The following is a 72,089-nucleotide window of genomic DNA, read 5'->3' on the forward strand; positions in this document are numbered from 1 at the left end:
GCCTCACCAGGGTCTTTCATCCCACGTTACACAATGGAAGCTTTCCCAATATGTGTCTTCTCTTTAACTGCTGAGACTCTTAGAGTCTGAGACTCCAACTTGTGTTGTAGGTCATTTGTTTTGATAAGGGCCTGGATTTGGAGTTTAGTTTTTCAAGTTCCCTTGGAAAGTTTTTTTCACAGAACACACACTAAGGCTTTAGACTGTTTATGTGTACCCAGAATTGGACAACTGCATTTCTGAGCTCATTGTTTCTGTTCTTATTTGCCTGTGGTTGGCAGGACTTGGATCTATGAAGATGTGTTCTAACATGGGTACTAGGGCTTACCCACAGTTTTGGTGATGTATAAAGCCTTTAGGTTCTTTCAGTTTTTGAGTAATAACATCAAGAACCTGGAAGCAAAGGGGCTGTTGCTACTAGCCCACTACCTGTTATCGTTACATAATCAACGACACAGCCCTTCCTCAAAGGAGTTTGATTATGAACCTTACTTGATTGACTTTGGCCACCATGTTTTCACTGTATGTTACCAGGAAAGGGAATTTACCAGCTTTGTTCAGGCCTGAGCCTAGAGTTCATGGGATCTGATTGAAGAGGCCAGAGGCAATAAAGGCATCATATTTTTTTCTTTCTTTTTCTATTTTTAATTTTTTATTAATTTATTCATATTACATCTCTATGGTTATCCCCTCCCTTGTATCCTCCCATTCCTTCCTCCCTCCCATTTTCCACTTACTCCTCTCCCCTATGACTGTGACTGAGGGGGACCTCCTCCCCCTTTATATGCTCATAGGGTATCAAGTCTCTTCTTGGTATCCTGCTATCCTTCCTCTGAGTGCCACCAGGTCTCCCCATCGAGGGCATCATATTTCTTTTTTTTTTCCAACTCTTTTTTCTTTTTTATTAATTTATTCATATTACATCTCGATTGTTAGCCCTTCCCCTGTTTCCTCCCATTCTTCCCTCCCTCCCATTTCTCCCCTTCTCCCCTCCCCTATGTCCTGACCTAGGGAGACCTCCTCCCCCTATACATGCTCTCAGAATATCAAGTCTCTTCTTGGTAACTAGCTATCCTTCCTCTGAGTGCCACCAGGTCTCCCCATCTGGGGGACATGGTCAGAAAAGGGGCACCAGAGTTCCTGTGAGAGTCAGATCTCACTCTCCACTCAACGGTGGAGAGTATCATGTTCGTCGGCTAGGTCTTGGTAGGAGTTCGAAGCTTACTGCCTATATTCTCCTTGGCTGGTGGAGGGCATCATATTTCTTGGTCATTTTCTTGACCAATGTCTTGTTCTTGTTGAGTTTTCTCGGTGCCTTGATATCTATATGGAGGATATCCACATCCTTGGCCTCATCACAGTGCTGCTGGTTCTCCATGGCACACACATAATGTTGGGCTAAGAGTAGATTTAAGCCTGACGGTCACCAAGAACTATTCCATCTTCTGAGGGTCACAGGTCTTGATCTATAGATTTGCTGTTTACAGATTGCGGCCGTGCTTGCCTTGGTTCCTGTTCAGGACTTCCTATCTTTTAAATGCTGTTGACTCAAACCTCACAAACTAGAAAAACAACACCATCATTTTCTTTTGTTCCTTTATCTTAAAATGACTGAAATAATGGGTCAGCATCATTGTATGCTCAGATGGCAGCAGCAGCTTTTGTTGAGACAATGTTTAGGAGCTGGGGAGCTATGAGAGATATTCAGGAACTGATTCATGTTTGTCTCAGAACACACATGTATAACTCTCCCCTCCAACCAGTGTGGACTCCCAGGTATTGGATAGAGTCCCCACGGAGGATCAGCAGTACTTGCTGCTAGTGGGTCAGTGGAGACCTAAACATGGATGTAGCTTCTTCCTTTGCAAGGCCTCCACCTGTTTACTTATTCACCTGTTAAATCATGGTTGCCAGCAAATGCATGCTGGAAACTGGGGCCAAAGGTTCTAGAGTTGGTTGTCTGTGATGCACAAGGCTATTTGCAAACTTACTGATCTAATTGCTGGGACTAAGTGTAAGGGCAGGAGACTTCCTTAGCTGTCAAAAACCCAGGTCCCAGGACAACTCACTGGGCTGTGGTGAAAAAAAAAAATAATGGTACTGATAGAAAGACAGACAATAGACTAGAAGACCCATAAATACAAGCACAAGTTACAGTCACCTACTTAAAAAAATATAAAAAACATACATTGGAGTAAACACTGACTGATTTCTCATCATAAACTGAAGCCCCCAGTTCCAGAATGGGGTTTCATCTAATCAAGTTATTGGTAAAGGGGACCCATGGGAACCCCCCCAAACAACCCAATCTACTGCGAAGTCTATTTGTTAATCTCCCTTAGAAGGTCTTTGGATGCGCTCCTTTGCCAGAGCAGCCGTGCTGCTGGATTAAAACCTCTGCATGTTGATGCAATAGTATCACAGAAGCTGTGGGAATAACCGACTTCTAACTGATTGGATTTAAGGCTCACTCCACAATATGGAATCTATGTCTGATATTGCTTGTGTGGCCAAGAACTTGAGACTAGGTAGGGTCACGGACCTAAGGGAAAAGCAATGATACCATTCTGCTAAAGGAAGGTAGCAATAAAATGACTCATAACAACCTACTATACTCATAGACCAGTGCATTGTTCAGTCATCATCAGAGAAACTTCCTCCTGCAGTCGATGGGAACAAATATAGAGACCCACAAGTGGACAAAGTGCAGAGAGAGGCCTTGGGAATAGTCAGTTCCCAACGGGATGTTTCCATCAAATCCTTTCTTTCAAGCCTCAGAGAGCCCTACAGAAGAGGAAGAAGAAAGATTGTGTGAGCCAGAGTATGTGGAGGACACTGACTAGGCCTTCTAAACACAGAAGGACAAATGCACACATGAATTCACAGAGAGGGTGGCAGCATGCAGAAGCCCTGAGCAGAACTGAACTGAGAGGCAGGAGTGGACACAAGTTCCCACCCCTAACTCAAAAGCTAGCTCCAACTGACAGCTACGAACAAATGGAAAACTGCGTTCCCCACGCCCCCAGACTCTCTTTGGGTATACAAACCACTTTTAAGACCAGGTCCCATGCCCAGCATGTCCAAGACAAAACAAACTCAGTGACATTTTTAGATGTTCTCTGTTCTCATAATGTTTTGTCATGTTTTTTCTTAGAGGTTATTTGTATATGTATTATGCTTTCCAGTTTTGTATATTTATGGTGTGTGTGTGTGTGTGTGTCTGCATCTATATATGCTTCAAGTTTTTCTTTGGCACTTTTTCTTTTGTTTGTTTTGTCATCTTCTTGTTTGTTTATTTATTTTACCTAATTTTATTTTTATTATTATTACTGTTTGTGTTTATATATCTGTATCCTAATGAGAGAAAGAAGGAAAATATTTGAATTTAGGTGAATGGGGAAGTGGGGAGGATCTGAGAGAATTGGAGGAGAGGAAGCTACATTCAGAATTTATTGTATTTAAAAAAATCTATTTTCAACCTAAGAAAGAATGACTCTTAAACAAATGATGCTTAGGAAATAATATTTCTGCACAGAAGAATGAAATTATATCCATATCTCTCAGCATGCATAAAAATCACTTCAAAATGGGCCAGAGACCTTACTGTAAGACCTTGAAATTTCAAACTGCTAGAGGACAACATGGGTAAAAATACTTCAATATATTGGCAAGAGTCTTCTCAACAGGACTCCACTAGAACAGGAAATACTTCCAAGGACTGGCAAACTAGCCTGTACAAATTTAGGATGCTCCCACACAGACAAAGAAAATAACTATGCCAATAAAGAGAGAGCAGACATAATGGAAAAATGTTCATACATTCCTACAACAGACTGGGGATTAACATGCAAGACATATAAAGAACCTCATAGTTTACACACCAAGACTCTAATGAAAAAATGGCCTAATTTAATGAATAGACAATTCTCAGAGGAAGAAAAACAAATGGCAGTAAGTCCTATACTTGAAAAAGTGTCCCACATTTTTAATGGTAAGGGAAATTCAAGTTATTGCTATCTTGAAATTTCAGTTCATTTTAGTCAGAATGCCTATGTTCAAGAAAACAATGACAGCAAATGTGTCAAGGATGTGGGGAAAGAAGAACTCTTGTCAGGACTTGTGTAGCCACCGTGAAAGTCAATAACATGGTTATTAACATGTTAATAACAAACAAACAAATAAAAAACAAAAACCGACCAACCAGCCAACTAAAAATAACAAGTGGACATAATATGACCGATATGTTCCTGTACTGTAAGTAAACACACTACATCAGAACTTACAGATCTATGTTGATTGTTACACTATTTACTACAGCCAGAAAATGGAACCAGCCTAGTTACTCAACAGTAGAACACATAAGAAAGTATGATAGACATAATAAAGGAATTTATATAGCTATAGAATAAGACCATGCCATGTTCAGGAAAATGGACAACTGGAAAACATTATGTTAAGCAGAATAAGCTGTATTTGGGAAAACAAACACTGTATAATTTCTATGTAAGAACTAAGTTTAAATTGTATTTATTTAGATTGTTAGACTATAATAGGTTTTGCCATGGCACTGTCATGTGTGTTTATTACAGATTGTTTGCATTTGCTTCCTTTACCACTCGCCCCATGCCCACCCATGCCCACCCATGCCCGCTCATGCCCACTCATGGCCACCCATGTCCACTCCTTCCCCAGATGGTCTCTTTTGTTCCAGTCATCAAATATTTACAAACAAGATTATGGGAGATCTTCCTTTTGATCTCTTGTAATATTTTTTTTTTCATACTAAGAAATAAAAGCAGTTCAGCTGGCCATTCCTAGTGGCAACAGTAAAAGAAGAAAGAAAACAGAAAAGAAAAAGCTCAAACTTTCAAATCTCAGAATGGCTTTGCACATATCATCTAAACGTTTACATTTCTGCCCTAAAATAAACTCCTGTAGATGCGGGGCTCAGGTCTCTGAGTCATGCAAAAACGAGAACAAAACTGGACTCAGAGGCCCATTGTATTAGTGGCTAAATTAAAGCACAAATAAAAAAATCTCCACTTAGGAAGGTATTCTTTGTCAAAGTTAAGAGAATAGACCAAGAATGAGATTCTGAATATTAGAATGGAAAAATAGACAGACCACAATAAAATTCAGCACAATGATTCTTCAACTTTCTGTCTTTTTTTTTTTTTCACAGCAGAAGCAGATTTTCCAATCCCTGTCTGAGAAAATGTGTCCAGTTTCACCCCAAAACCCTGTAATAGATTCCCTTGACATAGCTGTCTTCTAAAAAGCCTCTAGTTTCCACTGTCACCAAGCCTTTTGGTTTGTAGACTCACGATTAGAAGCAATGCCCATTAAGTATTCATGGGTAAGGCATAAAATATAATCCAGACAGAAGTGCTCCACACACTGAAACAAGAACTACAAGATTGTCCCTATTTATAAAGATAGAGTTGTGTGGAATATGTGTGAAATAATATGTTAAAAGTGTGGAATGATATTGCAATACACAAAATAAGACTAGGCTAATTGTATTGATATGGTTCCATCAAACATCAAACATGAAGTTTAATGTTTTAGCTCAAGAAGCTGCAGTCTTTAATGGTGTTTGACTGGAGCCTCAAACATAGAATGAAAGTTGCATATGTTAAACTAAGGGTGAAATAATAGAACAGTCTTTGTATGCTAAAAAGGAAATATACAAAACTTAGAAAGATCACCATGGCTGTCTGGAGTTTAAGTATGGCTTGCCTAGATGGAAAACGTAAGTTTCTCCACAATTATAAATTATCTGTGAAAATAACTTGGGCATCTTTGAAAAGTCCCGTAAGGCCTCTTCTTGCTTTTTTTTTTTTTTTTTTTTTAAACTTCTGCTCATGTAAAGGGCCCCAAAACAAAATGGAGACAATCCAATACAAGAGCTGGTGACCGTCAAAGACAAGGAGCTTGTGATTTATACAATAGGAAACTGGGAACAGAGTCAAATCAGTAACCACAGAGAGATCTGCTTTGTCAGTTAATTGACTATGGTTCTTCTAGGAAAAAAAATCAGATAATCTGTTATTATGTGGTCTGTAGAAGAGGAAGAATTCTAAGGCAAATGACATGAATATGATCTTGAACAGAGTACAAACCCCTCATCACTAGAACCGTGTGATTATATCCCCATCATCACTTGAGTCAAGGGAAAGTTGGTGACCAAAGAAGTGCCGTCAAGATTCATGCACACTGTTACATAGCAGGGAATAAAGAGGAGGTTCCCTCTGAGAGACAGTACATATATAACTGGCACAAAATTATTCTGCTAAAATGAATTTAGATAAATTTACCTCTGTCTTTAAAAAATCCTCCTTATTCATTTGATTGCTTTCTTAGTTTCTTGGTCTATGATATTACTTTTAATTTTTAGGAAGCTGGAATGATGTACTTCTTAAAAGGAAAAATTATAAATTATTTTTCTAAATATATATGTTACAAGGTCAGTTGATGATATCTGATTAAATATAATAATAAATTTTAAAATGTTTCATTAATAGCAAGGCACTCTTGTTGATAGTAGGGGGCATAAATCTGCCAGTCAGCCTCTCACATTCTAATCAGTTCTATCAAGGGAGCCTCTCACATTCTAATCAGTTCTATCAAGGGAGCTTCTACTGGGAACCTGTACACATGGAGAACTAGTTAGTTATTCTAGCAAGAAGACTTTGTTCAGACCAAGTTCAATAACCATAACGTTGACTATTGTACAAGTAACAAGTGATGCAATTACCGCATCCTTAGTCTAAGATGATTATTTTTTTTCCTAGCATTTTCTTAGAGCAAAGCAGAATGCGCTAGAAATATATTGTTGCAATAGAGCACTGTGTAAAGGTTATTATTTTACCGGATGAAAATCCTTTCTCAACTTTGAAATTTGTTTCTGCAGGATGAGCTCCACTTCACAGCTGTACATCAGCAGGAGAGTGTTCTCTTGTGACGACACTTCCCCGCATCGACATTATCTGTTAATTATCTTTGCCTCCTGGAGCCCCAGGAGATGGATGTCCTGGTCCTAGCAGTTGTGTGACTGCTCTTACTTTCTCCATAGATGAGTCTAAAGGAGAAGAAAACCTTAACCAAAGGTGGAGTCAAGGCAAAGGTTATTATATTCTAGAAGCGTTTCTGAAGACACTCTGATCACATAGTGTGATTCTCAGTAATCATGTGATCTGCCTCTCACGTGACCTGTGGATGTCCTGGCCTAAGTACCTCTCCTCATCACACTGCTATTTTCAAAGAACTTCTGAATGAGTTTCAGGTAGCTTTCATCTGAATCTATTCTGCTTCGTGAATACACTCCGTAGACATTTAGTAAAGCACTATCTGTAGAAAGATAATGGGATGTTTTGGGGGACAATGGAGGAGTGAGGAGGAAATCCGTGAGAAACAGAAAACAACCAGTGAGAACACAAAGAACAGATAGCCTCGTCGAAGAGCCATATTTACAAGGATGTAATCAGTATGTATCTACTCTGACTGTGTCACCTCTTTCCCTGGGGTAGGCTTTAAGTCCCTCATCTTTGCCTTCCTGTCTTGTTGAAGGAAGGCCTTCTAAACTCTCCCAACCTGTTAGTTCAGTTCTTGTGCTCTTAAGAGAGGATATGCCCATCATGATGTTCTTCTTGTAGGTTTCTGGGACCCTGTGGATCCTTCTATTTCTCCATTCTCCCATACTTCTCTCACCTAGAGTCCCAATAGAAAATACCTGCATCTATCCCAATCTCCTGATATGTGCAGACTTCCATGGGACATCCCTTTTGGGCTAGTGTCCAATTATAAGTTAGTATATACCATGTTTATATTTCTGGGTCTGGGTTAACTCACTCAGTACAATCATTTCTAGTTCTAACCATTTGCCTGCAAATTTCAGGATTTCCTTGTTTTTACTAGCTGAGCAATATTCCATAGTGTAAATGTACCACAGTTTCTTTATCTGTTCTTCGGCTGAGGGACATTTAGGTTGTTTCCATGTTCTGGCTATTACAGATAAGGCTGCTATGAACATAGTTGAACATATGTCCTTGTTGTATGGTGGAGCATCCATGACAGGCAGATCTAGACCTAGGGGGATCTGCTCAAACTAGTGCACCAACCAAGGACAATACATGCAGTAAACATTTAACTCCTATTCAGATCTAGCCACTGGACAAGACATTCTCCACAGCTGTGTGGAGAGCAGGGACTGACTCTGACATGAACTCTGGTGCCCCATATTTGACCACTTCCCCTTTGGTGGGGAGGCCTGGTGGTACTCAGAGAAAGGATAAGCAAGCTACCAGGATGAGACTTGATAGTCTGTGACCATACGGTAGGGGAGGAGGTCCCCTTCTGTCACAGACCTAGGGGAAGGGAATAGGCTGAAAGCGGGAGAGAGGGAGGAACGGGAGGATACAAGTGAGGGGATAACAATTGAGATATAATCTGAATAAATTAATTAAATAAAAAATACTTTAAAAAAAGATCAGATATGCTATCTCCTTCTAACTGTTGTCTTCTCAAATGGAATACAGTTTGTATTCTGTATCCTTAGATTCAAGCTCTGAAGCTATTAGGAAAAATGTATCTAATGGACAGTTACAAACTTTTCTCATTCACTAAGTCATGATATTTCTATAATCCACATAGCACTTATTTTGTATTATACATGTATATTTAAGGTACACAGGACATAGTGTGCACATTACATACAAACACTACGTCATTTTATTTGTGTTCTTGGAGAAGAAAATAAACTAAATATGTTTGAGCAGAAAAGAAAATAGAATGAGGAGCTGGCTCCAGTGGCTTCAGGCTACCTATCTCAAGACAATCTACGTTCATTTAAGCCCTGAAGAAAGTTGTTTCTTGTCACTAATTACAGTTACTAGGTAGGACTATATAATGTGTATTACAATGAACTATTTGAGCATTTAATTTAGCTATAAGCAATCAGAATCAATACATTATCTTAGTTCCTTTAATTATTGCATTTTTGTGTCACTTCAAAGGAAAATTAGTGATGTCAGACTATAGTTTAGCATAGCTTCATGGTCTTTATTGACAAAACAGCACCTGAATCCACGTTTAAGAGTCTATTGCTCTTTAGTGGAGAAAGAAGAGCTTTGACACCATGCTTGAAATGGTAGGCGTTTGTAAATAAAAAATTATTAATCATAATGTATTAACTTGAACTCATTTACATATTTAAAATGCAGGCGCTTTTTCTATTAAGGCAATATTGAAGATGTATGTGCTTAGTTTTAAATGTTATCCTGGCTTCACCTCCTGGATGTACTGTGAAGAAAACAGAGCAAAATATGGTAAGTCTGGCTATTCTCATATTTCTTACTTAGTCCTAGGGAACACACTGCTTTCTGAAGAGAAAACAGAGAAGGCATAGCAGAATAGGTAATCATTTTATATACTAGTTAGAGGACACCAACAACCAGAAAAACACCGCAATAATACAATAGTAAAAAAATTATAACTCTGATATCCTCAGAATACACAACTTTTTTTTTTAAGGACTTGAAATATCATGGTCATCAAAGAGCGATGGCTACAATAACCACAGATTCATTTTATTGGAAGTTTTGGGTCAAGCAAGGTAAAACTCTGGTATACTTCACTCTTTAATGTCAGCTCAGTGGAGCTACAATTTCCTTTCCTTCCTTACATTACTTTCTTAAATGATGCTGCGTCAAAATCACTGTTATTTGTGTTCATCCATTTTCTCAGACCGCGCTCTGTGCAGGACACTTTAATTGGTTTTACAATATTGCTGTGCAGTAAAATGACACCCACCTTTCCCCTTAATTGAAGGCAAGAACTACTGAAAAACCTAAATAATAGATAAAGGCTAGTGGTTAATCAGTAAGACATCCTGAGTTAGGTCTTTTTGACTCTTACTTTGGTAAGAGAGACGTGCACGCAAAATCGCAGCACAAGGATACTCAGTGAGGACTACCTGGATGTTGTGTTAGCCTTTAAGCCTGGCTCGACACTGACACCGTGGTGAGGCTGGGTCTCAGGGTTATGCAAAAGAAGTTTGGGGCCGTACATTAAAACTATGTCAAAAAATTTAAATGTAAATATGATTGGTAAAATTTCTCCTTTCCATGCCTGTTAACTGATACTCCCCCCCTTCTCTCTCTCTCTCACTTTCTTTCGATTTTGTTGTCATTTGGCTTTTTTTTTTTTTTTTCCCGAGACAAGGTCTCTCTGTGTTAGCCTTGGCTGTCCTGGACTCACTTTGTAGACCAGGCTGGCATCGAACTCACAGCAATCCATCTGCCTCTGCCTCCCGAGTGCTGGGATTACAGGCATGCGCCACCACGCCCAGCTCATTTGGCTGTTTTTTGAAGAGAGAGAGAAAGAAAAGGCATGGAGTTGTATGAAATAGGAGGTGGAGAGGAGCTTGTAAGACTTGGGGGAGCAGAAAAATATGACTAGAATATATTTTATGAAAAAAGCTTTCTTCAACAACAATATAAAATAAAGTTACCAATTATAAAAAATTTTAAGACAAAAAAAATGAAGTGTTGAGAAGAAAACAGCAACAACAGAAATTGGTGTGTGATTTCTTCTGTTTGATATTTATAATAATTAAAACTAAAAGTATTTTTAGAAAAGGACATTTACTATTCCTGGTTTTTGTACATGATAAACTAGAAGTTCTGGGCAATAAAGTGATCAGAAGCCACAGCCCAAATTGGAATTTAAAGCCACCTCAGAAAAGAAACTATGCGACTGAAAATTTTAAAGAAATTAATAAGAAAGAAATCATTTGTATTACAATTTTTAAAACAGCTGTTCTTTCTTTCTTACAGAAAATATATTTAATTTCATACAAATATTCTGATTATAGTTCCCTTCCCCCAACTCCTCTTAGATCCTCTCCATTTCCCCAACCACCCAAATACACATTCTTTTGTTCTTTTGTTAGAATACAAACATGCTTCTAAAATGATAATAATTAAATAAGATAAATTAAAATCAAACCATAATAAACCCCCCCAAAAGTGAAAGAAAAAGCACAAGAAACATACAAATACTGATATACCACATTCACACACACAGAAAACCCATACAAACAAAACCAGAAAGTATAATATAAAAGCAAAAGATCTGTAAGGTTAAAAAAAAAATCCTAGACAAAGCAGTTTGAGTCAACAAATTTCCCTTAAACACTACTGGGTTTATTTTGTCTTGTCATCGCTTGCTGGCCCGTAAGTGTGATTTTTATCCTCAGTGAAACTCCATGGAGAAAATGATATTTTTTCCTTTGTAAGCAGTTATCAACTAGAGACATGTGTTGGGTTAGGGATGGGGCTTGTGTCTACTTTTCCTCTCATCACCAGAAGCCCAGTCTGGCTTAGACCTGTGCAGGTTCTGTGCACACTGCTGTAGTTCCTGTGAATTCCTGTGTGCCTCAGCCCTGTTGTGTCTAGAAGACCTTGTTTTCTTGGTATCTTCCATTCCTGCTTGCTCTGACAATATTTTTCTCCTCCTTTTCTGCAGGGTTTCTCAAGGCCTAAGGGGAGGGGATCGATGGAGACAACATAGTTAAGACTGAATGTTCCAGGGTCTCTTACTCTCTACACATAATCCAGCTGTGGGTCTCTGTGTTTGTTTCCATATGCTGCAGGAGGAGTTTTTCTGATGATGGTTGAGCAAGATAGTGAGATCTATGAATAATTAAAACCACATATTGGTTGGCTACTCCTACAAAGCCTTTTTTTTTTGCCACTACTGCACCAGTGAATCTTTCAAGGAGGTCACTTGGGACTGTAGCTGTGTTGGTGTTTACCTTTCTCCTTCACAAGTCAAAACGAATCACAAGAGAAAGTGAAAGATACTAAAAAGTCATCAAAGGAGAAACTCACCAAGAGGATATTGCATTTCTCAATATTTATACACCAAACAGGACGATATCCACTATCTTCAAACAAGTATCACTACAGCTTAAATCACATATTTACCTTCGTATACACTGATACTCTACTTCAGTGTCCTACTCTCACCAATAGTCAGGTCATCGAGAAAAAACTAAACAGAAAAATTCTGAACCTCACTGACCTAAGAAACCAAATGGGCTTAACAGATATTCATAGAATATTTCACCCAAATACAAAAGAATACACCTTCTCTTTAAGCACTTCTTAGAATTTCTACAAAACTTACTACATATTTGGTCACAGAGCAAGTCTCAACTGATACAAGAACAGTGAAATAACTCCCTGCGTCCTATGTGACCATTATGGATTAAAGATCGATATCAACAACAGAAACAACAGATAGCTTATAAACTCATGGAAACAGAAGAGCTCACTACTGAATGAAAAATGGGTGCAAGATATAAATTAAGAAAAAATTAAAGACTTTCTAGAATTTAATGAAAAAGAATACACAATGTACTCAAGTTTATGGGACACAATAAAAGAAGTTCTAAGAGGCAAGTTCAAGTACTAACTGCATACATTAAAAAACAAACAAACAAACAAACAAACTAGAGAGATCTCAAACTAGCAACCTAACAGCACACTTGAAAGCTCCAGAACAAAAGGAGGAAATCACATCCAAAAGGGGCACATAGCAAAAAATAATCAAACTCAGGGTTGACATCAATGGAATAGAAACAACGACAAAAATAATGCAAAACCAGAGTTGGTTCTTTGAGAAAATAAATTAAGATTAACAAATATCAAATTAACCAAAAGGCAGAGAGAGAAGATTCAAACTACTAAAATTAGAGATAAAAGTGCACATAACAACAGACACTGAGGAAATCCAGAGAATCATAAACACACTCTTTAAAAACCTGTACTCTGCCAAATTGGAAAATCTAAACAAACAAACAAACAAAAAACCAAACAACCACCAAAAGGATAATTTTCTCCATACATAATACTTACCCAATTTAAATCAAAAGCAGATAAACAATTTAAACACACCTATAGCCCCTAGTGAAATAGAAGCAGTAATTGAAAGTCTACCAACCAAAACACAGCTCAGGGCCAGATGGTTTCAGTGAAGAATTCTAGCAGACACTCAAAAAGTAGAATTAAAGCTAATACTCCTCAATTTATTCCATAAGAGAGAAACAAAAGGCACATTTGCCCAATTCTTTATACAAGGCCACAGTTATCCTGACTTTCAAACCACATAAAAACTCATCAAAAAAAGAGAATTAAAGACCAATTTTTATTAGAAACATAGATGCAAATATTCTTAATAAAATATTTGCAAGCGGAACACAACAACACATCAAAAACATCACCTCCCATGATCAAGAAGGCTTCATCCCGGAGATGCAGGAATGGTTCAACATAAGCAAACAGACAAGCGTTATCCACCATATAAATGAATGGAAAGACAGAAACCACAGGATCATCTCATTAGTTACAGAACATGCCTTTGAGAAAAATTCAACATTCCTTCATGAAAAAAGCCCTGGAGAGATTAGGGATACAAGTGGCATACTTCCATTAATAAACACAACCACAGACAGAATTAACCTAAATTCTACTAAATTAAGAACAAGAGAGGGTTGTCTTCTCTCTTCATACGTGTTCAATAGAGTATTTGAAGTTTTAGCTAGAGCCAGCCGTAAGACAGTTGAAGGAAATCAGAGGGATGCAAATAGGAGCAGAAGAAGTAAAAATGTCTTTATTTGCAGATGATACAATTGTATACATAAGTGACCCTAAATAGTGCATGATACTGGCACAAAGCCAGACACATTGATCAATGGAAGATGAAGATGCATGCATAAATTTACATGCGTATGGACACTTTATTTATTTATTTTTTTATAAAAGAGTTGCAAATGTACACTGGAAAAAACTAGCATCTTCAACAACTGGTGCTTGTCAAACTGAATGGCTACATGTAGAAGAATGCAAGTAGAACCATATTTATCACCCTGAAGAAAACTCAACTAGAAATGGATCAAAGACATCAACCCAAACACAGATATGCTCAACCTGATAGAAGAGAAAATTTCCTTGAACTCTTTGGCACAAGCGAAGACTTGTTAGCACAGGCACTGAGATCACAATTAATAAAGGGGAGCTCATCAAACTGAAAAAGAAACTTTCAGTTGAGCTCTCTTTTGTTCCCATTTGTTGCCTTGTAACATGGGTAGCCATTTTGTCTAATGTCTTAGAAGAGGTGTGGCCTCTCAGCCTTGCTCCTTTCATAGGAAGACATTGCTGGGCTTTCATTGTAGAATATATCAACTATAGATTTTTTATAGATACATTTTTTATCAGATAAAGGAATTTCTTTTCCCTTTGCTTCCGTTCTATTCCAAGACAACTCAGAATGTTACTAGAAAGGGGTGTTGGATTTTTGCAAGTGCCTTTCTTCGATTATATATTTGGTTGTATCTTATTTCCTTTTAATATTTTTTCCTAGCACATAACTTCACTTTATTTTGCACGTTTTTCTCCCTGTGGTATGCTAGTTAAGAAAACCATCCCACTAGGTAAATTTCAGCTTGTAATTATGCCTAGACTGTGCCCAGTCTTCAATATAACATCACACTTTGTCAATATGTATACCATCCTCCTCCTCTTCCCTCGCTTCCTTTCACTACTCTTTTAATCTTCATTTCTGAGCCAATGTTTAGTTATCAAAGTCACAACCAGTTCAGATACAGCATAGTTGCATCTATGTTTATTTTGGAATGAAGAATATTCAGTCTCAAAAGATTAATATAAAAGTTAAAGCATTTTAGAATACAAACAATGTGGAATAGTAAAAAAAAAATTTTTAAATGAGTGACTCAGAATCAGGCATCTGCTTTATCAACTACTATAATATATTACATATATATAATCACAGACAACCCTAATGAAATGTTTTATGCATCTAAATAAATATTTACATATTTCCTTAAAACACAGAATGAGGGTTTCCGGCTGGACTGTAAGATGTCATATTGCTACGTACAGTTGAAAGACCTGTGACAACATGGATTAATGTAAAAAGTTAATCCTTCCATTAGTGTAATAAAAACTCCAGTGTATTTCTGTATGAAAATGATGGTAATTAGACAAAACTATAAAATAACTGTTCTCTAATATTTTAATTTGCATAATTTAAAAAGCAGGACTATATGAAATTTGTTTTCTATTATATATATTCTCTCCTCTGCAACTTAAGCTTTTATATAGCAAGAGCCAATTCTCCTTTAATTGGGCAAATGAACTGTTACTTGATAGATACACCATATTTAATGTGTATGATCACTTAAATTCCTTGACCACTTTTTCCTTAAGTAATTTTGTTTTTGTTTCACTTTTCAGCACAAAGCACTAACTAGGACCCAAAGAGATGCCATACAACACCCAATCAGAAAAAGCATTTGAAACAAATGAGACAGTGCTGTACTGATTCCCCTTAGACATAAGAAACACAAAGTGAATTAGCCATGAAAACAGAGAAGGGTTTATTAAATAAGACTATGAGCTGTTCTCTTTGTTTTCTAAGCCAAAGAATAATAAAAAACCAAAAAACCAAAAAAACAAAAAAAACAAAACCATTTTAAAAGGTAATCAGAGATGTACAAGATGGTTGAAGAAATTTACCCATCACTTACCTGATCTCTCACAAAGCAAAACTGAAGTAACAGCTGTCCAGGCACATACTGAGGCTAGAGACCACAAAACAGCATTGGGATTCGACCAAGGAAAGAGGAGACCTTGTAAACTCTGGGAGGATGAGGCAACAAACATAGCAAGAAAAGTAGAACCACCACCCTCTGCCCTAGTTCCACTGGTGAGGAGGGAGTGTTCTTCCATGGGAACAAAGGCGAAACAGTCCTATCAGCACAGACAGTGGTGAGTCGAGCTGTTGGAAAGACTGTGCAGTAGTCTGGCTTGGGAAAAAGTTGCTTGCTAAACTGGTAAATCCTCAGGAGACTGTAGTCTCAAATTATCTTGAGTAACCTATTGTCTGAATTTAGAGTGTGTTAGGCGTTTAGAAAGCCTTTTATGTTATTATCATTGAGACCCCGTAGAAACCCAGTTGTTCTGATTCCATAAGTGACAGATAGACACCTGCTGGGAGTGTTATATATGGGACCAAGTGTGGTCACGTAAATGGAAGCCTAGGATGCTATTTGCAAAAGCCAGGGAGGGGATTCAGGCTACCTCTGCGGGTATGAGGCTCAGTCAATCGCCTATGGCACTGCATGGGTTCTAGAACTTAAACAGATACCTAAACGATTCCTGCCACCCTTCTTCTGGGACTTACATGGGATTTCATTCCCAAGAAGGTGGAGAAAGAACTCTACAGCAAACAGCGCCTTTGTATGCAGAGGCATCTGGAGTAGTGGTTTGAAGCAAAGCCACCATAGATGGATACGGCTGTTGCTCTTCCAAGAAGCGCACAACGTAAGTATTTCCCAAGAGAAGCCTTCCCAGTGCTAGCTGTATTTAGTTTTAAACCACTCCTTTGCCATGCCTCAACTGAGAATTTTTCCCATCTGTAATGATGATTTACTTTCACTGCCTTCCAAGTAGGTACTATGACTGAAAGAACAGGAGTGGATGAAAAGTAGCTAGCTATGGCCTCACCTCCAGGCAAACACAACTGGAAGTGTGTCCTAATAAGTGGGAATGGTTAATTTGACACAGCCTAAAGCCAACTGAGAGGAAAGCCTGGCTTAAAGGATTGATATAGATCACATTGGCGTATGTGCATATATTGAGAATTGTCTTTTTTTTTTTTTTCTGAGACTGGATTTCTCTGTGTAGCCTTGGCTGCCCTGGACTCGCTTTGTAGACCAGGCTGGCCTTGAACTTACAGTGATTCGCCAGCCTCTGCCTCCCGAGTGCTGAGATTAAAGGCGTGGACCACTGATGCAGGAGGACTCAGTCCACTGTGGGCGGTACCATGCCTAGGCAAGTGATCCCAGGTGTACAAGGATGATAACAACAGATGTGATAATATGGAAGGAAGAAATCTCATGGGGTATCAACCCATGGCAACTAAGGAATGCTGAGAGTGCAAGAAATAGTCTTCCCTAAGAAAAAGCCTCCAATTGGTTATCCTATACTAAGTGGTCAGCTCTGAAACTCTGTATGTACAAGTAACATTCTATGGACTTAGAACAACGTTTTCATGTATTTAGAAATTTATTTTAAATAAATAAAAGCCATGAATTTGAGGAAAGAGTAAAGAGGTGCACATAGGAAGGGTTGAAGGCAAGCAAGCAAAGGAAAATTGATGTAAGTATATTTAAAAATTTAGAAGGTAAAGCTAGGTAAGTATGAGCCTGAGAATGAGTGAAAAAGCAGGCAAACAGTGTCCCTCTGGTCCTTAATAGTTTCTGTGTTAGACTGAGTTTCTGGCTTCCTTTCATGTTGCACTGTGGCCTGGAAGTAAAAGATGAAATAAACCGTTTCCTCCCACGGTTTTGGTCATGATGTTTTATCACAGCAATAGAAACCAAACTAGAGAGAATGCTGGAAATATCACCAGGGGAGACTAATGCAATGCGTTTCTGGTGTCACACCATGGAGGCCCTCTGTCAATGCTCTTACACCGTGTCTGCTCACATATTAACAACAAACTGGTCATGAGTGTCACAGATGGAGGGCTGTGATTAGTGACCCTGTCTCTCTCCAAGAAGCATGTACACCTGTAACAGTGTGTGGTCAGGGGACCAGTGCGTTAGTCACCTCAGCAGCATGGAGAGAGCCAGCATCAGAGAACCACTCAGGTAAACCAACCAACAACCAACCAACCAACCAACCAACCAACCAACCAGCCAGCCTTGCCAGAGGAACTTTATTACCATTGAACAATAGAGGTCACAGCTCTCAGCAGCACTAACTGTATGAGGTATAACTGCATGGAGTCTGACATTTATACCACAGGTGGTGGAACTGCTGGTATCCACACTCTTTAAGATAAATGATTAAGAAGAAGGGTTCTTTTGAAATATCAATGGGATATAAATGAATACAGATAAATACTAATTGAAATTAGGATGCTGAATGCAGATTATGAATGAGAAACGTATCAGGGAGACAATTAGAAAAAGTAGCAACCAGAAGTAAAAAGTTCCAAACCTTGAAGTAAAAAAAAAAAAAAAAATTTAGCTCAGTGCTTCAAGAGCATATGAGGCCACGTGTATGACAAACTACTAAAACTTAAAGGCAGTCTTATGAAATATCAACATTCAAATATACACTCACCCTCTATCAAAATAATTTGCTTTCTGCAGCAGATGGAATTACTAGGGAAAAAACCCACATCGTTAAGTACTGGAGGATTCTGGGAAAACAGATCTTATCGGAAATCTTGCTGAAGGTTGTCATCCAAGGTGATCAGATGGTGGCATGGATGCATGAAGGACCTGCGTAGGGAGCTGACAGATACGGAGGTGGGTCTACTGAGAAAACTGATGTCAAGATTCATGCTAAAAAGATGTTATGTGTAGACTCACTTGGAGGCCCAAGACTCAGTTTTGTACATTTCACACTTATCTGTAGAAAGCCTAATTTTTCTCTCCCCAGTTGGAAATAAATTATTAGAGGTACTAACGGAAGACCAATCAATTGATCAAGGTGGATGCAAGCTAGTTTCCATTCTTAAAGCAGAGAAGAATGTTCCTGTCTCCCAAGGAGGTTATGTCTTGAGGATGGTGGTGGATTCTATGACCTTCTGTGGTGCTTGGGTATGCTAAGTAATGCTGCTTACTTGTGTGCTTCTGGTGTGAAGTTTGGATTCAGTGTAAGCCGATCAAAACAGGACACTAACCATAAGAAACGTGCACAGCATCAGTTGATAAAATGCAGCCTCTTCGCTCCCCAGTCCAAAAGTATAAATGACACTAAAAAGTATCAATATAAGTGGAAATGACCACAGAAGATTAAAAAATTGGTTCCATATTCAGACTTAATATGTGTCACTTATTAAGAGCAAGGTTCTGGACAAAATATTGAGGCCATGTAAGCATCCACTTTCTCAAATGAAACATAAGTTGAGAACATTCACCATGACTATTTGTCATGGTAATGAAATATCTTGTGTATGCTGATTTATAATAGGCACTCCAAGATACAAGTTGTTATGCAAATGCTTGCATAATAATATTAATGAATAAAGTTGTTAATTAGGGATCATGGTATAAAGGAAGAGGAGAAAGCAAAATGTTAGACAATAACGGCTTTTCTGTGAGCAGCTCTGGGATTCTTGACAAGTCAAACAAAAAGAGTCAAGCTGCATTTATAAGCATTCTCACTATACAAATGGGAAAACATGCTTGTTTGCCAGAAGAAAGTATCATATTCTGAAAAAATAATTCTCGCTCAAGATTTTATAGTGGAGGAACAGGCAGAGGCTTTAGAGGATGTTGATGCTGGCCAGCTCTTTCCTTTCTCCTAAGCCACCAAGGGCAGGCTGGGTGGGAGTCAAGAAAGAGGACACAGGCTAGGGTGTGTGAGCAACCTGAGTGCTGCTCTCTGCATGCCATGGCTGTCTAGCTCCAACAGCTGGTTTTCTGGGGATCCTGCAAGGCTGTTAACTCCCAAGATTTAGTTCATGATGAATTATTACACGCTTCGCTCTTAAAGCATTAGATCTATCCATTTAACTTTCCGTGAGTGTTTTGCCGGCACATATGTCTGTGCGCTGTGTGCCACTGTGTGCATACTAAGTGCTGTTGGAGGTCAGAGAAGGCATAGGATGCCCTAAGACTGGAGTTACGGATAGTTTGAGCTGCCATGTGGGTGCTGGAGTCGAATGCAGGTTGCCTGCAAGAGCAACAATCGCTTTTAAGCATGGAGCCGTCTCGTCAGCTCTGTGTTCTTCATTTTAAAAATAAATGTGGTCTGCAGCAAAATTTGATTTCTTCTCGCATACTCCACTGTGTGCACTTGAGATGAAGCTTAAACAGAGGCTCTGCTGCAAAGTGCAATCATAAATTTAGAAAAATATCCCTAAGCTAAGAACCCTGGCAGAGCCGCCCAAGACCAGAGGCACTGGAGCCTATTTTTGTAGCTGCGGATAAAGAGAAGAGATCATAGATTCCTTTTGTAAAATTCCCAGGTCCTGGGAGTTGAGACGTCTTTCACACTAAGATTTTTTTCTGAAGTCACTTTGCTATTTTTGATAACTTTAATAAAGATTGTTAAAAAAAAAAATAAGGCTTAAGGACTCTCACACAGAAACTTTAAGACATCCATTTGGAAGGTAACAGCTGTTGGTGGATGGCGTATCATTTTCTGTAGTGGTGCAGCCGCTGGAAGTTGCAGTTGCTGTAGTTACTGACTTGTTACTTATACTCAGGCAAGGAACTCTGATGAAACTCAGTGGGTCACACACAGCAAGAAGAAAGCAGCAGGGGGCTTGTGGAAGAGCGTGGGAAATGGAGGGTGGATAACAACTAAAATCCATCATTTAAATGCATGACCCTGTCAATCAATAAGATATATGTTTAAAACAGCCGTCAGGGATAACAGATTATGCATATCAATTTATACCGTAATAGTATGCCATATAGTAGTTAAATTACTATAGCATAGTCTTTCTTTGTGCTTTGGGAACATTAAGAATAAAATCAAGCATGCAAACCTGTTATTTCTGACTGCATAGAAGGCATCAGGTACTTGGTCTGGGGCTTTATGTGTGCACATATTGAGCAAAAGGCGTCTTCTGTCAGAAATGGAAATAAAATTGGAGACACATATTTTGGCTCACAGTTTCAGGGGACACAGTCTATCATGGTGAAAAGGTATGCTTACTGGAGGGCTTCAGTCTGTGGTGCCAAGAGCACAGACTGTTTCTTCTACTGTGGCAGTGGGGGCTTGCTGTGCTTGCTGGTCGCATCTTGACAGATATGGAAAGGACCGCTCAGCACACCTCAGGTAGCCAGGCCACTCTTTTGAAATGTTTGCAACATCCCAAAATAGTACCACCAGCTTAAACAAACTCAAATGTGATTTTGTGGGGAAACAGCTCAGGCCTAAGTCATGTATTGCAGACTTTAAATTTTCATGAGCAATAGGTAACCTGTGTGACACATATGTTATTCATGTCCTGCTTCACAGCAAATAACTGCAAATCTAGCTGTTAGAAAGATCTCCTACTTATATCAGCTCAAGTCAGGGGGTCTTGGCTCAGCTTTCAGAAGCCTAAGCCAATACTGGGTTTATCGTGCTCTCGTTGTTCCTTCCAAAGCTACTTACTGGTTTTGAATAGAATTTAGGCACAGATACACATTTTCAGACACGTTTCGAGCAAAGTAGTTTAGGTTACTATATCATCATGGAAAAATACAAACTAAGAAACCTATATAAGATCAGTGATGACATCACCCCATGGGACCACCTTCATGTGTGTGATCTATCAGTGACATGATTATGCTGCACATGACTGTGGATGTTTGCTTACTTCCAGGCCTGTAATCAACCACCTTTGCTTTCAAAGGGCTATGCTTAGGCCAGGGCAACCCAATATTCTTATTTTAATATGACATGACTGCAGACTATAACTGTATCCCATTGGGAATAGTGCGTATGTGCCTTGGATTATAATGATAGAAAGGTCGGTTTAGCTAGGCACTGGGAAATGTGAGGGTGACCATGGAATTGGGACTCCCAGGTTCTGAGCTTAGCATCACGATCCCAGTGTAGATGACATTTCTGGGAGCAAATATGTCTTATGATTCTCAAAAACTAAATGTATGAAAGTCGTTTTCTTACTAAGATTATTAAGGGCATCGGACTAAATTTAATGACATCTGAAGTAGGTGCAAACATTAGTTCTGTAGCTTAGTGGGAAACACAAATGGGGTGTCCCATTAACTCAAGTTTAAGGTGGAAAATAAGAGACAACTTCTAGCTACTTACCTTTCCTGTTCAGCTAAAACACTTTTAAATAGGTTATGACTTTGGTGAAGGTTTTAGCATCCTGTCATGTCACTGCTCCCTGTGAAGGTGTGTTTTGATCACTTTGAGGAGTCAGTGGGTGGGAAGAGTACAGATTTGAAGAGTCACAGATTCCTGGAACTCGGGTGCTTTGTTCAAAAGCCTTCATTGCTTATTTTGCAATTATAATGCAATATTTTAAAAATAAGAAACATCTTATGTACTATATAGTATTTACTATTTAATTAACGACTAATTTAAAATTCAAGAAGGAAACAAAGGAATTTCTTATCTATGGATTTGTTAGGGTGGTGGGAATAGACTCATTAAATATTCATAGTGACTTTTTTTTGTTATTTAAAATATACTCATGTTCAGCATACCTTGTCAAAAGCCATATCTGATTTTTAAGATCTAAAAATTTTTATTTCCTAAAGTAATAATCCTATCACTGGCTAGTGAAATAATGGCAGGTGCTTTTTTAAATTCTTTATTCAACATTCGCAAATATGGCCAAATGTTTTTCAAATTTGGAGCCTAGTAGCATTTACAACTTTTTAGGAAAAAAGAGAAATGACAACCAACCCACTCATCTGAGCCAAGTGCTAAACGAACATCCTTCTTCCTGCTACCCAATATTCTCATAACAAGCCTTGTATATTCTCTTCTAATTTATTTTTATTTTCATTAGTTGACAAGTACTAGTTATATCCTGTAACTTTATGGTACAATGAGATGCCTTTATGTCTGATTAATAAAATTAATGTTAGCTATCTCTTAATTACTGCCTCTTATAAACATTTACCTACACTTATATAAAAATTCCCCTCTTTGATATTCATGTATTATTTATTTATTTATTTAAAATTTTAAATTAATTTATTCTTGTTACATCTCAATGGTTATCCCATCCCTTGTATCCTCCCATTCTTCCCTCCCCCCCCATTTTCCCATTATTACCCTCCCCTATGACTGTTCCTGAGGGGGGTTACCTCCCCCTGTATATGCTCATAGGGTATCGAGTCTCTTCTTGGTAACCTGCTGCCCTTCCTCTGAGTGCCACCAGGTCTCCCCCTCCAGGGGACATGGTCAAATGTGAGGCACCAGAGTACGTGAGAAAGTCATATCCCACTCTCCACTCTAGTGTGGAGAATATTCTGACCATTGGCTAGATCTCGGTAGGGGTTTAAAGTATATTGCCTGTATTGTCCTTGGCTGGTGCCTTAGTTTGAGCGGGACCCCTGGGCCCAAATCTGCCTATCATAATGTTCTACTTGTAGGTTTCTAGGACCCTCTGGATCCTTCTACTTTGCTATTCTCCCATGCATCTCTCATCTAGAGTCCCAATAGGATGTCCTCCCCTCTGTCCCAGTTTCCTGGTAAGTGAAGGCTTTCATGGGGCATGCACCTTGGGCTAGTATGTAGATATAAGTGCGTATATACCATTTGATTCTTTCTGCTTCTGGGTTAATTTCATGTATTATTTAATCATGCTATATTATTCATTTTATATATTGCTAAGATTTTTTTGCTCACTTTTCCTTTCATTCAATATCAAGGTGATGTCAGATTTCTATTGACATCATAAAATGAAGTGGAAAACTTCTTTTCCTCTATTTTCTGAATAAATGTCTAACTTTGATTTTACTTCTGCCTTAAAAATATGTATGAATAGCCGGGTGCAGTGGCACACTCTTGTAATCCCAGAACTCAGGAAGATAGAGGCAGGAGGATCTCTGTAAGTTAGAGACCAGCCTGGTCTACAAAGTGAGTCCAGGACAGCCAAGGCTACACAGAAAAACCCTGTCTCTTAAAACCAAAAACCAAAGCAACCAACCAACCAACCAACCAACCAACCAACCAACCAAACAACAAAAGGCAGGAATACCCATCTACAAAACCTTTGGCCCAAATTTTGTTCTGCCTACAAGTAGTGCAAAGATAAAGATGGAACAGAGAGGTCAAGGACTGGCCAACCAATGACTGACCCACCCCCAAAGAGAGAGATAATCCCTGACACTATTAATGACACTCTGCTATGCTTATAAACAAGAGCCTAGCAAAACTGTCATCTGAGAGGCTCCACCCAGCAGCTAATGGAAACAGCCAAACAATAGGCAGAGCTAAGGAAATCTTGTAGAAGAGTGAGAGGAAGGAATTGAGGGAGCCAGAGAAATCAAGGACACTACAGGAAGACCTACAGAGTCAACTGACCTGGGCCATGGGGACTCACGGAGACTGAACCACCAACTAAAGAGCGTGCATAGGCTAGACCTAGAGCCATAGCAGATGTGCAGCTTGGTCATCGTGTGGGTCCTCTCACAATGGGAGTAGGGGCTGTCTCTGACTCTGTTGCCTGCCTTTGGATCCCTTCCCCTAGCTGGGCTGCCTTGTCTGGCCTCAGTGGGAGAGGATGCACCTAATCCTGCTGAGACTTGATGTGCCAGGGTGGTGAGTACCCATGGGTGGCCTCTCCTCTAAGGGAGAGGGGAAGGAGGAATGGGGGAAGTGGATGTACAGGTGGGGCTGGGAGGAGAGGAGGGAGGGGGCTGCAATCAGGCTGTAAAGTGAATAAAAATAAACAAATAAATAAAATGTGTGGGACTTGACGAATGAGATCTTATGTACCTGAAAGTTGCCTTTGTGAGAAGACTGTTGATAACAAGATTCCCGTAAAGATTAGAAACAGACTTTTATTTTCCATTTTTCTTGGATAGTTCGCTATGGTGTTTTACGTAGATTCTCCACAAGATAAAGTTGCCATGAACTGCATCGCAGCTCACCATTGTGCTTCTTGCTTCTGATGTCTGAACAATAGAGCGACAGCTTCTCTTTGTTTTCCAGGTCAATTGCCTTCCTTCCCTCTTTCCTACCTCAATCAACTTCAGTTCTTCAAAAAGTGTATTTTTAAATTGTTTTTTTTTTTTTTTTTTTTTTTGGTATTTTTCTATGTTCTAGTCATCAATTTCTGTCCTGTATTACTTAGTCTAATTACATAGCACTTATTTACTTAAAAAATAATGAGATTTTTTTTTAGCTTTAATCAAACTAGTTAGCAAATTATATTATTTACTGTGCAATATGATGACTTAAGGTACATAAACACGTACATACATGTATATGTACTGTGAACTGAGCACAACAACTAATTTTATTAGCTTAGCATTTCACATATTTACCCATTTTTGCTTCTTGGTAAGAATGCTCAAGGTCTATTTCTTTACTAATATAGACTGTGAGGACTACTATTATTAATTAAAATCACCATCTTGCATGTTAGATCAGGCTGTACTGACATTCTATTATGAAATAGTTTTCACGCTTTGATCACTTTCTCTTCAGTTCCTCCAATCCTCATCTGTAATGACTACTATTGAACTCTTTATGCTACTGAGCTCAACCTTTTCAAAACTCAATTTAAATGTACAAATGACACCATACAGTACTTTATCTTTATTTGAACAGTTTTACAATGTATATAATTCACTCCAAGTCTCTCCAGCAATGTCATCTTTGTAAAACCTGAATAATATTCCAAGTGTGTGTGTGTGTGTGTGTGTGTGTGTGTGTGTGTGTGTGTGTGTGTGTGAGCAAGAGGGGGCGGGGTTTAAACGATGGAGACAGACTATGTCTCTATCTTGGCTGTTGTGAATAATGCTTCACTGAACTTGGGAGGGGCTGTATCTCTTCAATATACTCACTGTCAGGCTGGAGAGGTGACTCGGTAATAAAGGGCACTTGCACAATCTTGAGGACCAGAGCTCTGATCTCAGCATCCAGATTACACTGTGGGTACCATGCACATGCCTGTAATTCCAGCTCTGAAAAGGGTGGAGACAGGAGCATCTCTGGGGATTGGATCTTTTTGCTTGGCCTGGTAATCATGAATTCAGATTCAGGGAGATATTTTGCCTCAAAGAGGAATAGGTGATAAGGAAGGACACCTAAAGCCCTTTTCTGGTCTTACGTACACATAGGAATACATACACAGGAATATATAAAATCTATAAACATAGATTTTAAAAATACTTATTTTCATAGTCCTTTACATATTTAATGAGAAACATTCTTTTTTGTGTGATCTTAAAGTAAAAAACTTCAGGTCTTTAAAATAATGACAGCTATGAAATTGTCATATGGCATTATTGACTTGATGTAATTTTTTCCTTACCTACTTTTGGTATTTTTGCCAGCCTATGTTGTGCTTTGTCAAGATGCTTTCTCTCTGGGTATACTGAGGTAATCATATGCATTTTGTCTTTCATTCCATTCCTGTGCTTTATTATACCCACTGACACATGTATTGTGACTTGTTTCTTTTTAATAGTTTTGATTACTTCAAATGTTATAAAACTTAAGTCTTTTTTTCATTTGTGAAGAGTTTTACTTTATTTTCTATCTGTTCATTCAGTTTACCTGTGTCAATAAGGGTAAACTTAACAGTCCAAAGTTAAATCAGAATTTAAAAAAATGTGTTCTTCACAGTTGAGTGGAGAGTGGGGTCTGACTTTCTCACGAACTCTGGTGCCCCATATTTGACCACGTCCCCTGGATGGGGAGGCCTGGTGGCACTCAGAGGAAGGATAACAGGCTACCAAGAAGAGACTTGATACCCTATGAGCATATACAGGGGAAAGAGGTCCCCCTCAGTCACGGTCATAGGGGAGGGGAGTAAGGGGAAAATGGGAGGGAGGGAAGAATGAGAGGATACAAGGCATGGGATAACAGTTGAGATGTAATATGAATAAATAAAATATATTAAAAATGTATTAACAGCTCTGTTTTAGTTCAGAGAACTTTAATCAATTTTACATTCAAGAAAGCACTTCTGAAATTTTGTCACTGCTTTTTGTATGGTTAGCATATCTTTTGTTGCTTTCTTGTTACTTTTTTGGCTATTCAATGGTTTTCTACTAGTGGTCCACTTTGATTCCTTGCTTAATAATTAGAATATCTAATGTATTTTCTTGTTGGTTTCTGTTAGTCTGCACAAGGCACCTTACAGCTATGATAGTTTCAGATAGTGACGATTGAACTGTGATTGCAAACACCTTTGCTCCCTTTGATGTTTTTAATACGATTTCATGTTGATGACATGTGTTCCTTCTTGGATTATTTCAGTCCTTATTATATTTAGTAGTTCTGTCTTTGCATTCCAGGCATAGTAATAAGAATGTGTTCTTATTCTCTTTTTGCTTAAAAAGATAACTTAAGGTCTATTTCATGTTTTGTTTTGTATTTATTTTAACATTTGTTTTACGTGTACGAATGTTTGCCTACATGTCTGTATTCATGTCCAGTAGGCACTGGACCCTGGACAGGAGTGACAGATGGCTGTGACCCACCATGTGGGTGCTGAGTCCTGTGCAAGAAGGCCACATGCTCCTAAGTACTGAGCCACCTCTCCAGCCCCAGTTCGCTTTTGCTTCCTTTTTTCTTTTTGTTCCAAACATAGTTTCAGTAAGAATACTGAAACTTGTTTCTTATCTATGTTGAGTACGTAATTTTCCGTGTTTCTCTGGAAATAATAGTATTCGCTTTTAACTAGTGCTTTGCCTAAAGTTAATATAATACTAGTCCATGTTAAAAACAGGGATTTTGCAGTAGTCTAGTTCCATGTCTCCCCTGTCTTCCTTATTTATCTTATTGTCATATTCCTATATTTACAGTGTGTCACACTATACTGCATTGTGTGTGTGTGTGTTGCACACGCATGCACACAGTGGAGACAAAAGTCTGAAGCCTGGTATGCTAGGCAAGCCCTCTACTGGTGATCTAAAACCCTAGCTCCATGATTACATTTTTTTTTATATATTGTTTCCCTGTCTAGATTTTCTCAGCAACTGAACAATTTATTATGATATCATCTGGACCTATCTCCCTCAACAGGAATGTGTGCATATACCTAACATATTTCTGTTTTCAGAATGATTTCACTGAATGAACACATTTAATGACCCTTCTGTTGACAAACATTTAGCTATCAGAATGTACATATAAACATTGATTTTTTTGAGGCTTTTGCTGTGCATGTATTTTCTTTTATACTTGGGTAAATACCCCTGAATGTAATCATTGTGTTATAAATTAGATTAGTATTTACTTGTATTAAAAGACACAGATTCTTCCTAAGTTCATTGCAAAAGCAACTGTCAGTGGCCTCAAATGTAGCTGCTATAGGGGACATAAAATCCCATCTCACTGTGATTGTAACATTGTTTCATGAACCCATTGGCTATGTGTGTGGATGCTTTCATGAGGAGAGCAGCTCTGTCTTCTGATGGCAGTTGGGGAGGGGTAGTCATTTGTTTACTATATTGTTTTGGAAATATTTTTATATGTTTTGACTGTGAGTGTTAAATTATGTGCCATGAATCTTCCAAGTATGTCCCAGTCTATCTCTTTGTTTTTATTCACTTCTTTTTATGAACAGAATGTTTACCATTCTTTTAATTAAACCCAATATATAAAAATCTTCCTTCTCCTCTTCCATCCTTTCCTCTTCCCAAGAGAATGGTTTTCAGGTACTGCTCATTCTCCATCTCCTCCCTTTCTGTAGCACTCCCTTATAGTTATGTTAAAATTATTAATATTGTTCCACTTAACCACCGGCAAGCTGTTCACTCCTCTTGATAATTTGTTATTCAAGCTGTATGATTTTACTATTAGAATTTTATCTAGAATCGATTTCAAGTTTAATAGCATTTTGTTGCAACGTTATATTCAAATTACTCTCACATTCATCCTGAAAAAATTTCATTTAGATGTGCTATATTAGCTTATGGATGAAGCTCAGAGGATTCATGGTTGCCTAATAAATACAAAGCCCACGGTTCTGTTCCCTATACTGCAAGAACAACTGAACAAAATAATATTGTAGTTTTATATATAGATTTCTGGTTGACTATTTTAGAAGATGTTCTGCTTTTATTCTGATTATCTTTTAAATAATTAAAATTATGCATTATGTCTGGTATAAATACTAGTTAAGCTAATCCAAGCACTGAAGCTTGACAATTTTGAAACCTTTTTTAAGTCAATATTTTTGAACTTCTTTACTGTATTTTAAACATACAATTTGCACATCATACGGAGTCAGGTGTGATTTTTATTTATTTCATACTTTTGTGTGTAATGTTTATGTGTGCTTCTTTGTGTTAGTGTGCTTGTGCAACAGTGTGGGCATGTGTGGCTTAGTGTGCATACGGAGTTCTTAGGAAAACCTTAGGTGTCGAGGTTGAAGGTTTACTGCCTTCCACCTTATTTGTTATTTGCTAGCTTTCCTATCAGCTTCTGGGGATTTTCCTATCTTTAGCTCCCTTCTCGCTATAGAAGTACTGGGATTGCAGGGATTGCAGGCAAATAGCACTTTGTGTGGTTTCTGCAGGTCCAAAGTACTGTCTTCATGCATGTATGGCCAGCACTTCATCCACAGAGCTATCTCCCCAGCCCCAGCAGTGCTGCTTTGAAAATGATGTTGAGATCCCCACCCCCTCCACGCTACCTAGAACCTGCTTAAATGATTGGGAGATGATTTGTTTAGTGATGGCTCTGATTTTCTTTGTTAGACAAATATAGCCAAATCTTAAACCATCTGTCTTAGGCTTCCTTGAGTCCAAACTACAAGCTCAACAAATTCTCTGTGTGTCAGTGGGCTGCCTCTTTACCCTCCTGTGACACAGAGACACCAGCTGCTCAGTTTTCGGAGCAGAGTAGGTGAGTTCAGCCAACCATCCCATGCAGCGTCGTATGCACGTGTGGCTTAGCTGTCTGCAGAAGTTGGCTGAATCCCACTGCGTGATTAAACTTCCACACGAGCAGTCTAACTTGCCTAATCCCCTGCCTCTGATCTCCAACGTGTTCATTCAGGGCTCGGCAAGATTGCTACTATATTGGAGCTCAACTTTGTGTACCCATATCAAAAATGCCCCCAACTGAAAGCCAGAGTGATTTTGGGTGCACTCTAAGGTTTTCTTTCTCAAAAAGAACACTCTAACCTACTGTTGTCAGTTAACTAAAAATAGTTGCCTCCTATTTGTCATCTTTCATAGCTTCTTTTTTTGGCAGGAAGAAAAACATGGCATATATTCAATTAAGTTTGCATGATATTATTCTGAAGTTTTTTTTTTTTTTTTTTTTTTTTTTTTTTTTTTTTTTACAGTACATCTTACAATAAAAAAAGAAACCCTGAGATGTTAAACCAGATGGAGCAGGGTGCAAGTCTTAGCTCTGCTGTCTTCTTTTAGGATTAGAACTATCAATATATATTGGGCATGGAGATTAATTTGCATGCAAGCATATGTGGTGTTTTGACCTGTTTTACCCTCTTTCCTGATGCCCCTCTTGCCTGGCTTGCCCCTGGTCCCTTTCTCTTCCCTAAAAGACCATCATCTTCTTTAAGGTCATTAAAAATATTTTCACAAATGAAAGAAAACACAGCTCCGAACTGCAAATGCTATAATTCTATTTCTTTACTGTTAAGAAATACACCATAGTATTTATGGACTGTATTTTCTTCTTTAAAAATTTTTATCAGTTGACAGATACTTATACTGATTTCATATCTTGGTTATTCCAAATAATATCATAATAAACACAGGCACATAGTGATACATGTTTATACTGACTTCATTTTCTTCAGATACATACTCAAGTGGTCCAGCTGAATGGCACAATAGGTCTACTTTCAGCTTTCATGAACACAGTTACTTTCTGCTTGTGTGGCACAAGCCACACACTCACTCGTGTGGCACAAGTCACTCACTAGACACAGTGAGTAACATTAATAATGGGATACAAATGCAGAATTATTTATTTCTTTCACCTTGATCTAAAGATGCATTACTGTGCCTTTCATAGTTGTCTTGAATAACAAAGCTGATAGTGCCTATAAATTGTTTATAAAATGAATGGAATTCAACAAATAATAGCATTCCATTAGCTTATCTCCCTTTTAAGGTCTAGAGTGGTACAGTCAAAGACAGTCATAGTTTTTTCATAATCTACAAAGTCACTTGTTATAGTTATGACGATGTAAGAAAAAAAGAGTGGGTGAAACATGTTTAATTGAGCCTCTACTTACATTAACTGAAGCAGAGACAATTAAGACTAGTTACACAACCAAAATTCTATTCAGCATTTATTACAATGAGGAAAAGTTATTCAGAAAAAGAATGATGCTTTATTTTAATTGACCCAATTCTTCTAATTTTGGTTTCTGTTGCTGTGATAAAACACTGACAAACACTAACACGGGAGGAAAGGGCTTAATTGGCTTCCAGGTTAGAGCATGAAGGGAAAATCAAGTCCAAGTTGATCAAAGACCTCAACATAAAACCAGAGGCACTAAATCTGTTAGAAGAAAAAGTGGGGAAGAGCCTGGGACTCAATGACACAGGAGACAACTTCCTGAACAGAACTCCAATAGCCCAGGCCTTAGTGTCAACAATCAACAAATGGGACCTCATGAGGCTGAGAAGCTTCTGTAAGGCAGGAGACACTGTCAACAGCCTACAGACTGGGAAGAGATTTTCACCAACCCTTCATCTGACAAAGGTCTAATATCCAAAATATATAAAGAACTCAAGAAATTAAACACCACTAAACCCAACAACCCAATCAAGAAAAGGGGCTCAGAACTAAACAGAGAATTCTCAATAGAGGAACATTGAATGGCTGAGAAACACTTAAATAAATGCTCCACATCCTTAGTCATCAGAGAAATGCAAATCAAAACGACCCTGAGATTCCATCTTACTCCCATCAAAATGGCCAAGATCAAAAACTCAAGTGACAGCACATGCTGGCGGGATGTGGAGAAAGGGGAACACTCCTTCATTGCTGGTGGGATTGCAAATTTGTACAACCACTTTGGAAATCAATTTGGTGTTTCTCATAATACTGAGAATAGGGCTTCCTCAAGACCCAGCTATTCTACTCCTTGGAATATATCCAGAAGGTGCACCACCACACAACAAGGACATTTGCTCAACCATGTTCATAGCAGCCTTATTTGTAATAGCCAGAATCTGGAAACAGCCTAACTGTCCCTCAGTTGAAGAATGGATAAAGAAACTGTGGTACATTTATACTATGGAATACTACTCAACTATTAAAAACAAGAAAATTCTGAAATTTGTGGGCAAATAGACAGAACTAGAAATGATTATATTGAGTGAGTTAACCCAGACTCAGAAAGATTCACATGGCATATACTCACTCATGATTGGAAACTATCCCAACAGGAATGTCCCCTGAAAGTCTTCACTTACCAGGAGATTGGAATAGATGCAGGGACCTCCTACTGGGACTCTAGGTGAGAGAAGTATGGGAGAATAGGGAAATAGTAGGATCCACAGGGTCCTAGAAACTTACAAAAAGAACATCATGATGGGCGGATCTGGGCCCAGGGGGGTCTGCTCAAGCTACTGCACCAACCAAAGACAATACATTCAGTAAATATTGAACCCATACTCAGATCTAGCTAAGGGACAGGACATTATCCACAGTTGTGTGGAGAGTGGGGAATGACTCTGACATGAACTCTGGTGCCCCATATTTGACCACTTCCCTTTGGTTAGTAGGCCTGGTAGCACTCAGAGAAAGAATAGGACTTGATAGGCCATGACCATATGGTAAGCGAGGAGGTCCCCTTCTGTCACAGACCTAAGGGGATGGGAATAGGGTGAAAGAGGGAGAAAGGGAGGAATAGGAGGAGACAAGCAAGAGGATAAAAATTGAGATGTAATCTGAATAAATTAATAAAAAAGGTAAGGAAAAGAAGAAAAGAGTTTTGCTGGGTATAGTAGTCTGGGCTGACATCTATGGTCTCTTAGAGACAGCAAAATATTTTCCCAGTCCCTTCTGGCTTTTAAAGTCTTTGTTGAGAAGTCTAGTATAATTCTAATAGGTCTGCCCTTTTATTTTACTTAGCCATTTTTCCCTTGCAGCTTTTAAAATACTTTATTTGTTTTGTGTTTTATTTATTATACTGCAGGAAGATTTTCTCTTTTCATCCAATCTTTTTGGTGTTCTAGAAACTTTTTATATGTTTATTGGCATCTCTTTCTTTAGCTTAGGGATATTTTCTTCTATTTTGTTGAAAATATTTTCTGAGCCTTTGAGCTGGGAATCTTCTACTTCTTCTACTCCTACTATCCTTAGGTTTGGGCCGTTCGTAGTGTCCCAAATTTCTTGTATGTTTTGTGTTAGAAACTTTTTATATTTAACATTTTCTTTGACTGATGTATCCGTTTCTTCTACAGCATCGTCTATGCTCAGGATTCTTTCTTCTATCGCTTGCGTCTGTACTTTCTGTTCTCTTGCCTAGGTCTTCCGTCTTTGGGATTGCCTCAGATTGTGTTTTCTTTATTACTTTTATTTCCATTTTCAGGTATTCAGCAGTTTTATTCATTTCCTTCACCTTTTTTGATAGTATTTTCCTGTATTTCTTTACAGGCTTTATTAATTTCCTCTTTGAAGGCCTCCATCATCTTCATAAGATTGGATTTAAGGTCATTTTCTTGTGCTTCAGCTGTGTTAAGTTATCCTGGGATTGCTGTAGTAGTGTACTTCGGTTCTGGTGGTCCCTATTTCCCTGGCTCTTGTTGATGATTTCCTTACACCGGACTTTAGCCATCTGGTTTTCCCTGGTATTGGCAGGCCTCCAGCAATGCAGGCAGAGGTGCGGGTCAGAAAAAGGAGCACAGGGGGAGTATGTACAGCTCACAGCTGTTTAGAGTGCTGTGGAAGACCAGGCAGGCAGGGAATTGAGAGAGAAGGGGTCTCACCTGGTTGTTCCTGATGGCAGCAGGCCTCTGGGAATGCAAGTAGAGTTGTGGGCCAGGAAATGGAGTGCATAGTGGACAGGGCAGAACGTATTGATGCTGGGCTTGTGGGGGTAAGGGTGAGAGTGGGATGGGACTAGGGGGCTATAAGGGAACCCAGGTGGCAGCAAATTGTGACATAGAGGTCTCACTTGTTCAACCCTGGTAGCAGCGGGCCTCAGGGGATCAACAGAGAAATTTCTCCTTTTTTTTTTTTTTTGTAATTTTTTTTATTATGTTTCACTTTAAATGTATTCATTTGTATTATTCCACATGAATAAATTAAACTATATACAGCAGGAAGAACCACAAGACAATCAGGAATTATATAAATGTTACATTCATAGTGATTTGGCTTTTTGTATTTGGAAAACTTGAAGTAAACATCTTTCCTATCCTCTTGGGTCTAAATTTCCGAATGAAGATCAATATCTATCATATCTCATCTCTATTAACTTAAAACATCTACAACAGAGGAGTTTCTAATGGCAGAGGAGCACTTAAAGAAACATCCAACATCCCTAGCCATCAGGGAAATGCAAATCAAAAGTGACTTTGAGATTACAGCTCAACTACTTTTCGAAGGCAGCCTAGGCCCACATGTTCAGGGCTGGACTGCTCACAGTAGACTGGGCCCCCTACAATAGTAAGAAAAAGCTTGCCAGGCAGTAGTGCCACATACCTTTAATCCAAGCACTCTGGTGGCTGAGGCAGGTGGATCTCTGAGTTTGAGTCTAGCCTGGTCTACAGAATACCATGATAACCAGGGCTATGCAGAGAAAACCTGTCTCAAGACAAAGAAAAAAAAAAATAAAGAAAAATTTCCACAGATACACTCACAGGTCATTGAGACAGAAGTAATTCATAAACTGAGGTTCCCTCTGGCAAGGTGACTTTTGGTTCTGTCAAGTTGATGTTGAAATATGACACCATCTAAAAGTTTTTATTCTACTTTTTGAAAACCAGTGGGAAAGAAAGTCAAATATCTTATTTATTAACCATTTTTTTTTTTTTTTGGTTTTTGAGACAGGGTTTCTCTGTGTAGCCTTGGCTGTCCTGGACTCACTTTGTAGACCAGGCTGGCCTCGAACTCACAGAAATCCAGCTGCCTCTGCTTCCCGAGTGCTGGGATTAAAGGAGTGCACCACTACCGCCCGGCCAAATATCTTATTTATTAAACCATGAGCTTCATTGGGCAAGCAACTGTTTCCAGAAATCCCTTTGAATCCAGTGGGGCATGTAATTGTGGGAACTGCTTTTAGATTCTCCAGTTGTGAAAATTTGAAGGAAAGAAGTAACAGAAGGCTGGGAAGGTTGTTCAGTGGGTAAGAGCTGTTGCTGTACAGCAGTGGTTCTCAACCTTCCTAATGCTGCAACCCTTTAATTTCTCATATCGTGGTGACCCCAACCATAAAATTATCCCGTGGGACTTCATAACTGTAATTCTGCTTCTGTTATAAATTGTATGTAGATAACTGTCATGTAGGAGGTCTGATATGTGACCCCTGTGAAAGGGTCATTCCACTCTCAAAGGGGGTCTTGTCCCTCAGCTGAAGAACTGATGCTACACAGGCAGAAAAACTTAAATCTGAATTCCTCAGCCCCTACAATAGTTAAAAGCAGGGCACGGCTATGCATTTGCATGTAACCCCTGTGCTGTGGGCGGTGGAAACAGGAAGATAATTGGAGCTGGCTGTTGACAATGAATGACCACGTCTCTACGAAAACAAGACAGAGAGTGATAGAGCAGGGCATCCAAATGTCTTCCTCATTCTCCACACCTGAATGTATAAATCTTTTTCTTTTTCAATCTTTAAATGCGTCTCTGCTAAAAGCATTGACCGTTGTTGCTCGCTTTGATTGGTATGCATACGAAGACATCGCAAAGCCTTGCCATTTGAAAGACAAATGCCATTGAGCAGCGACTGTAGACATTCTAGAGGGCCACTATTACAATCGGTTATTCTAAAAGGTCACGAAGCTTCAGAGGGGACCGATTAGTTTTCCTAAGATCCATGATAATTGTATTATTATTGTCTTCAGACTTACTGTGTGGATTTTTGTGTTAATGGAGCAGAGAACTTCTGGAAATATAATTATTTGTGCTCTAGCAGAGGGATCTGTAGGCCCTGTAATTATTGTAATTGAGGACTACTGCTCTCTTTGTGCGACTTTACTTGATTAATGAAGATCTAGTCGATTAGATGCAGAGGAACAAAGCACATTTGCTCATCTTCACACTGAATTTTAGTGGTATTGTCTCCTCAGAAGAATTGAGGGCACTGGGATGTTGAAATCCTATGATATACAGCACCCATGAGTATAGGGTGTTATTAGCTTGGGGAATAGTAGTCATGCGCTCCACTCTGTTATTTTACATACATACACGCGTGTGTGCATGCACATGCGTGTACAAACATATCACGCACAGCAGCGTTTCAGCAAGTGTTACTACATTCACCACAGCAGCCTGCCCTAGTTAGCTTTAACTGCCAACTTGACTTACCCTAGATCAGATTGGCCTGTGGGCATGTCTGTCGAGGAGTATCCGGATTGTTAGTTGGTGTAGGAGCATCTAGGCCACTGTGGGAGGCACCATTCCCTGGGCTGTATGAGAAATCTAGCTGAGCATGAGCCTGCGAACTAGCCAGCAAGCAGCAACCTTCCACTGTCCCTGCTTTATTTTATTTTCTTTTATTTGCCTGTGAATGAGTTCCTTGGTCAGAAGTAATGTTCTGTGGAATTGTAAATAGATCTGCCTTGAGTAAATAGTTCTGGCTTGAGTTCCTGCCCTGACTTCCCTCAATCAAGGACTAGACCTGTAACCTGAAATAAACCCATCCCTCTGGTAATTGCTTTTGGTCATGGTCTCTGTCATACCAACAGGCTAAAACTAGAATCTAGACCCATAAGATGACAGTGAAGCAGAATTTCTGATCACCATGATGCGTTGCTCTCACACTGCCGAAGTGTTCATGGTAAAGCAGGCGTAAGTAATACTGCTTGCTACCAGTCCCATGAAGAGCAGTGAGAACAACGCATGATGCTTGATAATTAACGTGCATCGTTTCTACTAAAAAATATTTAAATAAGTAAGCTATAACGGTGGCAGCTATGACTTGTTTTCCATGTCTCGTGATGGCATCACATGACCCTTATTGAACAATTGACCCTGTACAATGTAGATTCACAGGACAAGTAAACATTATCAACCCAGATGAATGCCAGATAAACACTGGATTGTGTTCCATGAGGGAGACTCTGAACTGTAGAAAACCAAATCTTTTTTAATGCACGCTAAGAAGGTCTACCATTTTTGTGTATAAGGGAAACATCTTTATGACACTAGACAGTAACATTTACTACTTTTGATTTTACATTAAAAAAACACTGTTTTTTTCTTTAAAGGCAGTAAACAGACCTGTCTTGTTCTGTGAGTAGAAGCAGTATTTCTCAAAGCTTTTTGTAGTGTTACAGCCCTGAAATAGACATTTAGAAGAGGAGAGGCCACACCTTACATCAAAACTGTACAGAATGATGCAAAACATATTGTTAAATATTTCACTATAATATACACATGTTCATAATATCTTTGCTCGAAAATATTTTCTGTGGACATTCCATTCTGTTGATAGGTGTGATCAATCTAACAGAGGTTAGAAAAATAGATCTAGTTAGTCTCCTAATTATTTAGATCAACTAATATAAATTATTTTAGCAGAGATGTTCAATTATGTTGTACTTAGCCAGGTCACCAGCAGAATAAAGGTGACTACCTATAGCAGTCTGTTCTGGAAGGCCAGGTGGATTTCAACTTTAGGTTCTGTAGTGACACCTCCAGGTGACCTGAGGCATTGTTACAGGCACATGAGCACTATCCACCATTAGAGACCCTGTTGGTGTATACCCATCAACGCCTTGAACTGTAAATTAAGCTGATAATGATTTCCAGGGTGAAGTCATGTTGTTATTATTAGAGATAATGTCACCCGCAAATTGTATTCTGCCTTTTCAAGCTAAATGACCACGCTGTTGGAGTAATTATCTACATGCAGAGATAATAAGCCAAATATCACTTAAGTGGCTTGTCCAAGGAGCCAATTACTAACCCACCTGAATGAGGTCCTGTAGTGGTATTAGGACGACGCTATGATGACCTATACTAATGCACAAGTCACATTGTCCTATTTATCTGTGTCACCATCTGGACAACTTTTGTTGAACGATAGCTGTGAGAATTTGGGATCATAAAGCATGGGTGACTTGGAACACAGGGTCATCCTTTGATACTTTTGATTGATTTCTTGGTTAGGTAAAAGGAAATGGCAATCAACTATGGTCAGATTGAATGCGATTGAGAATAGTGACTGAGCAGACACATCAATCAGTTAAATTATAGACACAGTGTTTCAGGAGCAAAACACTAATACTTTCATCAATAAAGATGCCTAATGATGTTCTAGTTTTTTTCCTAACGATGTTCTGAATGGCAAAAGAATATTAATGCCTTATCCCTTCCATATTCTCCTGGCTATAAGATAATATTTCTCCCAGTCTAATTACAGATCCAACTTGTGCTGAGATATGGAGGGATGACGTGTGCCTGTGAAAGGACACTTCAACACCACTTATGGAGACCCATTATATCATCTACGTCAGTACCATGAGCCACTATGTAGAGACTCAGCAAATATTATAATAAACAGCGGATCCTGAAGTTTGTGATCCAGGAACATGTCAGTCCAACCTGAGAACCCAGGTAGCCAAACTGGAATTAAGGACGAAACTTCTAGGCCCTTTAGGCTGCCGTATGAATGCATAGGGTTTATTAGAGAAAAATATAAGTTTTGTATAGGCATGGATTGGTGTCTAGAGGCCACTTCCCGAGATTGCTAGATTCTCATGTCCCGGAACAACAACAACAAAATTGAATTAGGGATAAATTGGATAGATAGAATAGAGTTGTTGTTTGGAAATCAAAAGCACTACTGAGAACGTAGAAGGCTGGAGAACTTTGGCTCAGATCCCTGGGTCTCGTGTGCTATGCCCTTACAGAGCACTGACAATACAAAACACTATTCTAATGTTTGGAGACCAGGTTTGTTTGCACATGTGTTTTGTTACAAGTAACCTGCAATCAGGGTTGGGGGTTCAAACTTCCTCTGCTGTCTGCTGTATTATATAACAGAGAATGAAAATATGTACTAAGTGGGAAAACCTGCAAAGCAGTACCAGTAAAATTTAGAGCCATACAAGCATGTACATTTCTTCACTCTTTTCACTTTGGTGTGTAAAGTTTTAGTTACGGCAAGAATACAGGAGTATAAAATAAAAAGGCTACAAATAGGAAAGTAAGACGTTAAAGTGTTCTTATGTGTGCATGATATAGTTCTGTGTAAAAAGATTCTAAAGCCTGTACCAGAAAAAAATTTCAATTTGAACAATAGTTTTTTTTTTTTTTAGCAAAGTAGCATGAAACAAAATTATACAAAAGCAGTAGGCATCTTGTGCTCCAGTAAAAACAGGCTGAAGATGAAATCAGAGTAATAATACTAGCCATAATTCCACAAAAATACCAGAGATAAGCCTATGGAAAGGCATGGAAAGACTTACACATTAAAAACTTGAATAAAATGAAGAAACATTGAAGAAAACACTAGAAGATGAAAAAAAAAAAAAAACCCTCTCACATTCATGGATTGGAAATTCAGTGTTATTAAAAATCAAAGGCCATTCTTCCCAGAAATGTAAAAACAGTCCAAAAGAAAATAAGAAAACAAAAAAGACACTGCAGGACCAAAATAATCCTCATTGTAAGGAATAATTTCAAAGATGGGGGCGCTGAGGAGATTTCTCGGTGGTTAAGAGTTTATTTCTAGAGAACTCAGGTTTGATTTCAGGCACCCACATCACAGCTCACAGCTCACAGCCATCTGTAATTCCAGTTCCAAGTGTCTGACTCCCTAGTCTGGCCTCTACAGGCACTTCACACGTGTGGTGCACAGACATACATGTAGGACAAACACCTGTACACACACACACACACACACACACACACACACACACACACACACACAAATTAAACAAACCCAGGCTGCAAACATGTTTTTTTTTTGTTTTTTTTGTTTTTTTGTTTTTTTGTTTTTTTTTTAAACCAAGACATAGAAAACATACATTGAAAAGAATGGATGAAATGATGCTGGATATCAAGATATGTAACGCGAGACTATTAATGGCTCCCATCTTCTACAGATTATCAAATCCAAATGTGTCCAAGATCTTCCCAGAAGGAGTGAAACTGTGAAGCTGAAGAAAACATTCAAGATGTAAGTAACTAAGGACTCCAGTTGCTCAGCAAACAATGTCAATAGTTTACAAATGGGACCTCAGGTTATTTAAAATCACCCACCCACTGACTCCAAAGGCAGCCTATGAATTGAAGAGAGTCTTTACTCTCTCTGCCCTCAACTTCAGATAACACCTGGAAAATATCGAGAACTCAAGACCTACCACCGGCAATCAAATAACTGAATAAATGATTGAGTGAAGGCAAGGAATATATAACGTTCTCAAAATATGAAATACCGTCATATGACTCAGACCTCCAGCCTCATTCAAGGCACAGAAATGCAAATTAGGATTGAAATTCCCAGTCAGAATGAGAGTCATTAAGAAAACCAATAAATGTTTGTGACAATGAACACAAAAAGAAAAACCTATATACTGCTGATGGGAGTGCCAACTAATCCAGTTACTATGGAAATCCATATGGAATTATGTTCACAAACTAAAATTAACTCTACTGTATGACTCAGTTATCCAGTAACAGAGGAATTTAATTTTTAAAAATTTTTATTTATTTCACATGTATGGACGTTTTGCCTTCATGTATATCTATGTACCAGGGCCGTGCAACGGCGTCAAGGACAGAAGAGGATTTTGGATCCCTTGGGGCTGGAGCTGCAGAAGGTTATAAGACAAGGCAGTCCACGGGTGTTGGAAATTGAACCTTGTTCCTCTCAAAGAACAGCCAGTGCTCTTAACTGCTAAGCCACCTCTGGAGCTCCGGAATTGATATTTTTTAAAAAATGTTATTCATACACCATGAAAATTGTTTCAACCTTCAAGAACGTGCACAGGACTTTTGCAAATGGAATTAATCACATTAAGCAAATGAAAACATCTTTGTCACTTAGATTGTACTCTTGGCACTGTGCTTTCTCAATTTTATTGGTCCCAGGGGGAAAAATCATTAGTGGTAAACTTTGAGTTACAAATTTGACTGTGGCATTTTCAATTCAATTAGTTCAGCTCCATCCAGGTAAGGCCATAGAGTAGAAGCTGACTCTGCATGACGTGGCAAATGAGAAACAGCCTATCCAACAATACATTGCTTTACAGATAGAAAGAGTAAAAGAACTTTAGAAATTACAAATGGAGTGGCAGGATGGCTTGAAAGTGTGGAAAAAAATAGAAGGGTGAGTCAGTGAAAAGATTTAAGCAGCACAGGGCTCCAAGAGTGATGCTCTGCAGCGGTTGAGAGAGGAAGAGAGAAGGCTATGTGAAAGGGAAGTCGGAAAGTTCTGTGAAAGGAGACTGGCAAGGACAAGAAAATCTACTCAACATAGTATGGCAAAATCCTCACCAGATCTAGTGAGAGAAGTGAACAGCCATGTCCTAGAGACACGTGTGACATGCACATGACCAGAGAAAACATCTCCAAAACACATTATCGTCAAGATGCCTAAAGTAAAATACCGTTTTAAAAGCTGTAAAAGAATAGGGAGATCTCACTATGGCCTACAGATCGGAATAGCATCAGTTCTTTAACAGAAAGTCTAAAGCCAGTAAGGCATGGAAAATATACTTCAAGCCATAAAAGCAAACAAACTTAGATCAATATTACTATTTCCAGTAAAGCTTTAAAAATTGGAGAGAAAAATTAAAACTCCTACCATCAGTAAAAATGAACACATGACATCAGAAGATTTAGGATATAGCAAAGGCTATTTTAAGCGGCAATTTTGTTAAGTTTAGTATTTTAAATATATAGAAAACTCTAGAAAAGAATGTTAAGCTTTCCATTTTTATTTTGTTTTCTAATGATCTTAATTGAAATAGATTTACATTGCTTATCTCTCCCCTTCCTCTCTCCAGGGCCTCTCAGTTATCCCCCTCAAATCCCTCCCATGCGTTCCTCAAGCTGATAGCCTCTTCATAGCCACACACAAATATGTATGTATGTATGTATGTTGGTATGTTGGTATGTATGTATGTATGTATGTATGTATGTATGTATGTATGTATGTATATGTTCATTCATCAAAATGGCAATAGTTGCTTCTTTAAGATCGAGTCATGAGTACTTACAATTACAGGCATCTGATTTTTGACAAAGAGGTAATCTACACACTGGAAAAAAGACAGCACCTTCAACAAATGGTTCTGGGAAACTAGATATACACCAGAGAAGAACAAAGTTAGGAAGGGAAAAGATACCACCAAATTCATTTTATGAAGTTAATATTGCTCCAACATTAAACCCTAATATACAGCATTAACAACAACAAAATAGTGTTAAAATTTCCCCAATTAGCATACACATAAATGTTTTCAATAAAATATTTGCAAGCTGAATGGAGATACATTAAGAAGACCATACAGCAAGACCAAAATTACTTTATTCTAAGGGTAAAAGAATAATTCAACACATACCAAAGAATAAGTATAAAACAAGACATCAGTAAACTGAAAGACAGAAATCTCTTGACCATCTCAACTGACAGAGAAAAGTCTTATGACAAAATGTACACCCATTAACAATAAAAACCCTAAAGTACTAGGAATGGAAGAGCATACCTCACCATAATAAATTCTATTCTATACAGTTGTATAGGCAACACTGTGCCAAATGAAATTGCACTTAAAGCATTTCCTCTAAAATCAGAAAAGACACAAATGTGTCCACTCTCTCTGCTCTTATTCAATATTGTGTTCAGAATCATAGCTCAAGGAAGACTATAAGGGATAGAAATAAAAATGACACAAACAGGAAAGGAAGAAGTCATTCCCACATGTATATGATAGAATCGTATACTTGAAAGACGCTGAAGACTACACTGTAAAACTCTTAGACTTGATAAACAATTTTGGCCAAGTAATTGGATACAACATCAATGCCTAATAATGAATACATCTCTACATACCAAAAAGGAACTTGTTGATAAATAAATAAACATCATTTCTATGAGTTGAAAGAGTCTTGGGTACACACCTAAAGGACTCCATATCCTATTACAGAAACTACCTGTTCATCCATGTTCATTACTGCTCTGCTCGTAACAGTCAGGAATCAGGAACAGCCTAGATGTCCATCAAGTGAGGATGGATAACTAAAACGTGGTATAAGTAAGCAGTAAAATATTATCCAGTTAGTAAAAAATGAAACACACAGATAAATGGGTGGACCTGGAAACAGCCATCCTGAGTAAAGTGCCCAAGGCCCAGAAAGTCAAACATCATGTGTTTTCTCTCATTGGCAGATGTTAGCTTTGGGTCTTTAAATGTGTGTGTTTTATTTGGAATACTCAGAGAGGTCAGGAAATTACTACGGGGGCCATGACGAGGAAGTTTCAAGGAAGAAGAATGAAAATGCTGCTGACCGTTTGTGGGCTTAGCCTTTTTCATAACTGCAGTCACTCTGGCACGGGACTTTAGTAGGTGATGCTTATGCATACTGCAAACCCCACTGCACTAAGCTAAGAATGCAATTTGAGGCAAGAGGGATTTAGAACAACAAATGGCACTTCTGAGCATCATCAAATGCTTTTCTATGTTGTCTTCTCTCCTACCCACTGGCTCAGACTTGGAAACTAACTACAATTAAAGCTTAGTGAAAACTTTGTTACTACAACTGGCACCTTCGTGGTTCCTTTAACCAATCCACAGGTGGTGCTTTCTTATATTATTAATAAAGCTTCCACAATATTTAAAACACCGTGTGAGAGTCCCAGTTCTATTCCTTAAGGTCTCTGTGTGCTGCACAGAGCCAGGATAGGAGGTCAGAGGTTATCTACAACATGAATGTGTTGCTCTTTGAGGCCTTCTTCGCTTCTCTGCAAGAAATTAATTTTCTGAAACAACGAGGACAGTGTTCTCCCTGATGAACAAAAAGACAACTAGATACAAATATTGCTTTCAATGTGTAAGGTTTTAAAAAAAAATCTTGATTACTCTGGAGGAGATAGGGACGAGACTTTACATTCTTAACTGGAAAAGAGCAGTTGGAAACATGCCTTGGCACAGGGGTAGGAGGTGGCAGAAAGAGTGTGTTCACAGAGGTAGAGAGACCGGAAAGGAGATGTTATGGCTCTCGCTGCTACTCCGCATGGAAAACGATGTGCTGTTATCATCCTCAGCACAGACGCTTCATCACTGAAGATGAACAAATCTAAAAATATTTCCCTCTGAGATGCCACCCTTTTCTGTTTGTGGTACTTAAACATTAACTTATAGAGTCTATAATGGTTAGTGATTATAGCATGTTCAAATAATTTGCTGAAAGGTTGGAGCTAATGAGACAGTTCCTGACCCCTGAGAAGGGTAGGCAGAGTCACTTTGCTAAATCTCACCGAGAAAGCAACACTGAAGTCAGGTATAGTGGTGCAGGCCTGCCATCCAGCACCTAGGTAGGGCAGTGTGGAGGACCAAGAGTTTAAAGGCATCCTTGTCCTTGGCAACATAGTAATATTGAGTCCAGTCTGGGAAACATGGAACCCTGTCTCTCAAAGAGAGGGGGAAAGTTTGGAAAGTTGGGAGGAGGAAGATACTATGTATCCTATACTATATAGGTGTACAGGAGACACACAGTGCAGAGGTGACACTAAAGGGAACTTGTTCAAGAAACAACAAGGAGGCAATTGTGCATGGAGTATCATAGGGAAGATTTGCTTAGAAGTAAAGGTGCCGAGATGCGATCCAGATCCTAGAAAGTCGTTATGTGGAGAGACATTGGAGAAATGAAAGAAAGGCAGAGAATCTATCTGACTGTGCCATGACATGACCTGACTACTACAGTCAGAGCTGAGTTCGGTTTTTATTTTCTGATATAAACAGTCAGGATAACAACAACAACAACAACAACAACAACAACAACAACAACAACAAAAAGAACAATAGTAATAACATTTACAACAACAACAATAATAATAATGCCCTCTCATATTGGGGAGAGTTCTCAACTGCAGACTCACATTAGCTCGTATTAAACTCCTCAGCTTGAGAGAGGTCATTCAGCAAGTGACCAGAGCCAGAGAAGAAGTAAGTCACAGACAGCACTAATGTTGCAAAGGCAGAGAGAAAGAGGAGTGACCTGAACCTGGGATGTTCAGGTGTCTGGTGGGAAGACTAGGGATTGAGGAATATGCAGAAGAGAAGTAAACAAGACAAAAGCAATAGCTTCAGGACCAGGAGGCCTTACAAGAGCTGATGACTTCTGCCAAGCGTGTTCATCAAGCCAAAGCCTGGGGTGGGGGGGGGGGGGGAGCGGGACGGAGGTTGTATTGCCAGAAACCAGAACCGTGACTCCTTTGATACACTGGTTGCAGCCCCAGACCAGTCTTCACAAGTCCGCTCCTGGACAAGAACCCACAACGACTGTTCCCTTTGTCCTTTCATCAGGGCCTTGGAGAACGTCTTGGGATGTTTTGACTCTCCACAGAGGAGGAACACCAAGGGTGGCATTGATTAAACGAAATGGCCCATTAATATAAAAATGAGCCTTCAGATGAGGTAGATCTTTTGATCTGTCTCATTTAGAACTGTGTGAATGCTTTTTGCAGTTTATAATTTTCATATGTTGTCTTACCAAAAAAAAACGTTGAATTTTTTTTTTCCTGTCACTAAGGAGCCTGTATACAAAGAACTCACACGAGAAGAATTCCTGCTTCATCTCTGCCCCGGAGATATCAGCTGGGCGACCTAGCCACCATGGGCTATGCCACTTCCTATCACCCCGACACTGTGGGTTATTGTCAGAACGTGACTCTCCTTGTGCCCATAGAATATTTTTTATAAAGGCTTTCATTAATTTTTATCCAGTGTCTTCATGGTGCTTCTATTTTCTGAAACCTTGAAAATGTTCAGAAACTGTAACAACCATGATAACATTTACAACTTATTTTTGACAGTCCTAGCATTTTCCAATTCAATGTTGCTTCCCAAAAGACAGGGAAACTTTTTAACGATGATTTACAAGAACTCCTTGACACGCTGGGCCTGGCAAAGGGCAGCACAGAACATAACTCTCCCTAAAGCACAATAATCAGAACAGAGGAAAGTTCAAGTTTGTAACTAACGGGGCTCTTCTTTTTTAATTCATTAAAGGGAATGGGAGCTATGCACAGATATGTGTCCAAGTCTTTTCTTGTTTGCTTTGAAAGAAATAATTCAGGATGACCTGATGAAGATAAGCAAGGGTCCTAGAATTACAGCCTTCTCCTGCCTCTCATTAACTAGCTTTCTTTGAGAGAACCAATTAAGTAGAACGATGCTATTTCTTTTTTTTTTTTTTTTTTTTTTAGGGAGAAAAGGGTTTATTTGGCTTATGCTTCCACATCACGACGCTATTTCTTTAAAGCTGCTGGGAGAGGATTCCTACGCATGTTTCCTAAGATTGTAAACTTAATAGATTAATGTAATTTGTGTGGTGAGCATATTTGACTGCTTTTCATAATTTAACAGTTTATCAGGCAAAGAACCTGAAGTTAACTTTGTTTTTCTTTTCTACATATGAAAGTACCTGGTTGGTATATACAAAGAACACCACAACAATAATTAGGTTTGATTTAATATCTTTTTAAAACTTTTGTAGTGTATTATATACTTTTTGTTCATCAATGAGTATAACAATTTTATGCTTATTATTCCAAATAGCAAATGATTACTATTATGTGTTATAATACCTACAAAATTAAGAACTTCAAGAAAAACATGAATATTTTGGACATTGATTTAGATAAAGTAGTGATAGCATATAGTCAGTGATTTGTGTACCCATAAGTTATTTTATCAACAATTTCAACTTCATTCTCTGATTTCTTTTATCAACAATAATTTTAATTCAGGCAGAACTGTTAATATTTATTTTTGTAAAGATGACCAGTGAGTGTTACCTAGTGGAGTCTCATAAATAAGTTCTGACTTCCATATGCTAAACATTAAAATTATTTGCAGTAACTGCTCTATACTGTTTTACACAAATCTCTTGGACAAGTCTTATAAATAGTCTAGTTTTTGTTTTAAATGTTTCCATTTTATCATTGGATGCTTTTAAATAAATAGGTTTTTAATGAAAGTAAATCCTGTGATCTTAATGCTCATATTAAATATTCTCTGTATTAAAATTTTAATAAAATCAATATTTGATTATTATTTATCAGGGTTGGGTCAGAAATAAAAGTATTTATTATTTTAATACATTAAAAAAAGATGACCAGTGAGCTTATGACTATCAAAATTCATTCTAATTACTTACAGATTAGGTCACCTTTACATGTGCCAAACTTGATTAATTACTATAATGTTCACACAGGAGGGTAAAGCCGGTTTGTAGAATTTGTTTCTTTGAGTAAAAAGATACACTTGCTTATAACCTATATATAGGGAGATAGTATAGTATAGTATAGTATGTATTTTAACCGTGGGAAAAGCAAGCCATGTTTCATTTGTTATGAAAGATGACGCAGGCTGCTACAAGGAAAATGGACTGTAGGGGAAGACTGATCTACTCACATGGTTAAAAACTTGACCGTTTCCTGAAAGGGTGGGAGAAAAGTCGTTGATTTTGTTGTTCAATTCCATGATGTCAGTTGTAGGAAAAGAATTCTCTATCAGTGTACAAAGGGAAGAAAGCATGAAAAAGCAAAAGTAACCCATGAAGGTAATTACGTTTGTAAAAAATGGGGTGCTACAACCAAGCCAGGCTGTGAGCACAGAGAGCAGGAAACACACGAGTACTGTTTTCTCATTGGTTGGGTCTGACCCCATATTCTTTTGTGGCTGGCTAATTTAAAAAGAATTGCTGGCTATTATGAATAAAGCAGCTATGAACATGGTTGAGCATATGTCCCTGTTGTGTGGTAGGGCATTTTCTGGGTATAGTCCAAGGAGTGGGATAGCTGGGTCTTGAGGAAGCCCTATTCCCATTTTTTGGAGAAAGCGCCAGATAGCTTTCCAAAGTGGCTGTACTAGTTTGCATTCCCACCAGCAATGAAGGAGTGTTCCTCTCTCTCTACATCCTCGCCAACATGTGGTGTCACTTGAGTTTTTGATCTTAGCCATTCTGATAGGTGTAAGATGGAATCTCAGTGTTGTTTTGATTTGCATTTCTCTGATGACTAACGAGGATGAGCATTTCTTTAAGTGTTTCTCAGTCATTTGATATTCCTCTGTTGAGAATTCTCTGCTTAGTTCTGAGCCCCATTTCTCAATTGGGTTGTTTGGCTTTGTGGTGTTTAATTTCTTGAGTTCTTTATATATTTTAGATATACACATGAACAGACCTTTGTTAGATGACAGCCTAAGTGTCCCTCAGTAGAAGAATGGACTAAGAAACTGTGGTACATTTACACTATGGAATACTACTCAGCTATTAAAAACAAGGAATTCTCGAAATTTGTGGACAAATGGATTGAACTAGAACTTATCATAATGAGTGAGTTCACCCAGAAGCAAAAAGAGACAAATGGTATATACTCACTTATATTGAGACACTAGTCCAAGTGATACGTCCCATGAAAAACTTTACTTACCAGGAAAGTGGGTCAGAGGAGAGGACATCCTATTGAGACTTTAGGTGAGAGTAGCATGGAAGAATGGGGAAATAGAAGGATCCAGAGGGTCCTGGAAACCTACAAGAAGAACTTTACTACAGGCAGACCTGGGTCCTGGGGTCCTCCTAAAACTAAGGCACCAGCAAAGGAGAATATAGGCAGTAAACTTCGAACCGCTACCCAGATCTAGCCAATGAACAGGATATTCTTCACCGTTGAGTGGAGAATGAGATCTGACTCTCACACGAACTCTAGTGCTCCCTTTTCTGACCACGTCTCCTGGATGGGGAAGCCTGGCGGCACTCAGAGGAAGGATAGCAAGTTACCAAGAAGAGACTCGATAATCTAAGAGCATATATAGGGGGAGGAGGTCTCCCTCAACCACAGACATAGGGGAGGGGAGAAGGGAGGAAGCGGGAGGGAGGGAGGAATAGGAGGATACAAGGGAAGGGCTAACCATTGAGATGTAATATGAATAAATTAATAAAAAATACAAAAAAAAAAAAAAGAATTGCTGTATAGAAATGAAAGGTAGAACATTCCAGGAATGTAGCAAGGCCCTTGGGTAGACAAAAGCTTTATCAAGTTGGGGAGATTAAAAGACTTTCATATAACATTTACAAAGTGGGGGTTAAATGATTTGAATCCTTTTGAATAAAACTTTTGCAAGATGGGGGAGATTATGGAATATTGGCCACTGGCAGGATGGCTAAATTGACTGATAGTTAGGTGTAACAAAAATTGTCACAAAAATATTCTGATTGTGCCAGTTTCTGCCCAAATTGCAATGCCCACATTTAACCATTTGTTTCCATGAGTTTGTAGAGACTGGGTAGAGCACACAATTGCTTATAAAGATAATGTGCCAGTCTTAGACAAATTGTCTGAGGGTGGTCATGTGAGCAATAGTAGAAAGTAAACAAATACACGACACACTCCGAGGTCAAGCGCATAAACGTCATTATTGTCCTGGATTGGAAAAGACTGACTGACAAAAAGTGAAAGGATTTTGAGTTGAGAAGTTAATGTGTGATTGTTTCATGGTCAAGGAGAAAGTATCAGAGGAGGAGGGCTTATGAGAAAGGTCTTGTTTGGTCATGTAGGGACTGAATAACTTGACAAATAAGTAAAAATGTCAGATAATCTAATAAAGATCTAAAGATCTAAAGAATCTAGCTGATGGACAGGACATTCTCCACCACTGAGTGGAGAGTGGGGACTGACTTTCACACAAACTCTGGTGCCCCATTTTTGACCACATCCCCTTGATGAGGAGGCCTGGTGGCACTCAGAGGAAGGATAGCAGGCTACCAAGAAGAGACTCGATACCTTATGAGCATATACAGGGGGTGGAGGTCCCCCTCAGTCACAGTCATAGGGGAGGGGAGTAGGGGGAAAGTGGAAGGGAAGGAGAATTGGGAGAATACAAGGGATGGACTAACAATTGAGATGTAATACGAATAAATTAATAAAATATTAGGAAAAAAAAAAGACTCTAAAGATCCCTGAGGGAGGGATCAGGATCAGATTAACTTGTATTTTTTATGCTGCTCACTTTCAAAGTTATAATTTTGAATTTGTTATAATTTTAAAACTGGGAAGCATGAAATATGCAAATTAGTCTTCTCTGCTTTCAGAATAAATGAGAAGGCTGAGGTTTTTAACCCTTAATAGATTAGTGCAGATATGTCAATTATGCAATGTCACAACTACCTCTGGATTTCTATCTACTATTAGTTCTTTCAATTAGCTGTCAATCTTTGAGATGGCAGAATCTTATCCATTCAGAACCTCTTTACTGCAGTAGCATCTGCAGTGTGATGGCCACATGTGACGAGATCATCATGGGTAGAGTGTACTCAGCTTTTGGTGTCAATCATCTGTAATGGCATTCAATAACACACACTTAAGTCTGTCTTTCTTTTAGTTTTCTGAGCAGGTAGTCATCTTTCACTCATGCCATCAGTCTCTATTCAATTTCCTTAGCTTCCCTCGGCTTCTTAAGTTAGCTGAGAAATGGCCCTCTGCATTTTCTGGGTATACAGAGACCGAATATTTATGGATGGTGTTCAGGTCCTTTGCCTTTTGTGTTGCTTAGGAAGAGCACAGGAACCAGTTATGAGAGTTAGTTGTCTGCTAAGTTAATATATTTTGAAGAAATGTTTTTCTTGATAGTTGAACTAATGTTCAGTCAGACACAAGGATGATCAATGAACAAATATTAGAAGTACTAATGGTCACTGGAGAAACTCAGCTCTGCCCGTGTCGAAACTTTAGCAATAGGGACTTTTAACACTAGTTTCTTTAATCTGGAAACAGTTTCCGAATAGGTAGATAGGTTTTATACATGTCTTTGAGTTTATTACTGGTAGAAAGTGGATATTATGAGTAGAAATAGCCTGATTGGCTAAATGCCAATGAAGAAGGTAGAAAAAAAATTAGTGGCAGCTTGTAGTTTGTCAAGTAAATTCATCTTTCAGGCCAACTGGAAAATTATTTTTCCATTTACCTCAGAACATGAGTCCATAATTAACCCCTCTGTGTCCTTCCTTTCACCCAAGGACCACAAAGCATGTAGCTTGCGTGAAAACAAACCTCTTTATCTTTTAAGAAAATTATCATTGCATTTCATTTTAAAAATAGAGAATTTATGATGGCATTTCTTTGCCCTAAATTTTTACTCTCACAAAATTCTACGCAAAATCATAATGTAGTGTTCAAAACCTCTAACAAACAATAAATAGATGCAAGTTAGACCTTATGGTTTTTTTTTTTTTTTTTAATTGTGAGGATCCGATGTTTGATTTTATGTTGAATTTTGTTTTAGGCTGTCTAAGCCATCCCAACTCTTTGACTTCAGCATAGTCAGCTATAAATTTCCTTAGTAGAGATCTTATCTTGTCATAATCAGAACCCTCATAAGGCCTTTATGTGTCTAGACACTAGGAGGAATTAAGTTAGAACATTCCTAGTCCAAGACTTTCAAACCTCTTTATTGTTATAGTTTTAGAGTCTAGGTTCCTCTTCCAAACTCAACAGAGTTACAGCTATCAAACTTTCTTATTTTGAAGAAGAATTGGGCAAACTTGATAATCTTCAAAGATTTTAATGATGAATGCTACTTTGAATGCATCTTCCTCCTTAAGTGTAGGCTATTTAACCCTAGATTTCTATACTGAATTTTTTCCTTCTAACCATTATAACCTCCCTCAGGATTCAGGCAAATACCTGGTACAGAGTGGCAATACTACAAATACTCATTAAAACATGACTGCTAAGATGCTTGAGATGCTAATCATCAAAATGGATCTAAATTATGGTGCCTATGCCTATGACCATCATAGGCAAAATATAACCGTAGTGACGAGAAAATTTAGAGTAAGTTCCCTCTACTCGGTCTCCTCTCTGTTGCTATGATGAAGTACTATGGCCAAAGCTATATAAGGAAGAAAATATTTATTTAGTTCATAGTTCCAGGTTACAGTCAATCTCTGCAGGAGAGAAAGATTGCTAGAACTTGAAGTGACAGGGCAACATCACGTTCACAGCTGAGAGCAGAGAGCAGAGAGTCAACACGTGCTTGCTCATGCTTAGCTTGCTCTCTCCTTTTCCATTCAGGCCGGAGTCTATTCTGAGAAGTGATGTCACCTATGTCAGGGTGGAGTCTTCCTATCTCAATTAATCCATTTGGGGAAAATCCTCATAAGCATGCCCCAAGGCTCATCTCTCATTGTGACTCTAGATTGTGTCAAATGGTCAACAATAAGAATCCATCGCAAAAGTTATAGCTAAGTGCCTTTGCAAATCCTTAGCCATTTAGAATAGATTTCTACCTGGAGTCAGTGTGAAGTGATTTGCTTGCATTTCCTTTGACTTGGAAGTGCTAAGTGAGTGCTGTACATTTAATATTTTATTACATTTATTTATCTCTAGGTGTGTGCAGGCAAATGTGCATGTGACATTGAGAAGACAAGCTTCAAGGTGATGTTCTAATCCCACCATGTGGGTCTTAGGGTATGAACTTGGTTCTGGGTCTTGCCAGTAGATACAGTTACCCAATGAGCCATCTCCCCAGCCAAAACTTGATATTTTAAAAGATTCTTTCTCTCTTCCTGGCCATATACTGCATAACTTTTGGTTTAACATAAATGTTAGCAAATCCAAAAAAGAACAAACTGCAATCCTCTGAAGACATTTACTGGGATAAAGATACTGTGTTTGCACTGCTGGAAACACAGCCAAACTCTTCCACAGACTTTGTGGGAGCAGCGTTTACATAACTAAGTACAGGAGGGACCTCGTTAAAAGGCAGTGGGAATCAGAGCTGAAAGTCTGTCTGCATCTGCCATCTCCCTAACCAGGAATTACTGAAACTCCAGCTGCAGGAACCTAAACCATTGCCTGCCACTCCAACAAGTTTTCATGATTAAACAGGCAGCCACTTTTTATTCTCTTCCCTAAAATTCTGAAAAGGAGAGAGAGGAGAAACATGTAGAACTTAGTCTGTAATTGTATTTTTCACTTGTATTTGATTGAGGTCTTGTTTCTATTATTCTTTCTCATGAAGGTACAAGAGATATGAGTTCCAGCACTTGTATGGTTTGAAAGAAAACTGCCTTAATGGCAATCAGTTGAGGCTTTCTTGCCAATCTCTGCATATGAGGAGCAGGCTGAGCAGTGCCCAGCTACTCAGCGTTGAAGATGATCCATCTGACTTCCCTGAAAGGCCTTCAGGAAGTATGCCTTATAAGCCATCCCCCTTGTATTGACAAATTTCAAAGTACTTTTCACTTCAGAAATTTTGTCTTAAGTTTGAGTTGAGTGAAGTGGATAGGGCTGTTAGGAGAGGGCCAACGAATGGCCCAGATGTTAAACAGCGTTCTTATTCAGAGAGAGACCTTAATATTTTATAAAATATTTAAGATTTTTTTTTCTGTTGGTTTTGGAGAGTACTACTTAAATTAATGGTACCTTCATTAAAATAATAACTATTGGAACGGCATCGATACTCCAGTTGTGTTTAAGATTTATTGGTATAAAACGCAGTTGTAAACTGAGTTTCTTCCATGATTGTCCAGTTAGTGTGGTGGCAGAAACCAAGCCTCATGAAGCCGCAAAGCTGTTTTGAGGTGTGGACATTATCATGATGCTTCCTGATATGGGGTGCCAGGCTTATTTTGTCAGCACGTTCTCTTGTGCCGAGCACAGCAACTGGCGCATGGAAAATACTCCATGAGGGGATTCTGAGTAGCTGGCCAGGCACATGAATAGGGTATGCTGTATCTGTAGATACAAACAGAAACGCGTTTCTTCAGTGAGACAAACAGTGACCATAGCAGAATTTCCAGCATCTTCTATCCCCAACCCCTACTGGATAATATGTTGCCATTTTTGTGTCCCAATGGCTGCTCTTTATTGGTTAGTTTTTTTGTAATATTCACTTTCTTCTCAGGTGTCACCAACTACATTTGAATCATTCAGACTTATAGTAATCCAAATATTTGTGGCTGTGTGTTACAAAGTTAATCTTGAGGGCAGAACTGTTACTACTGGAGATAAAGAAGCCACTGCTGATAGATTATTGGAGGGCAGTGCTGTGAAGGGAATGTGTGGTCCTCACACTACGTCAGAAGTCCCAGAACCATTTTCACCTGCTTCCCCGAGTATTCTTATGGAGATCTTTGTGACCCAATACCTTTATATTGTCAGTAGTAAAATTCTTGCTGTGTTCATGTCAGCATTAGCCCTATTATACAATTATAATTAAAAGTACAACATTTGATCATTAAAATATCAGTTTCAATCAAAACCAAAGCTCTTTGGAGTTAGCTCAGGAATTCAGTCATATTAAGAATATTAGTTGGGTGCTGGAGAGATGGCTCAGTGGTTAAGAGCGCAAGCTGTTTTTCTAAAGGTCCTGAGTTCAATTCCCAGCAACCACATGGTGGTTCACAACCATCCATAATGTGATCTAATGCCCTCTTCTGGTGTGCAGGTGTACATGCAGACAGAACACTGTATACATAATAAATAAATAAATAGTTAAAAAAAAGAATATTAGTTGACTTCAAGCTTCTAGAAAGCATTGGCACAGTGACTTGAAATAAAGCTAAGCAGCTGGTTCAACTGTCCTCTTTTGCCTCATATGAATTTGAAGACTATTAAAGCTCTGGAAGGTATTCTGATCTACACTATAAGATTAATAACTGACAAACATGTTAATCTTGTTTTATGAACAGTGTTTCCCCACCCCAAGTACCCTGCTATGACTACTATAAATAAAGGACATTTTGCTAAACCCGAAGAAGAGAGTAATTTATTTAAAGTCCTACTTGGGATAACATTTGAAGATTTGTATAATAAGGAAAGAAATGGAAAGCAAGGAAAGCAGATGTTTCTAGAAGCCTGTGCTTCTTGAACTTATCAGTCACTGGGCAGCAAAAACACGCTTATAATTAAAGTCAGTTGAGCAGGGAAGCCAAGGCATACAACACTAAAAAACTAAAGGTCAGCATGCCCTGTAAATGTGCCAGGCAGATTAAGCAACACTGCTTGCTTATGAGGCACACAGATGATTGAATGGCTAACAACAGCAGCAACAAAGTCCTCATGAATGCCTTGTATCCCTTAAAAGCAAAACAGGTCACATCCTCAGAATCTTAAAGAAATGTGAATATGTTATGACTCACACAAATTCATGGTAACCATTTCCCACAAGTTATTTAAACAACAACAACAACAACAACAACAACAACAACAACAACAACAACGTTCTTTACAGTGATGGTTCCTCTTCCTTCAGCTTTAACCCAAGCTTCTAGTTAGCAGAATAAGCCTGAAAAAAGGAATCCTGGAAAACACAGAGTATTATCATTATGGGGAAGACAAAACTGGGGTCTGAAAGAGAATAGTTTACATGTGGTTGACATAAAACCCGCAGCTCTCATCTTAAAGGGAGAGAGAGAGAGAGAGAGAGAGAGAGAGAGAGAGAGAGAGAGAGAGAGAGAGAGAGAGAGAGAGAGAGAGACAGAGACAGACAGAGAGAGAGAGACAGAGAGAGACAGAGACAGAGAGACAGAGACAGAGACAGAGACCGAGACAGAGACAGAGACCTAGACAGAGAGACAGAGTTTATGAGTTTATTCTGGGACTATTTTGAGCGACTATGCCTAGGAAAACAGATTTGTTACCCCCCAGTTCCCTGTTGAACATGAGGGAACTTTTGCGAAACGTTACAGTTTAGCAGAACACAGAAAGGCAAGTTTAAGATACATTGTTGGGTACATCAGAGAAACAGGTACAATGAGAGGGGAAGCTTTTCTATAAACAGGAGATGTTATGGGGATGCCGGGGGCATTCTTAGTTTATGTATTGGTGGTCAGCTAAGTTATTAGATTCCAAAAGGTTTGTATCTATTAATCTCAAGATTGTAGTTCAGACAAAGAGGTGGGCAGGGAGTGGCTGGAGAGCTAGAACTAGCGCAAGGTAAGGTGATTAGCCTCTGGAGCTGCCCCTCTCCAATCGCTGCACAGCACTGAAATCGTAATCGCGCAGTCCATCTCTGCACACACAGCTTCTTTTCCATTTTCCCTCGCAACATGCAGTTAATATCAAACCCAGACCTGGACTCCAGGGCTGACTTAAGCTAATGGTGTTTAGCTTCCACGCTCTGACTACAGAATCGGAATAAATCAGCTGAAGGTAGCAGCAGTGGAGAGCTCCCAGAAGGGAGATGTTTTGATTTGGCTTAGCGATCGCTGCTTCAGGTGGAATAGTGGAGTTTCCCACACGTGTTTCACACAGGCACTGCTAATCAAAATAAACTGGAAGCACTGTAAGTTCAGGTAGCAGCGAGAAGCCGGTGAACCCCAGGAGGGACGCTTCTCCTGACGCCAGAATCATCTTTCTCTTGAAAATCATCTACATAGACATCTTTGGCAATTGTATGAAACAGCGGGAAAGAAAATCTGTCACTCAAAGCGAAGTTGTCTGAATAAAGCCGGAAGTGGTCTTTCATGATAGAAGGAAAAGCAGTTAGGTTTTGTAGTCTCTGGGACAGTGGCCACATGGATTTGGTTCACCGCCAGAGTCCATGCTGAGCTTGTTAGTTCCTAAGAGACAATAAAAGGTAGGTTTGTGTGCACTGATTCTCTCTTGCACTAAATGTGCCTCAGAGGCCTTCTCCTTTGTGTGTCCCCGTAGGGAATGTTCTATCATCTGCCTGTAGCCAAACTTACTTTTCATTCATTGTAATAACGGTGTTGGGCCCAAAGGGGCTTATTAAAGGTAACATTTTGAGTGACCATGCCCAGAAAAACAGATTTACGTTATCCCAATATCTTGTTCAATATGGGCATGCCAACTCCACAGAGTAGACGCCCTTTGGAACTACTGGGTCAAGAACTCCTTTATAAGTGTAGCTTTCTCACTGTCCCGCATGTTGATTGTGGTTGTTCATCTAGACTTAGTGGTACAAAATTATACATACTTCCAAAGACTACCACAAGTTTAGAGAAATGTGGTTACATTTTTATTAAGCTTAATTTTACTAAGAATTAAAGATTCCAGCTCATTATCCATAGTTTGTGGGAGAGCGGGGACTGCCTTTGACATGAACTTTGGTGCCCCCTATTGACCACTTCCTCTTGGTGGGGATCCCTGGTGGCACTCAAAGGAAAGGTAAGCAGGCTATTCAGATGAGACTTGACAGGCTATGACCATAATGGGAGAGGGGAGTCCCCATCTGTCACAGGTCTAGGGTAGGGGAATAGGGTGAAAGAGAGAGGGAGGGAGAAGATACCAGTGAGGGGATAACAATTGGGATGTAATCTGAATAAATTATTTAGAAAATAAATATTAAAAAAAGGGGGGGAAAAGAATTAAAGCTTCCAAAAGATGATAATGTACAAGCCTGGCAGAAAGGAAGACATGTTTGTCTCTCAATCTGACATCAAGCTGTTGAAACAATGGGTCCCCAAGAAATGGAAATTTCCCTAGGAATCTCATGTTGGGAAAAGGAAAGGGCACCAGCCATCAGGAGAGCTAGTCTCCCAGAAAGAGATTTCAAACAGTTCTAACAACTGGTCCGACCATCTTATAGGATGAGACTGAAGCCCAGACAATGATGGGTCAGCAGTGGGCTAAACCACATCTTGACCAGAAGTGCTTGGATGTGCGTATCCTTAGCGGACTATTTAAACTTTTATTTCACATCAGGCTCCCTAAGAGGGACTCAGGTGTTTGCCAGTTTCTTTTGTCTGTCTTCTTAATGTGATCATGTTGAATAAAACTCCTTTTTGTGTTTTCCACTTAGAATCTGGCTCACTTAATTGGCTAATTAATTTATGGCTTTCTTGGCTCTACAAAACTGCACAGCTTCATGAAACTGCTTCCATGTTGGAGTAACTAAATCTATGTTCCTGGCCAATGGTTGATCAAAATGGCTCCAGAATAAACTATCTCTTGTTCTCTTTAAGGTGAGAGCTGTATAGTTTCTTTCTTTCTTTCTTTTTTTTTTTCATTGACAACAGAAAGGCTACATACAATGAACCTATGAAACATGATCCCTCCAGAGAGTAGGGACCAGCAGTCTTACAGTTCTCCAGCCCACAGGCAGTGGGGTGGGAGGCAGTCTAGAAGCATCTTTCTTCCTTGAGTTTGGAGACTGTTTTTCTGCGGGAGGTGAGGTAGTTATGCCTGATGTGTTGGTTGGAGAGATGTTAAGGCACACACACAGGCATTCATTTTTACAGACGATGACTTTTTCATCCATATGCTGGTTTCACACTAGCCGTACAAGCCAACATTCTACAAAGGCATAGTATATATATATATATATATATATATATATATATATATATATATATATATATAAACATCTATAATATATAATATATCTTTATGTATTTATAAATATGATTATATTATATAATATAATATATACTATCTGGCTCACTCCTGTAGAGTACACTGTAGTTATGCTTTGTTCTCAGGGCTTCTTTAGGTCACTCAGGTCTTCTGCAGTAGATTATTACACTGCTGTCAAGGATGTAAGGAGTCCTGTAAAATTTTAAGCCGAGCAGGTTCGTAGGAAGGGTACTTGGATTTTACTTTTACACTAGTCTGCTTATTTTTTCACTACTTATATTTGTGAGAAGATAATTTGACATTTATATATCTTTTTGATGTAGGGGACTCTTTCCAGCTTTTCAGCTAGATAAAAATGTGACAGCATGTGACCTTTTTCTAATTTACAGACTTTGTGCCAAGTAAGAACATGGATTTTATAAACTCTTGCAGTGGGTTTCTGTTTATGCTTCCCTTTTAATTTGTATTTCATTTTAATACTTATGTTCCTAGCTTATGTTTGCAGTAGAAAGCACAAAAATACACAAAGCCTCAGTTGTTAACATAATATCTGAAATTATCTCATAACCCTCTAGTCTGACTCTTATAGCTCTTCAAGTATAATTTTATTAAACTACTATTTTTAGCAATGATAAATAAGAATTATTTAATTACTTTATTTTTTCTCACATAACAAATACAAGTCAGTTACAATCGTATAATATTTTTCAATTAAAGTCCAATTATACATTTTGGGTGGATAAAAATATTCATTCATAGCTTTTCCACTAAGCATAATATCCTATATAGAATATACATTTTGATATTTGTGGACCAGAACATGTAATCACAATCCTTCACCAAGTTTTAGCTGAGATGTACTTCCTAAAACATCATTTTTATTTGTTTAATCTCAAATCAAAATTTACATACTATATTTTGTACAGAATTTTGTACAGAACATTTCCCTGTAACTATGCATTTGAAAAAAAAAATAGAAATTCTTGTTTTTTCATTTTCTTTTTCTTTCTATTCATTTTTTTTGGACACAGGACCTTACCCTGTATTACATGCCCAGTCTGTTATAAAATTCTACCCTCAGTCCACTGAGTGCTAGGATTATGGTGTGCACCACCATGCCCAGGTTAGAATAACAGATTAAAGTTTATTTTTGTATGTATTAGTGCAGGTCAGAGGGCAACTTTATGGAGATCAAAATCAGGAGATCGAGTTTGCACTTTTATCTGACCCCAGCACACTAAAACTCAATGCTAAAACAATACTTTAACAGTCTTAAAAACTCTTTTATCAAAGCATGAATAAAAAGATTGTTTAAATGGTGGGGTGCTGCTGCATGAATCTCTAGTGCTCCTTTCAGGAGGAGTACCAGGTCCAGAGAAGCTTCTATGAGCGATTGATGAGGGAATTCACAGGGTCCCCCCAACACATTACAAGTTATTGTCAATGCCCTTGGTTGCTCAGCACGGCAGGACATGAGACCCTGTTGCTGAAAATACCACATACTGTGGTGGCAGGGAATCAGAAAGTCAAGTCAGGTCTGAGCTGGAAGGTTCTTTCCTGCTGGCCAGCTTTCACAGTGCCAGAAGGCACCATGTAAGATGCCGGAGGAGAAAAGTCATCCTACCCAGCTGTAGCCCCAGGGCCTGTGGTAACAACTCATTTGGCAAGACAGGACAAGCAGTGAAATAGTGGCATGACCTTTATGCAGGTCATCAACTGACTTCTGCTTGGATTCGAGGCCCGCTGCAGGAAGGAACTAATATATGGTATTAAAAATCTGATCCAGTGCCCATGCAGGGAGATCATACGCCTTATTACTGCTGTTGGCTAAATGGAAAGGTGAAAGTGTCTTCTACTGTCTGTGTTCATACCCTAGATTAGTGCTGCTCCTGGTCTCCATCAGAGAAGTTTGTCCCCCCCCCCCCACCGTGGTCAGTAATTAATGCAGACAGAGTTTGTTAGCACACAAAGAATAAGTGACTGTGTAGGGCTCATCTCTAAACAGGACAGTGATAGTGCCACCTCCAAGACTCAGCAAGCAACAGGAAAAAAAGGGACAGAAGAAAAAAAAAACCAAAAAAAAGTGAGAGTCCTGCAGAACAGTCTTTGATGCATTCACGAGCTGATGGCAGCTGTAGTTTCCTGCGCAGGATAGGCTCATCTCCATTTCATCACTGTGGGTGGGGCTCACGAGGCTCGTGTCATCACTTATATGTGCAGTGAATATCCTCCCACTCAAGCTGGTGCAAGCAACTCTGTGAGTGAAGTCAGTAATAAAGAAAGAAGACAGACGGACAGACAGGGAGGAAGGAAGAAAGAAAGAGAGAAAGAAAGAAGGGGATTTTGGAGACAAAGAATTTTCGCCAGGAAAAAAAAAAAAAAAAAAAGAATTTTCGCCAGAGGAGAAACACGGATACACAAGATAATGGAAAGTAAAAAGGTCCCCAAAAAATCAGTATAAAATGTACAAAATTGTCAAAGGATCTTTTTAAAAGATACAAAAACTAAAATAAAACAAGAAAGAGAGGTAAATATTGAACAAACACTAGAGGGAAGAAAGCTATTGTAAAGGGTTTCCCTGTGTGACAATGAGTGAACCTTCTGCCCTGGTCTCCAGTCACTGTTACAAGTCACCATGAACCACTCTCATCATCTTTTTAATGTCATATGATGAGCCTTTCCCTGGACTAAAGATGTTTTAATGTGAAAAAGTATTTGAGGAATCACAAAGCTCCACATATAGACTAGAACTCGGATTCCCACTCTAATTGCTTGTCCTATTTACCAATCTTGGCCACATTATCTAATCTGGTCAAGTCTGAGCGCTTTTTTTTTTTCATTTTTAAAGTGGCAATATTAATAATGGATTTTTAAAGGAAACTGAAAATAATTCATGTGCAATATTTAGAATTGTGCCTGACAAAATAGTCGTCAAATAATATCCTTTTTCTGTTACTATGCGAGGTTCAAACTTTGTACATAACCCCACCATAGTCATTCCACCATGTTCTAAAAGTGAATTTCTGAACCATTTAAGTCATTTCAAAGAACTATTTGTTGAAGTCTCCAAGGAAATTTAAATTGTTTGCTAAGATTTTTGCTTCATCAAGTAAGAAAGCAATGAACAGTCAAATGAGTGGTTTATATCATCAAGTACATTAATTTCCTGGGTTGTTTTGCTAGTTTTAAAACTATACAGACCTAGACCCTCTATTCAGATCTAGCCAATGGACAGCTCATCCTCCATGGTTGTGTGGAGAGCTGGGAGTGCCTCTGACATGAACTCTGGTGCCCCCTATTTGACCACTTCCCCTTGGTGGGGAGGCCTAGTGGCACTCAGAGGAACGGTAAGCAGGTTATTCAGATGAGACCCAATACGCTGTAGTCATATCGTGGGGGAGGAGGTCCTTTTCTGTCACAGACCTATGGGAGCGGAATAGGGTGAAACAGGAAGGAAGGGGGAATGTGAGGGGATAACAATCGAGTTGTAATCTGAATAAATTATTTAAATTAAAAAATATGCAGACCTTAGAAAGCATAATGAATTCATAAAATAAACTGACTTTAGCATGAAGTGCATGGATGTGTGTGTGTGTGTGTGTGTGTGTGTGTGTGTTTAGAAAACATTTTCACAAATTATTTAATCATCACATATTGTCATCTCATTTGTACATAGGAGGAAGTACTATTTGGCATTTAATAAATTTTCTAGAGAGTTGTTATCAGGCAAGTTCAAAGTTGAAACTATGACAAATTATGTAGAAATTCATCAATGCAGAAGCTATGAAGTTTGCAGAAATTCAAGAGCAGAACTGATTACGTGGAAAGATGAGCTCTACTTGCAAAAGGAATATTGAATTACAAGTGTAAATCAGTTTCGAATATGGTGAGAATGAAAACAAGTAATCTTGCTGACTGAAATCTTCCTCAATTTAAGGTAACAAGGACCCTGAGTTCTCATTACATGAAGGACCTCGGAGGTGTTGGCAGTTGTTTAACAATGCTGTAAACCTCCGTAAAATGTTTCAAATCTGAATGAACATCATCTGAATAAATCTTTTGTGACTGTATTTCTTAAGACCAGAATTTTAGCCACTTGTTCTCCATGGAGCCAGGCAAAGTGTTTGATAGGTACTAGGCATCTGTTGAAGTGGAAGCTTTAGGAGTCATGACTTGGGTTAATACTACGGTACAAGTGAGTACACGCCCAAATGCATACCACAAGTGCACATGGCAATTGATTTTCATTTTGTGTGTGATGAGGCATCACGTTAAATAACATGTATTTCCTTCCAGGAAAAACATAATGCTGAGTTTCCAAATGAGTCCTTAGCAGATGTCAGTATCTTCCTTCTAATAAAAAGCAGCATTATTTTCATTTTTCCCCTTTTGGAAACTAAGGGAAATTAAAAAAAAAATAGAATGGACATCCTTCAAAAGGTATCCCCTGAGAAAATAACTTATTTAACTTCACCAGTCACAATAAAATTCTTTTACTATGCCCTTCCCTTCACATTAATGGCTCCGTGGAAGTGAGAATTCTGGCTGAGGATCTGGGTTGCCATAATTCACATATTAAAACATTTTCCATCCTGAGACTGTGAGGTGACAATTGCTCCAGGAAACAGCTTTTATATTTCTTTTATTTTTCTTTTAAACTCCAAAAATGGTTTCTTAATTTAGAAGGTATAAAGAAACATCGATGGAAGGAGTGACCTATGCCAGAATAGCAATTTTTAAAGACTGGCTTCCTTAGTGGACTGGAGCGAATGAGCCATCTTTTATCTCTGACCTTTGAACAATTCTACAGGACTTGAATTGGATTCCAAATTTGAAGAGATGGTGTGTTAGGTTTTCTCTCAGAACCCAAGGCTCACAATGTCCTGAAAACTGTTCTCTCCTGATCCAGTTCTCCACGTTTGGGGAAACCAAGGCATTCTTGTTTTAGTTGTCACCTGTGAGCTTTCCCAGTTACGGAACAACTGACTCTAGAACGCTTCTCTTACGTCCTTGTTAATTTGTTGCATGCTATCTTGCTTTTTCACCACTTAAGTTTGTGAATTTTATACTGACATTTCTCTGATTCACAGCTTCTGTTTCCTGTTACGCCTAGTTGACAGGTAACCCTATTCAAGTACATCTGTTATTTTAAATAATAATAACTAAAGAAAAATAATTGGCTTTAGTGATTTTAGTTATCTGTTGATCTTTTCCATTCCTTTGCTATGTCTACCTTGCTGTCTATATTTTTTTTTAAACATATTAATCACAGGAATCATGAAGTTCTCATCTATTGACTGCAATATGTGGGTTGCATTTTATGATTTAATCTCATCATTACTGGTCATCGCTTGCATTGATAATGCTCGTATACTGTTAACGATATGCTGCAGAACATCTGGGTTTGAACACTTTCCCAAGGAAAGTTATTGTTGTTTTCAGCACTTAAGTTACCAACAGATTGTGTTGATTGTTTGGCAGCTTGGTTTTTATGGTGGTCACCCTTTATTTGACCTTTCTATTAAAGGGCTATAGTGGTTACTGTGCTATCTTCTTTCGAACTTGGTCCTATCCCAACACCGATGTGTACACATGCTGGCTGAAGAGGCCAGAAGAGGCTGTCAGATGCTGTGGAGCTGGAGTGGCAGCCGGTTGTGAGCCACTAGACATGGGTGCTGGGAACCGAATCCAGGTCTTCAACAAGAACAGCAAGTGCTCTTACCCACTGAGATAACTCCCTAGCCCTCTACCTCTGAGACTTCATAGCAGTGCTCATTTCTCCAGCCTTCGAGGACTGTTGTTCCGGAGTTTTGCTTTTCCAATATGCAGAGGAAATGAATCACTGGTGTTTGCTGGTCTCTCGGAATTCCCATTTCTGTTTTCCACATGCTTCTTTACTTGGACTTTCTTCCAACCTGCTGTAGAATGGAAAGTATCCCCAGAAATAAACCAGGCTTACTACGAACTTCACCAAGTTTTTTTTTTTTTTTTTTTTTTTTTTTTTGCAGTTTTTCCTTCCTATTAAATTATATTTCATGAGAGGAGACAAAACAAAACTTCAGCCTCAGTCATTCAAACATGACTTAAAGAGGAAGTCCAACTTCAAAGATTTTTTTTTCTTTCAATTTCTAGCCCAGTAACAGTCATTTGAACACTCAACTAGCTCTAACTTTCTAAATCACTAGTGTTTCTAAAACTAGAAAATCAGATTCCTGCTTTTGATTGCTATTACAAGATTCAGTCCCCCCGTTCTTCCTGTGAAAGGAATATGCTCCCCTGTACAAATCCGCGTTCATGGCAATCATGGATCCTAGCTCCAGATGCGGCAGCTCGCACACCGGTCTTGTCTGGAGAGTTCCTCCAGAACCAAGCCAACCCACACTATCTCCAGGCATAGCTCCATACAAAGCTAGCTTTGCCTGATGAGCTCTCCTGAACCTCACTCACCCTGTACCATCCCTACAACCCCAGACTTAGGAATCATAATTACATTAAAAATAGATGTTAAAATGAATATAAAAGAATAAATTTTACTATAATACATTATATAATTATATATATGTATTATATAATCATATACTATACTTATTATATAACATTTATAATGCTTTTTAGAGATTGTATGAGGATTAAACGTAAATAATGAATTGCCTGCTTCTATTACCCTCTCCACTCTTGTCTATCTTTGTGTGATATTGGTTCCTTTTCTGGTTTTGACCCTAAGAAGAATAAAAATTTACATCCAAGGAAAAAATTTGCTGTGTCCTACTCAAATGTTTCCATCTGTGAAGGCACCTGCTTGGCTCTGGAACTAGGAAACACTGCATAGCCTTGGCACTAAGCCGCAACTTTGGGATATTTTTCTTTCTGGTCCTTTCTTATATCTCAATGACACAACCAGATGTTTTAAACTTTCTACTTCAATTTTGGGTGCCCTATAATTTTTACTGTAATTTTGTCATGTGTGTGCCTAGTACTGGTTTCAAGTAATATTCTTCATGTGTCACTTTCTGTCTAAAACAGCATGGAATAAAACTCAGTCTCACTCTACAATTCCTAAAAATGATGCAGTTGTAAAGTCTTTGGCCTTTTCGTTGACACTTTTAACTATTTACACTCTAAAATAAGTATTATTGGTGTGCCTAAATGAAGAGTGGTGTGTGTGTGTGTGTGTGTGTGTGTGTGTGTGTGTGTGTGTGCATGCATGCACATGCATGCACATGCATGCATGAATATAAACAGTTTAAAGATGATTTTGAACTTACAACCACAGCATTAATATGTAGCTGTTGTTGCCTGTCTGCCTGTATTCTTACTCTTGCTTCCTCCCTTACTATCTTCTAGAAAATTCAGGCTTTCCTACTTCCTTCTCTTGCCCAAGTCTAGATATGACCAGACAATTAGAAAACAAGGAAAAGAAAAGGGAAGAGAAGGTCATTATTGAATCAAGACATTGCTGCCTGCCTAGAGGCTTACAAACAAAGTGATATCAGTGTGGTTCATTTATTCATAAAAGTGACATTCAGGTCATTCTTCAATGCACTTGAGACGAGTACTTGTTTGGGTCTTCAGCTTTGGAGAGAGATGAAATAACTGGGGATTATGTTTGTTAAGGGAACTGACATGCTTACTACAGAGGTGAGCAGGGGCTTCTAAGACAGAGGAGATAAAAACAGCACTGCCCGGTGCTCTTCTGCCTTTCATCCCTTGCAGACCCAAATGAGAAGTCAAGCAAGTTGTTTTCTTATTTAGTTAGTGTTTCCTAAATGTTAAAAAAGAAAAGCAAGACAGAACGGAGCCATCAGTATACAAAAGGATACTAAAGTTTATGAAATTTAGTTTTGGTAAATAATGTTAAATCAGAAAGGAAATACTTACGGATGTGAATGAATTTTAGATTTTAGTAGTTCTGTCTTAAGGGATTGCTTCTAAATGGAAGATAAAAGAGGAGAGCAAAGCTAGAAAGTTAAAGTATGTTTAAAAGTTTGCACAAGTCAAAACTTAGCTGGGCTAGTGACTCATGCCTTTAATCTTAGCACTCAGGAAGCAGAGGCAGGTGGATGGATCTCTGTGAGTCCAAGGACAGTTTGGTCTACATGGTGAGTTCCAGGACAGACAGGACTATGCAAACCAAAAGGGAAAAGAAAAAAGAAAAAGGTTGCACGAGTTAAAGCTTTGAAAAAAGGTGCCATGAAACTGAATAAAATGTGTATGATTAACTACACATCTAATTAAATATTTGTAAGGGTGTGCTGCTATGGGGATAGCATACTTCTTTTCTTTTGGATTTGTGACCAGCTCCACAGGAATTCATAGAAAGGACTGTAAACCTGGTCAAAGACCTATTACTATTGTTTTGCTAAATAAACATGTTATAAATTAGTGATGCTCTCAGCCTTGGTCAAAAATCCTTCTGTTTGCAGTGGGTAACAGTTAATGTAGACAAGCATAACTGGTCAAAGTGCTGAGAAAAAGTGATGGCTAAATACTCATTCCTCAGTAGTGCATTTATTTTACCTCCTTCAAGGACCAGAGAACACCATGGAAGAGGGTATGAAAAAAAATGTAAGAGGCAAGGAGAGATATGAGGAGTGCTGTGAAACATTATGTTTCAGATATGACATTGGTGTCGCATCATGAATTCTCAGCAGTTAAGTACATAAAACACAAACAAGGTGGGACCTACTAATATTTCATTACAGAGTGGGAAGTGACTCATGAAACCCTTTACCTAGTTGAGGATATATTTGCAGTTAATGACTGCTATCCACTTTCTTGTAAAAAGTGTTTGGATGTGGGCGGGGTGGGTGGCTAGTGGCTAAGAACATATCCTGTTCTTGCAGAGGAGCAGAGTTTGGTACCGAACCCCATGTCAGGTGGCTGACAACTGCCTGTATCCTCAGCTGCAAGGGATTTCATGTTCCCTCTGGTCTCAACAGGCACTGTACTCACATGAATAAAGATACACACACACACACACACACACACACACACACACACACAGGCACACATGCATGCTCAAGCACGTACACACACACACACACACACACACACATGCACATGCACACGCACAGGGGGTGGGTGAGGGAGACATATACATAATTTAAAAAGTAATAATAAAATAAAAATATTTTAAAATTAATATATCTGTGTGTGTTTATGTATTCACACCACAGCATGAAGTGCGAGAAGAACTTGTAGGAGTCAGTTCTGTCTTCTATGTGAACCTTGGAGATCAGACTCAGGTTTTGAGACTTGACATCAAGTTGGCTTTATCCATCAAGCTGTCTGGCTTATGCACATATATTCCTTTTCTTCAGGGACATATCACTGGAAGTCCATCTGTGATCATGCAGCAACTCTAATTAAATGCATGCAACATGTCACAAAACAAATGCACACCAAAAAGATATGACAGTAGGAGAACTTATTAGGAAAATGGGACTCAAGGTTGGTGGAAGGATGATGAGGGATGGTGGATGGAAATGGCCGATTAATATTAAATACATTTGTGAAACTAGAACATTATGAATTTGTGAACTTAAGCCACTCATTATCCAGAGGAACTTTAGAGTACAGTCTGTGAAATCAAAGATAACCTTTCTACTTTATGGGAGAGTTTTCTTTTTTTTATTTCTTCTTTTTAAATTTTATTTTATTAATTTATTCAGATTACAACTAAATTGTTATCCCATCATTTGTATCCTCCCGTTCCTCCCTCCCTTCTGCTTTCACCCTATTCCCCTCCCCCAGGTCTATGACCAAGAGGGACCTCCTCCCGCACTATATGGTCATAGGCTATCAAGTCTCATCTTAGTAACCTGCTTATTTTTTCTTTGAGTGCCATCAGGCCTCCTCACCAAGGGCAGGTGGTCAAATATGGAGCACCAGAGTTCATGGCAAAGTCAGCCCCCACTCTGCACATAACTTTGGAGAATGTCCTGTCCATTGGGTAGATCAGAATAGGGATTCAATGTTTACTACTTGTATTGTCCTTGGTTAGTGAAATAGTTTGAGCAGACTCCCCTGGGCCCTGATCCACCCATTACAATATTCTTTTGTAGGTTTCTAGGACCCTGTGGGTCCTTCTATTTCCCTATCTCCTATATTTATCTTACCTAGAGTCCCAGTGGGATGTCCTCATATCTGTCCCAATCTCCTGGTAAGTGAAGACTTTTATGGGCATGCCTTTTGGGCTAGTGCCCAATTATAAGTGAGTATATACCATGTGAGTCTTTCTGCTTCTGGGTTAACTCACTCAGTACGATCATTTCTAGTTCCATCCATTTGTTCACAAATTTCGGGAATTCCCTGTTTTTACTAGCTGAGTAGTATTCCGTAGTGTAAAAGTACCACAGTTACTTTATCCATTCTTCAGCTGAGAAACATTTAGGCTGTTTCAAGGTTCTGGCTATTATGAATAAGGCTGCTATGAACACACATATAGTTACTTGATTTTTGACAAAGAAGCCAAATCTATTCAATGGAAAAAGGATAGCATCTTTAACAAATGGTGTTGGTCTAACTGCACGTCTACATGTAGAAAAATGCAATTAGACCCATATTTGTCACTATGCACAAAACTCAAGTCCAAGTGGACTAAAGACCTCAACATAAAACCAGAAACACTAAACAGAAAAAGTGGGGAAGAGCCTGGAACACATTGGCACAGGAGACAACTTCCTGAACAGAACACCAACAACCCAGGCCTTAAGGTCAACAATTAATAAATGGGACCTCATGAGGCTGGGAAGCTTCTATAAGGCAGGAGACACTGTCAACGGAACAAAGCGACAACCTACAGGCTGGGAGAAGATCTTCACCAACCCTACATCGGACAAAGGTCTAACATCCAAAATATATAAAGAACTCTGTTGGCTCTGTTTCTTAACAATTAAACTTTATTATACAACCCAACTAGCTTACACAAGAAGGAAAAAAGGTTAAAGGGACAAAAGAGTGAACCTTCCAGTATCAGTTCCACGGGATGGGTCCTTAGGTGTCTCTCTGGCCTGCGTGCTGGTCCAGCCTGTTCGCTGCTCCACACGCACTCAAGCCCAGGCTGAACCTGTTGTTCTCTCCTCCCCACCTGCCTGAGTCACGTGGGAAGGATGGTCTCCTTCTTCCGTTGAGGGTCAATTAGAAAAACAATAGCCCAGGTGGGGTTCCTAGGTCTGCTTCCTGAATTCTAGGCCCAGGATGGCTCCACTCAGTCTGTCACAAGGTATTCATGGGGTGTCCCAAGGGTAAAGCCCACCAAGATTGCTTCCACATGTGACAAAGCTTAATCTTTCTCACAGAACTCAAGAAATTAAACACCACCAAACCAAATAACCCAATTGAGAAATGGGGCTCAGAAATGAACAGAGAATTCTCAACAGAGGAATATCGAATGGCTGAGAAACACTTAAAGAAATGCTCAACATCTTTAGTCATCAGAGAAATGCATATCAAAATGACTCTGAGATTCCATCTTACACCCATCAAAATGGCTAAGATAAAAAATTCAAGTGACACCACATGCTGGCGAGGATGTGGAGAAAGAAAAACACTCCTTCATTGCTGGTAGGAATGCAAACTTGTACAACCACTTTGGAAATCTATCCGGTGCGTTCTCAGAAAACTGGGAATAGGGCCTCCTCAAAACTCAGTTATTCTATTCCTTGGAATATACACAGAAAATGGTCCACCACACAACAAGAAAATTTGCTCAACCATGTTCATAGCAGCCTTATTCATAATAGGGAGAGTTTTCTATCAGGAAACTGGTCAGTGTTCTTTCATGGCTGCAAGACACACAAGAAGACAGTGCAAACTGAAAATGAAAGGCTCACTAGAATTTTTTCTTTCTTTTTAAAGAAATTTTCTTAATCAAATCCCTACTTGTTTTAAAAATAAATTAAATGGGAAAGTCCAGCTGAAAACCAGGCAATCCTCCAAGCATCTGTGGCATTGTTAACAGAATTGATCAAAGACCTTATTATTCAAAGTGTGGCCTCTGTGATACCAGATGCCCTCACTTAGGAACTTTTATCTATATGTCACCTCCTTAAATACTGGGAAGCTGAATAACCCTTGTTTGAATCCAGGTGACAGATGCGATGAGTATCTGAACATTTGAGAAGTGCTACTGGTCATCTCTGATGTCATTAGGCTATCTAGCCTTGGGTAAATTTAAATCAACATAAAATATTCAAACAAATTTATTAAAGACTTATGATGTGATATGGTTGTATTAAATTACATAAGAGTTTTTGTTTGTGGTTTTTTTTTTTTTTTTTTTTTTTTCTATTTTGGTTCGAGGCAAATGGAAGTCTGAAAGGTATGGGAATTTTTTTTGACCATAACAGGGCTTAAAAAAAAAAAAACTAAGAAATAGCATTGGAAGGATATAAAAGAGCCTCAGAAACAATCAGGATTTGTTCTTTTCTGTCATCGACTTGGGATCACTACCATCATGAACATTTGCGTTAAATCTCTGTGATTACACTTCACTATATTCAGATGTAAACTAACATTTCTCTCCATTCAGAGTTTGTTTTTTTCATTTTTTTTTTTGTTCAAAATGATGTGATAACATCCACAGCAAAGTTCCCATACTTAATATTCCACAAAACCCGAGGATAAAAGAAATAAAAATCAATGCAATATTAAAAGGAAGTGATGCCTTTTCTTTTACCCCTTTGTTCATCATTAAGAATCCTCTGAGGATATGATACTCTGAAAATATCTCTTATATTCTACATACTGGAACTTTTGCTAGAATCTAAAGCCAGCGTTCATGTTGAACCTTTGCATCACTTAAGACTGCTCTCCTGCTCTGCACTCAGATGCTTTGTTTAACCTGCCTTTAAGAGCATGAAGAAACAACCAATTTTACTTGATTTCCCATGCAGTCACTCCAAGACAATGCATAGCTGTAATCTTAAATGATGTTCTCTTCCATGCTTCTGACCCTCAATGCACATCTATACATACATACATACATACATACATACATACATACATACACATACATAGGTATACATGCATGCATGCATACATACACACACACACATACACATACATAGGTATACATACATACACATACATACATACATACATACATACACATACATAGGTATACATGCATGCATGCATACATACACACACATACATACACATACATAGGTATACATACATACACATACATACATACATACATACATACACACATACATAGGTATACATACATACATACACATACATAGGTATACATACATGCATGCATACATACATACATACATACACATACATACATACATACATACATACACATACATAGGTATACGTGCATGCATGCATACATACATACATACACATACATACATACACATACATAGGTATACACACATACACATACATGCATACATACATACATACACATACATAGGTATACATACATGCATGCATACGTGTATATTATGGTAATACATCCTGGATACAGGAAAGAGGTTGAAAGCAACTTTATAAGAATCAGTAGAAAACACTGATTACCCATATTGTAAACTGTTTACTCAACTGTCCAAGATAACCACTAACCTCTTGAGGGGAGCGAGGAATTCAATGACTATGTACAAAACTTTCAAACAGTTGTGCAGAAAGTATGTAACATAATATTAGCTGGTTGCTTCTAG

General features: G+C 38.7%; 1 pseudogene; it reads right to left on the reverse strand.

The window, feature by feature from the left end:
- Positions 1–317: 317 nt before the first annotated feature.
- LOC127201013 (60S ribosomal protein L10a-like) lies at positions 318–36,247 on the reverse strand (annotated as a pseudogene).
- Positions 36,248–72,089: the final 35,842 nt, after the last annotated feature.

The sequence above is a fragment of the Acomys russatus genome, chromosome 17, assembly GCF_903995435.1.
Source record: "Acomys russatus chromosome 17, mAcoRus1.1, whole genome shotgun sequence".
NCBI classification, from domain to species: domain Eukaryota; kingdom Metazoa; phylum Chordata; class Mammalia; order Rodentia; family Muridae; genus Acomys; species Acomys russatus.